General features: G+C 38.0%; 3 protein-coding genes and 1 pseudogene across 3 annotated transcripts; all 4 read left to right on the forward strand.

Moving 5' to 3' along the window:
- Window positions 1-15,605: 15,605 nt before the first annotated feature.
- LOC111990739 (uncharacterized) lies at window positions 15,606-16,133 on the forward strand. The gene has a single exon (XM_024022528.2). It carries the CDS (start codon window positions 15,606-15,608, stop codon window positions 16,131-16,133), a length of 528 nt encoding a protein of 175 aa, XP_023878296.2.
- Window positions 16,134-25,102: 8,969 nt separating this feature from the next.
- LOC111990731 (uncharacterized) lies at window positions 25,103-25,951 on the forward strand. Its single transcript, XM_024022514.1, has one exon. The coding sequence runs from the start codon at window positions 25,103-25,105 to the stop codon at window positions 25,949-25,951; it is 849 nt and encodes a 282-aa protein (XP_023878282.1).
- A 710-nt stretch (window positions 25,952-26,661) lies between these two features.
- On the forward strand, window positions 26,662-29,212 carry LOC111990730 (uncharacterized). Its single transcript, XM_024022513.1, has 2 exons — window positions 26,662-28,266; window positions 28,367-29,212. The coding sequence occupies exons 1-2, from the start codon at window positions 26,662-26,664 to the stop codon at window positions 29,210-29,212; spliced, it is 2,451 nt and encodes an 816-aa protein (XP_023878281.1).
- A 30,065-nt stretch (window positions 29,213-59,277) lies between these two features.
- On the forward strand, window positions 59,278-61,313 carry LOC111990729 (late embryogenesis abundant protein D-34-like; annotated as a pseudogene).
- The last annotated feature ends 2,645 nt before the right edge of the window (window positions 61,314-63,958 follow it).

Genomic DNA, 63,958 nt, shown 5'->3' on the forward strand with positions numbered 1-63,958 from the left:
GGTCTTTTGGGCTTGGACCCTTTTGGTCAGCGCTGGTTTGGAGTTTGGACATTTAAGACTCGATTCCCCCTCTCCAAAATCCACCAAATTCTTAGGAAAGCAAACCATTTTGCAGTTCTTTTTGACAGTTATTGGGTGAACGAAAGACACTGTTTTAATCATAAAAGCCCATGCCCAAATATACTCTTTTGTCGGATACCATACTCATCGTAACTCTTCCTAATCATTTTATTTTTTCTTTGTTTAAATAAAACTTTCCCTTTTCTGGGAGGAAAAACTTGAGTTACCTTCAGGGTTCATTGATATCTATCTAATTGAAAGTGTTTAATTTGGTCGCAAATATTTCTTAAAAACTTCACTCATGTCATGTTCTTGATCTTTTTATTTTTGTCACATACTAATGGAAAGCCCATAAGTAATTGCATTTCCGATTTTCCAAAAAAATAATAAAAAAAGGCAATTGCAATTCCATTTCTCATGTAGTTATCCCGAATTCACGCTAAACTATCGGTCCCACCAAAATATTAGAAAAAAATAAAATCATATTATGCTATCAGCTGTAGTAGAGTTCTTTCTTAAATAAAAAGCTGTAGTAGAGTTATCATGCTAAGTTCCTTTGCTAACTCTGCCAAGAAACAGTTACATATCAGAGGTTATGTTGAAAAATATATAACTTGTTCAAGTTGTGATGAATGTCACCTAAAATCTCCAAAAAGTAATTCTTTCCGATTTATTGGTGTATATTTTCAATAAAATTTACTAAATTTAGTTTATTGGTTGGTGCAATTATTGATTATCAGTTTATTAGTAGCTTTTTTTTTTCTCTCTAATTTTTAAGGCACCTTTTGTAGATTCAAGCATTTTAGAAGTGTTGACAAAATATTTTGTCATATGAAAGTTGTGAAATTCACAAAATTATATTGATAGAAATCTTTTTTTTCCCCCTAAAAATATTATTATAGAACTAAAGTTAGCTTATAGAAATCTTTTAAAATAGAAGATTATTGACAAAGTTGAGTAGTTCTTTTTCAACACATTTGGGTTGCGTTTGAGATTTGAGAAAAAATTAGTTTATTTACTTTTTAACTTATTTTTGCTCTTAAAGTGGGTTCCATTGCTCCAACAGTCAACTTTTAGCCTTTTTTTCTACATACTTTCAGTAAAAAGTTTTTAATTTTAACAAAATAAGCGATTTCCAAATAAGCCTTTGATTTCAAAATATTGAATAAGTAGACTATAGATTAAGTTTTTACATTTTATTATATGCTCTAATTTACTTAATAATAAAAAAAAATCCAGCATATTGAACTAGAGTCATGCACATAACATATATGTAAAAAAATAAATAAAAAATAAAAATGAGTAGCATAGGTAAAATAAATAAATAGCAATAAAATTCAAACCATTTGATGGTACTTTTTATATTTCTTAGGAAACACATAAAAGAAAAAATACTTTAGTTGTCTAAAAAATTCCCTATCAGTCTAGTTGGTCCACTTGGTTCTATTCGTTCCACTTCGGTCCAATTCTGTCAATTCTATCCACTTTGGTCTTATTTGGTTCTATTCAGTCCATTATGTCCACTTCGGTCTTATTTAGTCCTATTCAATCCACTTCAGTCCTATACGGCGTACTTTGGTCCTCTTCGGTCCATATGTTCCTATTCGGTCCACTCCGATTCATGCTGTCTACTTTCGTCTTATTCGGTCCACTTTAGTCCTATTTGGTCCATTAAGTTCTGTTCAGTCCTCTTCAATCTAATTTGGTCTAGTCTGTCTACTTTGGTCTTATTCGGTCCTATTCGGTCGACTTTGTCCTTACAAGGTACATTCAGTTCTATTCAGTCCACTTCAGTTTCATTCGGTCCAATTTGGTTCTATGCGGTCTACTTTGTTCCATCCTGGCCACTTTGGTCTTATTTGGTCCTATTCAACTTTCCCCCCCCCCCCTTTCTTTACTTCACTTGCTTTTCTTATATAATCTTCATCTTCCTATCTCCTTCTTCCATTTGTTGATCATCCATTCGCCTCCTTTCTGGCCATCCGTCCCATCAGAGGCCTTATCGGTACTCAAGTGGTTCACTCTGATCAACGTTGCCCTGCTAAGGGGTTATATCCCCATTAATGCGGTCAGAGGGGTTAGGTGAATGCATTAAGTGTGAATGTGACAGCTTGCTCTGGACTTGTCCCCTCCCAAAAATTATCCTTAGTATGCCGAGGACGGAGAGGTCCTCGGCGTGGGTCAAAAAAGAGGCTTTTCCCAACTTAACCTTGGCTGGTCAATCTTCCTCGGCGCTGGCCTTGGGCTTACTATGCAATGGGCTGTGGCTGTCAGGCCCACAGGCCCCACACAAGCATTTTAGAAGTGTTGACAAAATATTTTGTCATATGAAAGTTGTGAAATTCACAAAATTATATTGATAGAAATCTTTTTTTTCCCCCTAAAAATATTATTATAGAACTAAAGTTAGCTTATAGAAATCTTTTAATATAGAAGATTATTGACAAAGTTGAGTAGTTCTTTTTCAACACATTTGGGTTGCGTTTGAGATTTGAGAAAAAATTAGTTTATTTACTTTTTAACTTATTTTTGCTCTTAAAGTGGGTTCCATTGCTCCAACAGTCAACTTTTAGCCTTTTTTTCTACATACTTTCAGTAAAAAGTTTTTAATTTTAACAAAATAAGCGATTTCTAAATAGGCCTTTGATTTCAAAATATTGAATAAGTAGACTATAGATTAAGTTTTTACATTTTATTATATGCTCTAATTTACTTAATAATAAAAAAAATCCAGCATATTGAACTAAAGTCATGCACATAACATATATGTAAAAAAATAAATAAAAAATAAAAATGAGTAGCATAGGTAAAATAAATAAATAGCAATAAAATTCAAACCCTTTGATGGTACTTTTTATATTTCTTAGGAAACACATAAAAGAAAAAATACTTTAGTTGTCTAAAAAATTCCCTATCAGTCTAGTTAGTCCACTTGGTTCTATTCGTTCCACTTCGGTCCAATTCTGTCTATTCTATCCACTTTGGTCTTATTTGGTTCTATTCAGTCCATTATGTCCACTTCGGTCTTATTCAGTCCTATTCAATCCACTTCAGTCCTATACGGCGTACTTTGGTCCTCTTCGGTCCATATGTTCCTATTCGGTCCACTTCGATTCATTCTGTCTACTTTGGTCTTATTCGGTCCACTTTAGTCCTATTTGGTCCATTAAGTTCTGTTCAGTCCTCTTCAATCTAATTTGGTCTAGTCTGTCTACTTTGGTCTTATTCGGTCCTATTCGGTCGACTTTGTCCTTACAAGGTACATTCAGTTCTATTCAGTCCACTTCAGTTTCATTCGGTCCAATTTGGTTCTATGCGGTCTACTTTGTTCCATCCTGGCCACTTTGGTCTTATTTGGTCCTATTCAATTAACTTTGGTCCAATTTGGTCCTATTCAATCCATTTGGTCTTATTTGGTCCATTCGGTCCACTTTGGTGTTATTTGGTCCCCTTCGGTCCATTCGGTGCATTCAATCCATTTTTGTACACTTACATAATGGGAAAAGATAAGTTTGGACCGAATAAGAAAGGTAAATGATCTCAATCATGCTAACTACACCAAGAAATAACTACATGTCAAAGGTTATGTTCACCATTTCTTAACCGTTTGAGAAATTAATAGGAAATGATAATGAGGTACTGATTTCAATGGAATACAATGGAATTGAGATCATGTGCAATACCCTAAGTATTGCAACTGATGCAATAGATATGAATGACTGAGATTTAAAGTTGAATAAAAAAAAAAAGGAGAAATACAATGAGTACTGATAGTCTCAATCATATCTTCGTCCATAGAAAGATACAAGGACGAAGATAGTTCCAAGTTCCATCTAGCCAGTGGTGATCATCAGGCGAGGACAAACTCGTCTGTCCTCAATCATTAATGAAGCGTTACAAAACAATGATGAGCTTCTATACCGTTGGGGGAGATAACCCACCATTAACACCCTATAGAGGCGTTACTGATACGGGAATCTAGTGGGCAGCACCAACGGCTAGAAGGAAGAAGTAAGCACCTATATATACCTACCCATGAGACCCGACCAAAGGTACACACAATAAACCTCTAGTTCGTATACACTGATATTTTAATACTTCTCATTCTAGCCTTTCTGACTTTAGTATTGGAGGCTTTACAGTAGGCACCACACCGATGACCCACACTTCTTCCTTTCACCATCCATTTTTCAGGATTAGGTTGGCTGAGGACGACCCCATTCTAGACGATCATTTTTTACTAACGATCTGGGCATCATCATTTTGGCGCCATCTATGGGGATGCTTTTCATGCTTAGTTTGAAAGTATTGTTCCATTCATCTTACAAGCCCAAATGGAATCCAACACTAACCAAGATCCAACAGTGCTAACTCTACAAATTTAGACGCTCGCAGCCGCTGTGGAAGAGCTTACTAGGCAAAACTAGGAGCTAAGGCAGTGACTACAGCAAAAAGATAATCGCCTGGAGACTAATCGAGGCTACGAAGGAGACGGTCAGGGGAAACGACCAAACACTCAAGAAGGGGTAAACTCAAATCTCCTCAAGGAAATGAGGAAAGAGAAGGACGAGCTAAGGAGTGCTATCAAAGAAAAAGCGGATCAAGGTCTGGACAAAATGGTCCGGAAGACAAACTCACCATTCACCCTAGCGGTCTAGGAATGCCTGGTACCCTCAAAATTTCATCTACCCCAGCTCGAGCCATTTGACGGATTGAAAGACCCTTTAAATCACCTCAAAGGGGCAGCCAAGGAATGGTTCACTAAACTACTGACGTTGTCCATTAATAACTTCGAGCAACTGGGCAATGCTTTCCTTCGTCACTTCATCGGAGGGCAGCGTCCAAAAAGGCCAACTGACCATTTGCTCACCATCAAGCAAGGAGAGAAGGAAACTTTGAGATCCTATGTAACATGATTCACTTGAGGAACTTTAGAGGTGGACAAAGCAAATGATGAAGTACAGCTAACAACCTTCAAGGCTAGATTGAAGTCCAGGGAATTTGTGGTCTCCTTGGCAAAGAATCCCCCAAAAATGATGGCCGAAATGCTCTTAAAGGCACAGAAGTACATGAACTCTGAGGACACTCTGGCAGCTATAGAAGGAATAGAGAAACCCAAGGAGAAGAAAGAAAAAGAAGACGACTGAAGGGAACGAAAAAAGAATCAAGCAGACCAACACAATGTCGAAGGGAATAGATGAAGAGATGACAAAAACCGTCGTCTAGTGAAGTTCACACCTTTGGTAATGCCTGTCGACCAGATTTTGACGCAAATCAAAGACAAACCTTATCTCCAATGGCCCAGACCGTTACACATATCACCTAATGTGCGAGATAAGAGAAAATATTGCTGTGTTCATAAGGATCACGGGCATTACACAGAGGAATGCCGAGAGCTAAAGGAGTAGATAGAAGAACTCATACGAAGAGGGAAATTGCAGAAGTATATGAAGAATGGGGATTTTGGCAGGTTTAGGGATAGTAACAAGGACCACCACAAAGGCTCTCGGAGGGACAAGGACCACTTGCCCCCTCATCCACAAAGTGTAATTGGAGAAATAAAAACCATCACAAGAGGATCGTCCACAGGAGGATCATTCAAGTCCCTTAGGAAGTCATACCAAAGGCAGGTGAACAGCGTTCATAGCCTACCTCCTCCAAAGTAGAGACTAACGAGTCAAGATATGTATTTCTCAGAGGAAGATGCTAGAGGGGTGAAACAACCTCATAACGACCCATTGGTCATCATGCACATGATTGAAGGATTCAACACAAGAAGAGTTCTGGTAAATAATGGGAGTTCGGCAAACATCATTTACCTTTCTGCCTTCCAGCAGTTGAAAGTAGACCCGAGGAGGCTTCGTCCCTTTGAATCTCCCCTCGTCAGTTTCAGTGGAGACAAGGTATACCCTCGGGGAATAGTAACTTTGACAGTTACGGCAGGCTCATACCCCTTACAGGTAACTAATAAACACAACTTTTTAGTAGTAGACTCAACTTCATACTACAATGTAATTATAGGAAGACCTACTCTCAATCATTGGAAAGCAGCCACCTCCATGTATTGCTTGAAGGTAAAGTTTCCAACAGAACAAGGATTTGGAGAAATAAAAGGAGACCAAGTGCTGGCAAGGGAATGTTACTAGGCAGTCCTGGCGTCGAAGGAAAACCACATGTGGATAATTGAAGAAAAGACGCCAGAAATTGTTGAGAAACTGGAGATAATAGAATTGGTTAAAAGAGATCCTACAAAGACGACCTAAGTAGGGATGAGCTTAAGTATCGGGACGAGTTTAAGTCTCTAGATGAAGAAAGAGATTGTCAGCTTCTTGAAGGATAACCTAGATGTGTTCGTATGGGGCCACGAAGATATGCTAGGCATATCAGTAAGCATTATCCAACACCACCTAAATGTGGACCTCAAAAAGAAGCTTTTCTAACAAAGAAGAAGAGTTTTTGCTTCGGAACGGAACAAAGCAATCATGGACGAAGTGAACAAGTTGCTGGCTACCAATTTCGTCAGGGAAGTCTATTATCCAGAGTGGTTGGCCAATGTTGTCATGATCAAAAAGGCAAACAGGAAGTAGAGAATGTGTGTTGACTTTACAGATCTAAAGAGTGCCTGCCTGAAGGATAGTTTCCCTCCACCCAGAATCGATCAGCTTGTAGACTCGACAACCGGACATAAGCTTCTTACCTTTATGGACGCCTTCTTTGGATACAACCAGATACAAATGGCAGAGGAGGATCAAGAAAAGACAGCCTTCATCACCAGCTAGGAGCTCTACTGTTACAGGGTTATGCCCTTTGGTTTGAAGAATATCAGGGCCACATACCAAAGATTGGTAAATCAAATGTTTAGCAAACAAATTGGGAGGAATGTGGAAGTATACGTTGATGATAGACTTATCAAGAGCAAAGAAGAAGTGGACCACCTGGATGACCTTAGGGAGACGTTCAATACACTTAGGTAGTATAGCATGAAGCTTAACCCGTCCAAATGTGCCTTTGGTGTCTCTTCCAGGAAATTCCTCGATTTCATGATATCACGAAGGGGAATAGAAGAAAATCCTGAAAAAGTGAAGGCTATCCTCAAGATGTCCTCCCCGAAGATGATCAAGGAAGTGCAATCTCTCATAGGGAGAGTGGCAGCCCTCAACAGAGTCGTCTTAAAAGCAACAGACAAATGCCTTCCCTTCTTTAAAACCCTAAAGCGAGCTTTTGTCTACATAGATGAATGCGAAGCAGCATTTCAAGAGCTAAAGCGCTACTTAAGCAACCCTTCACTCTTGAGTCTGTCCAAGGAGGGGGAAGACTTGTTCCTCTACTTGGCAGTATCCACAACTGCAATTAGCGTGGCCCTGATCAAGGAAGAAAAAAAGTACAACTCCTAGTATATTACACCAGCCAGGGCTTTCAAGGAGCTGAAGCCTGATATTCAAGAATAGAAAAAATTACCTTTGCCTTGATCGTGGCCTCAAGAAAACTTCGTCCATACTTTCAGGCTAACCCAATCATAGTGATGATGGACCAGCCCCTTAAGAAAGCAATGAATAAACTTGAGGCAGCCGGACAAATGGTACAGTGGGCCATTGAGCTTAGCCAGTTTGATGTACAATATTGCCCCCGGACGGCCATAAAGGCCCAGGCCTGGCAGACTTCATAGTAGAATTCACCACTCCAGAACATGAAGACAATTAGGAAGAACTTTGAATAATCCACACAGACAAATCATCCACTCAAAAAAGAGGTGGAGTAGGCATCGTCATCACCTCCCCTAAAAAAGACGTTTTGAAGTATGGAGTTAAGCTCAGATTTCCAGTGACCAATAACGAAGCAGAATACAAGGCCATGTTGACAAGGCTAAGAATGGCTCAGGCATTTGGAGCTAGAAACATTTTGCTTTGGAATGACTCACAGCTCATTATAGGGCAAGTCAAGGGAGATTTTGAAACAAAGGAGACAAGAATGCAAAAGTACCTAAGTTGATGAATCAATTAGTGAGCAATTTTGATTGTGTAAAGTTTGCTCAGACCCCACAAGATCAAAATGCCGAAGCCGACGAAGTGGCCCAGAGTGCATCAGTAGATGATCAGGAAAAGCTGGCTGGTCAGAAACTAGAAGAACAAAACTCCCCTAATATCAAAGAATTTCAAACCTTCCCTGTGCATACTCGCTCCGAATGGATGAGTCCCACTCTGTCCTATCTTAAAGATGGATGATTACCACCAAATCCCGAGGAAGCCAAGAAAGTCCAAAAACGAGCAGCCCAGTTCACAGTGCTGAATGACAAGCTTTACAAAAGAGGCTTCTCCCAGCCTTACTTAAGGTGTATTGAAGAGAAAGAAGCCAAGTATGTCCTGGAACAGGTGTATAGGGGAGTTTGCGGCAATCACTCCAGACCAAAGTCCCTCATCAGAAAAATTACGAGGACAGGTTACTTTTGGCCCTCGATGCAGCAAGACGCAATAGAGTTTATCAAGAGATGTGACCATCACTAAAGGTATGTAAATGTCCAACGAGTCCCAGGAGAGAAAATGATGACCATTTCTTCACCTTGGCCATTTGCATAATGGGGGATCAACATTATGGGCCTCCTACCATAAGGGAAGAGACAAGTGAGGATCTTGGTTGTCGCAATTGACTACTTCATGAAATAGGTAAAAGCAGAAGCACTGGCAATAATCACAGAAACAAAGGTACAAAATTTTGTATGGAAAAATATTGTGTGCAGGTTCGGGATCCTAAGGATGATAATCTCAGACAATGGTCGTCAGTTCGACAATCACGAATTCAAGTCGTTTTACTCGAGCCTGGGTATCAAGAACAAATACTCATCCTCAGGACATCCTCATGCCAATATTGGACAGACAAACGTAACAAACCGAACCTTGCTCGATCATCAAGGCCTAGCTAGTAGGGGCAAAGGGAGCATGGCCCCAAGGAGTTACCAGGAATTCTATGGACGTATAGGATGACAGCACGAACCCTAACAGGAGAGATGCCCTTCAACTTGACTTATGGCATAGAAGCAGTCATCCTAGTTGAAGTAGGACTCACCAAACTCAGGAGGGAATTCTTTGACAAACAGAGCAACGACGATCAACTGAAGCTAAACCTGGACTATTTGGACGAAGTTAGAGACTAAGCCTCTCAGAGAATGACCAAGTATCAACAGGAGGTGGCCGAGTACTACAACCAAAGGGTAAAACTCAAAAGATTCAACATTGGAGACCTCATCCTTCGAAAAGTAACTCCCGCAACGAAGGACCCAACACAAGGTAAATTAGGACCATCCTAGGAAAGACCCTACAAAGTCATCCACTATTCTCGCTGAGGAAGTTACCACCTGGAGGTTTTGGACGGGAGCAAGTTACCTCATCCATGGAATGTTAAGCATCTAAAGAGGTATTACGAATAGGAACCGTAGTCCAATTGTATGCATGATCTCATACTTTTTAATACAAATCAAATAAACATATTATTCAGCAATCCATGTATTCTGGTTACCTCTCTCTTTCTCAAACCATGACCGTCATTCGGAGGCAAAGATCTTGTCCAAATCAAAGGATGATAAGATTCCTTAAATGGATGTACATCGTCCAAATCAGAAGATGATAAGATTCCTTAAATGGATGTACATCATCCAAATTAAAAGACAATAAGATTCCTTAAACGGATGTACATTGTCCAAATTAAAAGACGATAACATTCCTTAAATGGATATACATCGTCCAAATCAAAGGCAATAAGATTCCTTAAATGGATGCACATTGTCCAAGTTAAAGACGATAAAATTTCTTAAATGTATGCACATCGTCCAAACAAAAGATTTCTTAAATGGATACACAAGGCAATGCAAAGAGGTTGTCCTCTAACAACCAAGTTCACATTTGGGCAAAATTCTCTAAGTCCCTAAAAGGACAAAAGGTACACCTAAAGTTTTCTAAGTCCTCAAAGGAACAAAGGGTACATTCAAAGCAGACTACAGTAAACAGGAAGTGCAGGCAAGAAGTATTAACCAACCATATGAATAAAGATAAAAGTGTAGACATATTATATAAAGTTGTAAACTGTTCAAAAAGCCCCAAAACAAGTAGGGCATCTAAATATAAGGTGTCTAGTAGCCCTAAAACAGACAGGGCATTTTCAAAAAAAAAAAATATATATATATGTGCCTACATTAGAAGACGAACCTCTCTCTAGATCACCCGATCTCACCTCGGACCCCATATTTTCCCTCTATTAATCCCCTTGAACGGATTTAAACCAAGCTAGAGGATTAAACACAATGGGTATAAGTCACCCAACACCAAACCTAGGCCACTACCACCCACAACAAATCCCCAATCTGTGGATATGGATCACTAGATGAAAACACACCTAATGGGTCACTAGAAGAATCTACTAGCTCCCTTAAGAGAGCAAAAAGGAAGGCGATGGAGGGAGAAGTGGGCCTAATTTTAGAGTAATCTACCATTAAAGAAAGTAACACAACTCGAAAAGGAAAATGGGAGCGCAAAAGGAAAATAGGAGCACAAGAGAAAGGAATACAAGTAAAACTTAGAAAGGAAAAAGGCGTAAATAAAGGGCGTACCTGGAAATAAGGGAGGAAACTGAGAAAGACTAAGAGCAAAAGGCACACACTAGGAAGTCAGAAAAACCCAATCGTAGAAAGAAAATGAAGAATGAGAAAAGAAATGCAAGGATTAAAAAAGTTTTCCTTGAAAAGTTTGAGAAATCTGAAAAGATTTCACGAAACAAGACCTCTCAACCAATCAGAGTAGGACACGTGGCCACGATGCGTGCCACGTCGTCACAGAGCAATCAATACGGGAGCAGAACCCCAAGTGCCCCAATAAAAATNATCAGCCCAAACTTGGGAGCCCATCTTCTCTTTCCCTTTATCCCCCGTCTTTCGTTTCTTCGAAGGACGAATGACCTCCTCAATTGAAACGCTAGGAGAAACAGCCTGACCTTCATCCAGATCCAAGGCAGAGGTGGACAAACCTCTCTCCACCGTTTCTTTTTTTTTTTTCTTTTTTCTTTTTTCTTTTTCCTTATCAATGATTCTTAATCTCCTTTGGCCAATGTTGGAAAGGGGCTCGTTCTTCTTCCCCTTAATCTTTGCGTACATCCCCTTATTGAACTTGGTTTTCATCTCTGCACCAAAAAAAGCAAGGGGTTAAAGCAAGGAAAAAGAAGAAAAGACAATCTGATATATCGGGGAAACTCACGTTTTCTCTCTTCCTGGTCAAGTGCATAGAGGTCGTAATGAGAAGGCTCCGGCCACAAATAATGACGAGCTAACATGTGTGGATCAACCAGCTTGTCAAAATCATCAATAGTACTTGCGTACTTGATAGCCTCTTGAACCCTCTCCATATACTTACTCTCAAGCTCAGGACACTCTTTTACTACAAAACAGAAAACTACGCAAGATTAGAGTGACGATTAACATGTACAAAAGGTTAAAAAAGAAAAACATCTCATTGGAGGCAAACGCACCAAGCTGAGGGATCTCCCACCGGCACAGCAACCTAGGGACATCCACCCAAAAGTCATCAGAAAGAGTCTCCCAACCATCGCCCAACAAGAAGAAATATCTAGACTTTTAATAACGGAAGAACGATGGAGGATCAACAACGGGGTGAGACTTTCTATCCCAGGGTACAAATTCATAATACCTAAACTTCTTGGATTCTTTCAAATGGTAGAGGTGGACGAACTCATTGAGCATGATCATATCCCCATTAGATATAGTCGTCCAAATCAACATGTAGCTTATGACGATTCTCCAAGAATTCGGCATAAGCTACCCCGGAGCAAGGTTCAGGTAGTGAAGAAGCTCTATGATGAATGGATGGATGGGAAATCTAAGGCCGCACAAAAACACAGCCTCATAAAAACAAACCTTACAATGAGCAAAGGCACAAGCCTTCTCACCCTTCCTAGGAAGACGAGCCCTAGTCTCATCAGGGAACTGGAACCTATCCCTAAACTTACTAAAGACGTCTATCTTCAAAGTACACTTTTCTTTAAGGGCATGGAAAGAATGGGGTGTGGTAAAAGCAAAAGGATGAGAGGACGAAGGTGCGAGGGAAGGCGTAGAGGTAGTCGTGTCTACCCCTGCCCCAGTTGTGCCTACATTAGAAGACGAACCTCTCTCTAGATCACCCGATCTCACCTCGGACCCCATATTTTCCCTCTTTAAATCCCCTTGAACGGATTTAAACCAAGCTAGGGATTTAAACAACAATGGGTATAAGTCACCCAACACCAAACCTAGGCCACTACCACCCACAACAAAATCCCCAATCTGTGGATATGGATCACTAGATGAAAACACACCTAATGGGTCACTAGAAGAATCTACTAGCTCCCTTAAGAGAGCAAAAAGGAAGGCGATGGAGGGAGAAGTGGGCCTAATTTTAGAGTAATCTACCATTAAAGAAAGTAACACAACTCGAAAAGGAAAATGGGAGCGCAAAAGGAAAATAGGAGCACAAGAGAAAGGAATACAAGTAAAACTTAGAAAGGAAAAAGGCGTAAATAAAGGGCGTACCTGGAAATAAGGGAGGAAACTGAGAAGACTAAGAGCAAAAGGCACAACTAGGAAGTCAGAAAAACCAATCGTAGAAAGAAAATGAAGAAATGAGAAAAGAAATGCAAGGATTAAAAAAGTTTTCCTTGAAAAGTTTGAGAAATCTGAAAAGATTTCACCAGAAACAAGACCTCTCAACCAATCAGAGTAGGACACGTGGCCACGATGCGTGCCACGTCGTCACAGAGCAATCAATACGGGAGCAGAACCCCAAGTGCCCCAAAAAAAAAAAAAAAAAAAAAAAAAAACACTCCTCATATTCCTGTGACTGTCCAAAATATGGACAACCTCAAAATAGAGGGGCAGTTGATAGTCCCGATCATATCCTCGTCCATAGAAAGATACGAGGACGAAGATAATTCCAAGATCCGTCCAACCAGTGGTGATCATCAGGCAAGGACAAACTCGTCCATCCTCAATCATTAATGAAGTGTTACAAAACAATGATGAGCTTCTATACTGTTGGGGAGATAACTCACCATTAACACCCTATAGAGGCGTTACTGATACGGGAATAAAATCACCATTTAGGTAGCACCAACAACTAGAAGGAAGAAGTAAGCACCGATATATACCTACCCATGAGACTCGACCAAAGGTACACACAATAAACCTCTAGTTCATACACACTGATATTCTAATACTTCTCATTTTGGCCTTTCTGACTTTAGCATCGAAGGCTTTGTGGTAGGCACCGCACCAGTGACCTACACTTCTTCCTTTCACCATTCATTTTTTAGGTTTAGGTTGGCTGAAGACGACCCCACTCTAGACGATCATTTTTTACTGACAATCCGGGCATCATCAAGTACATTTAGAATAATCGCACCGATCCTAATCCAATACAATGAGCACATTTAGGATAATTTTGGTACTGATCTGTCACATCATCGTGGTACTAATTGTGAAAACATGACGTAAAATAGCAAGATGAACAAGTATGTATGTATATATAATGTGATGTGATGAGGCAAACTGGACAAGGACGTAGTGGTCCTATATATACTCCAGGATAGTCCAACTCCAACCCCACATTAGAAGGTATAAACTTAACATGATATGATACAAGAGGATGAATCCAAGTACATGAAAATGAACATTTTAGCCAGAATCCAAGGACTTAGGACCAATTACACAAATTCCTTCTTTTGTCTCCCATCGTCCATATATTAGCCTCACCTCTTCCTTTAGGATCACAATAATGTGAATTTCAGGATAGATTCTAGACTTACATGTTTGAAAACGACAAAAATAACTCGCAACTGTCATAATATATTTGGCATTTCATGCAAATTTCAGCCAGAGGGTAAAATAGTTACTATTCCTTCCCATTTCTTAAGTTCAAGATTAACAAGTGAGTTCAACAAGAGTTTTAAGTTTTCCGAGCTTGGGATGGCGCAATATATATTGCTCCCTCCCTGCATTTGATTGATTACGGAATATTCATCATGTTCAAACACAACATTTTGGTTAAAAAGATTTTAATTATTGGATTATATAATTTCAGAACAAAAGAGTAAATTAGTACTTGAGCTTGAACAATTTATGATATATATACACACACACATATATATATTTTTTTAATACTAATAAGCATTATGATTTAAAGTTTGAAGAAAAGTACTGTTTAAGGGTCACACTACCCAAAACATGGATTGTGGTGAAAACACTCTTACAATTAAGCTAACTTTTGATAACTTTAATCCTAAAATATCACAAAAATGTATAAAAAATGAATGAGAGACGAAGAATGAGAATAAGTGAATAACAGAGAGGGTGACGGGGATTAATGCCCCACCAAACCTCATGTGCTTCCTAACTTCAAAAAACACTAAATACTATTATTTTCTCTAATTTAGTACGTAGGTTCGAAATTAGGTTTTCCTTTATTCAATAGCTTTATACGAGGGTCCTTTCTCTCCCTTTTCTCTCCTACCTCTCTTGCTATCTTTCTCTATATCATTTAATGTCTTTTAAGAAGCAAATTTGATTCTACGATCTTTCCCCTATTTTTACCCTTTTGTGCATCGCAAATGTGGCAATGAAGAAGGACCCATCCATAGCTACCTCCAATATAATTACACTTGTTGGTGTGAATTTTTTGAGCTTAACTCCCTTTACATAAGTTTTTACATTTATTTGAGCAAAGATATTCGCGTCATTATTGATGTGACCAGCAATATTACCTATTGTATATATTCATTTGGGCATTAAAGAATGTATTAATTCAACCTTTCTAAATAGATTTGCTTAATATTGAAAGAAAATAGGTTCACATATTTCTTCTAAAAAAAAAAGTTCACATACAAACCTAGTTCTTTTCATATATAATACGAAAGAATACTCATTTCTCTTTTTTTTTTATTTTTTTTTTTTTTTTTTTTCCTAACTTATGATATTATGTTTCTTAAAAAAAAAAAAACAAAAAAACTTATGATATTATTTTATTATTTAAGGAGATAAATAGTTTGTATATTTTTTATGACTCTAATAATAAATAAATAAATAAATAACTAAGATCTATCCATTAACTTATCAAAATGTGACATGTGTCCCAATATCAAAAGACTCAACAAATAGCAATTTAGAATTAAAAACCAAAAGTGGGCATTAATTTGTTATGATAATTTCATGAAATAAAGTGGGTGGACAAGAACTAAGGACATGCAAACGATTCCCTCATCACAAACACTACTCCCATTCTCTCCAACCAAAACGAATCACTTCTTCCCTTTCTTCTTTTTCGTACTCCAATCCTCCACACCCTAACGCTAAGAATCTCTTTCTCTCTCAAACAATATTCAATCTTTACCTTCTTATCAAAGGCTCCAATCTCAGCCACGTATTTATATATTATTATTTTCCTGCAAAGTTCTTCTTCATAATTTCTTCACACCCAAACAAGACCTTAAAGAAAACCTTTTTTCTGTAGCTATATAAGATGATGAAGGTTCACCCAGCACCAAAGAAGCGAAACATGAAGACAAACCAATACGGCGTCGCATCCAAGAAGCTACGAAGACTCCCCCACGTGTTCGCCAGAGTCCTCGAGCTTCCTATACGCTCAACCGTCGATGTTTCCGTTCAAGAAACCTCTGACTCTCTTCGTTTCATTGTCAGTACCACCACCAACGATAACAAAGACAAGTCAAATATGAGCCAAGTGAGAGCTCATACGATCAAAATCTTGCCGGGCATGACGAAAGTTGTGATTAAAGGAATAGGTGGTGGAGATGATGAAGATGATGAGCTTGATGTCTGGCGGTTTAGGCTTCCGTCTTATACGAGACCTGAGATGACAAGCGCGAGATTTAGCGGTGGTAAACTTGTCGTCACCGTGCCTAAGGGCATGGACACGGTGAATAATAGTGATGGTGATGATGATGATGATGATAAAAACAACGGCGAAAGTAAAATAAAAGAGAAGGGTTGGGGTGGAGGGAGTGGAAGACTGATTCTTATACAGTAATGTTTCCCTTTTACGCATGTCATGTTCTTGATTTAAGGTTGGACTTTTAATGGCATGGGACATGTATGGTTTCAATATGTGAAATTGAGTTAGCTTTTGCATTTCTTTCTCATAACTCTTCTTCATTTTGTTTAGTGAGTAGTGAAGGAGATTTTTATTTTACTCGTGCTTTGAAAAAATGAAAATTTTACAAAGCTTATTTATTTAAATGACTTTAACAATTAAACCATCAAAACTTATAATTTCGGCTTAAATGGACGAGACTTAATTACTTATGCTTGTGAGTTTATTATATAATTTTTTTGGTGGATTGAGAGAATTTATGTATGTTTTGTTAATTAGATTACGTTTTGAAAGTTCTTTTGTGATATTGCTACTTAAAAAAAAAAAAAAAGTTAAAATTTAAAATTGATCCTTTAAATTTCAACTTTTGTCATTTTTTAAATTTTAGTTTTATCATTTCAATTTTTTAAGTTTCAAATTTTGTCAATTTAGTCCGGCGTTACCTTTTGGTTAAGTCTTACCATTAACCAAAATGACACTGTTTTTTTTTTTTTTTTTTCCTTAATTATTATTTCTTAATTTTATTGAAATACCTTAATTACCAAAAAAAAAAAAAAAAAACTAATTAAGGGGAACGGCGTCATTCCTTGCCCTTGAAAATCAAAAACTATCCAATACCCTATCCCGGGTTTTTATTAAAAAATAACTATAAAACCCAATCTATATTATTAGTTAGGCAATGTTTCAAACATATTTGGTTTCTAACAATTCAAGCTTTTTGCACTCGATTTTGCCCAGTGAATTTGCACTTGGAAATTGAGAGCCCGTTTGGATTGCCAATTCTCATCACTCAAAACTGAGTTCTCATCACTCAACTGAGAATTGGCGTGGGACCACACTAAAAATCTGGTGTTTGGCTTGATTTTTTATCTTTGTTTTCATCACTCAAACTCAGTTTGAGTGATGCTAGCAGTGCANGGGTTCTTTCATCTTCTTCTCTCTCTTTTTTTTTTTTTTTTTTTTTTTGTCTTTTTCTTTTTTCTTTTCTTTCTTTCTTCTTCACTCTAGTTTCTTTTCTTCTTTTTCTTCACGCAATGATGGCAGAGATGGCAGAGGGCTTCGATTTCAGTTGTGATTTGCGTCTTAATCGGGTTAAGGTATGATTTTGGGGCTTCGATTTCAAGGCTTTTATTTTTTTTTCCTCATCTTTTTCTTTATTTTTCTTTCTTCTTCAGACCCACTCTAAGGTTTTTTTTTTTTTTTTCTTCTTCTTCTTTCTTTGTTCTTCACTTTGGTTTCTTCTCTTAGCTGCTTTTTTTTTCTTTTCTTTTTTTCTTCAAGTGGTGATGGTAGAGATGGCTGAGTTTGGGTCTCTGATCTAAGGATTTGGGTTTTTTTGTTGTGGTTGTGGTGGTTTGAAGCTTGGATTTTTTCGTGGAGGTTGTGGTTTTGGTTGAGCGCTGTTGGTGGGTTTGGATTTTTGATTCATTCGAATTTTTTGGTGGAGGTTGTGGTTGTGTTAAGGGCTGTTGGTGGTGGTGGTTGTGGTTGTGGATTTCTGGATTTGCCATTGGTAGTGGTGGTGGTGGTGTTGGAGCTGGGTTAATGGTGGTGGATGAAGGGTTTGTCGTTGGTGGTGGTGGAGCTGGGTTTCGGTGAAGCTGGGTTTGAAGAGCAGAAAAGAAAAGGGACGCGGGTAGCAACTGTATTTTTTTTATGCAGTGTCAGTGGGTGGGTCCATCATTTTGGCAAAAAGTGAAGTTAAAAACTAAGATAAATGACTGAGTTTTGTGACCAAACAAAGTGTTGGGATTTTTTGAGTGATGGTGGAGTTTGAGTAGTGAGTTATGAGTTTTGAGTTTGAGTGATGAAAACTAAGAATTGAGATATGAAAACTGAGACACCTCTAAACCAAACGGGCCCTGAGTATCTTACACTCAATTTCCTTACTCACTTGGAAATCGAGTGTCTCACACTTGATTTTCTCAGAGCAAAATCAAGTCCTCTAGACTCGATTTGTTAGAAATAAAATTTGTTTCAAACATTGCATAACTAATAATATAGTTTAGGTTTTATGGTTATTTTTTAATAAAATCCCCCTATCCCCAACCACCGAACTATCTGAGAAATTTGGGAGAGAAAAAAAGAGAGAGAGTTAGAGATCGTTAGGGGGTGAGAAAGAGAGATCGAGATCAAGACTGATGGAGAAATAGAAATCGAAACCGAAACAGAGAGAGAATGCATCAGGTAATGGCAGATTAGGACCATTTGGTTTGTTGACTTTGGCATCAAAGGACTTGACAGAGCAGACTGCAATCTTTTTCTGAGTATTCAGAGACCTTAGTAGATATAAAGTACTGATGTGTAGTGATCAGAGCAGGTTGATCTCTAACATATTTTTCATCCTTTGTAGCGGAATAAGGCTTAATGTTTATTCAATTTAAGTTCAATGTTAAATGTTTAAAACGTTTACAGGTCGACAAAACCACATTTGGAGATTTTGTTGACATCGATCCTCGCCTTGAAAAGACTTCGTTAAGGAGCTTGCTGGGTTTATAATATTTTCTATAGATTTTTTTTTTTTTTTCAATTGCTTTGTTTGTGATTAAACATTATTGGTTCAACTTTTGCAGATAGACCACTCAATTGTTGAGAGTTTTGGAAGGGAAGGGAGAACTTGTATCACTGACCCCTCAATGGTGTGTTTTTTACTTGTATCTAGAACTAGAAGGCAATTGAGGCATAGATCTGCTAGCCGAAGGCAATCTTTTATTTCCAGGAGCAGGCGAACAATGTGGCTCCCCTAGTTTTTAGTTTTTATTATTCTTTATTTTAAATTAATGTATTTCGGCAAAATTAAGAAATAATTTAAAAAAAAAAAAAAAAAAGCCAAAACGGCACCATTTTGGCTTAGTTAACGGCAAAACTTAACTGAAGGGTAATAGAAGAATGAATTGACAAAATTTAAACCTAAAGAACTGAAATAACAAAATTAAAATTTAAAGGACTAAAATGAAAAAAAAAATTAAAACTTAAAATGCCAGTTTTAAATTTTGGCATAAAAAAAATTCAACCCATATATATAAGATTGATTTTAGTGTTTACTCATAGATGCTTTCATAGAAGTAGTCTTATAATTTGTTTTTGGTTTAGTTCCTTTTCCCAAGTTTTAGCAAGCAAGGATAGTACTATTCCCAAGTTTTAGCAAGGATAGTACTATATGTTTCCCTCGTTTTTGTTCCCATGCATTTATTAAAAGTTGAGATTCATTTTTTTTTTTTAACATGTTTAATACTCTTTTTGTCAGATACCATTCTCATAGTAACTCTTCCTAACCGTTTTATTTTTCTTTGAATAAAAGACCTTTTATAGGGAGAATTATTACAACTTGAGCTACCTTTAGGGCTTAGTGATATCTATCTAATTTAAAGTATTCAATTTGGTCACAAATCATATACTATATAATAAAAGTTGGGCTTATAAGCTGTGGTTGCACCAAGTGACTGCACGAAATTGTAGAAATTTTTTTAGATTTTAAAAAAAATAAATATAATTTTTTTTGTTCTTATTTCTTCTCCTATAATTTTTAAGTTGATAAAAATATTAATTTAATTACAATCCAAACTTTTCATCTAATCTTTTTTTTTATTTAAATTATATTAGCACGTGTAACAAAAAAAAACATAGTACACGTAAAAATTTAAATAATAAAAAAAAAGCTGCAACAATTCTCATCTAATCCTTTATTTTTATTTGAATTATATTACTACGTGTAAAAAAAAAATAGTACACAAATAAAAAAAAAAAAAAAAAGNNACGTTGTACACTTTAAAAAAAAGTAAGGGAGTACCTGTAAAAAAATAATAAATAAATAAAATAAAAAATAAAAAAAATAAAAAGCAACTACTCTTAGTATTTAAATAAAACACTAAATTCTTTGAATTTCCTCTTGCCAATTTTTTTTAAGATTTAGATTTTAGCTTTAAACTTCCATAATTAGACTAACATTAGATTGTTGTGTATATATACTAAATAATTCATAATGAATATGTATCATACGATTCTTTTTCTTTATTCTTCTCTTCTTAGGTATGTATTTGTTTACTCTAATTTTTTTTCTTAAATTCTATACGTTTTGTGTATTTTTTGTTTAACCTAATTTGCTTATGTTTTATACAATTTATATGATTATGGTTTGAGAATTAATCATTAAATATGCTTAGGCATAATTTTTAAATTATTTTTGTTTTATACATGAGTTTTGAGGTGATATGTTGCTTTCATCCTCTAGGTATTCAACAATTTCCCAAAGACACAAAAATTCTCATTAGAGCATGTAGGGGAGAATTTGTTTCAGCCCCTTGAAACTCATTGTCCTCTTTGGGGAGCCAGGCCCGCAAGGTTTTGTCCTCGGCCCCGAGTGCAGGCAAGCAAGGAGGGTTTCATAGTCTCAGCCCAAGCCTGGAGTCCCACATCGGTTAGAAGAGCGCCCCACTCATGCTTTATATGCCTCTGGGACTTGCATGAGTGTAACACTACTCACATGTGAGTAGTGTTACACTCATGCAAGTCCCAGAGGCATATAAAGCATGAGTGGGGCGCTCTTCTAACCGATGTGGGACTCCAGGCTTGGGGCTGAGACTATGAAACCCTCCTTGCTTGCCTGCACTCGGGGAGAAGGCAAAAACCCATCGCGCCTGGCACCGCGGTAGGTAAACAATCAGATGGGGCGGAGGCAGCTAAGGCTCATCCCAACCCCAAAAAGCGCTTTTTGTAGGGGAGAATTTGTTTCAGCCCTTGCAAACTCATTGTCCTCTTTGGGGAGCCAGGCCCGCAAGGTTTTGTCCTCGGCCCGAGTGCAGGCAAGCAAGGAGGGTTTCATAGTCTCAGCCCCAAGCCTGGAGTCCCACATCGGTTAGAAGAGCGCCCCACTCATGCTTTTATGCCTCTGGGACTTGCATGTGAGTAGTGGTACACTCATGCAAGTCCCAGAGGCATATAAAGCATGAGTGGGGGCTCTTCTAACCGATGTGGGACTCCAGGCTTGGGGCTGAGACTATGAAACCCTCCTTGCTTGCCTGCACTCGGGGAAGAAGGCAAAAACCGCATCGCACCTGGCACCGCGGTAGGTAAACAATCAGATGGGGCGGAGGCAGCTAAGGCTCATCCCAACCCCAAAAAGCGCTTTTTGTAGGGGAGAATTTGTTTCAGCCCCTTGCAAACTCATTGTCCTCTTTGGGGAGCCAGGCCCGCAAGGTTTTGTCCTCGCCCCGAGTGCAGGCAAGCAAGGAGGGTTTCATAGTCTCAGCCCCAAGCCTGGAGTCCCACATCAGTTAGAAGAGCGCCCCACTCATGCTTTATATGCCTCTGGGACCACACTCATGCAAGTCCCAGAGGCATATAAAGCATGAGTGGGGCGCTCTTCTAACCGATGTGGGACTCCAGGCTTGGGGCTGAGACTATGAAACCCTCTTTGCTTGCCTGCACTCGGGGCCGAGGACAAAACCTTGCGGGCCTGGCTCCCCAAAGAGGACAATGAGTTTGCAAGGGGCTGAAACAAATTCTCCCCTACAGAGCACAATTGGTAGGTTACAAAATAATAATTTTGTATTAGGTTTTATCATTTTATATATGATAATTGTTATACCAAAACATTTTTTTCCTTTTGTTATTATATAATTATTTGAGAGATTATTGTTTATCAAATAAAATGTATATTCTATAAGTTTATGATAAAACCGTGCAACGCAACGGACCTTTAACTAGTATTTCTTAAAAACTTCTTTCTTGTTCTTGATCTTTTTATTCTTGTGACATACTAACGGAAAGCCCATAAATAATTGCATTTCCGATTTTCCAAAACAAAAAATAATAATAATAAAGTAATTGCATTTCCATTTCTCTTGTAGGTATCACGAATACAAGCTAAATTATCGGTCCCGCCAAAATATTAGTAAAAAAAAAAAAAAAAAAATCATATTATGCTATCAGTTGTAGGCTTGTAGCAGAATTATCATGCTAGGTTCCTTTACAAACTCCACGAAGAAACAGGAGGTTATGTTGAAAAATATATAATATGTTCAGGTTGTGATGAATGTCACCTAAAATCTCCTAAAGGTACTTCTTTCTGATTTATATATTGGTGTATATTTCCAATAAAATTTACTAAAGTTGTTTATTGGTTGATGCAATCATTGATCATTAGTTTATTATTACTAGCGTTTTTTTTTTTTTTTTAAATTTATTTTAAAGAAACTAGTACGTATTATTGAAAGAGAACACAAACTAGCCAAAATTGGCACAGAGAACAGGAGTAATGTGTGGTGGAATATCTTCCATCCACACCATAAGACCAATAACATGTCTAGTATGTCTACTAAAGTTATGAGCAACTAAATTACCATGTCTATAAATATGAGAAAAACTACAGGAAAGAAAGGAAGCTATCAAAAATTTTACCTCAGCAATAAGGTGACCATAGGAGGAGAAAGATTTATCGTCACTACAAAGAGATTGAATAAGAAGACTACAGAGATTAACTTTTTACATTTTATTATACAGTCTAATTTACTTATTAATAAAAATCCCACATATTGCACTACAGTAATGCATATAATATACATGTATGTTAAATAAATAAATAAAGTAGTATAGGTGAAAATAAAATGCAATAAATTTCAAATCCTTTGATAATATTTTTTTTTTTATATTTCTTAGGAAATACATATATAAAAAAAATAAAAAAAATAAAAACTTTAGATGTCTAAAGACTAATACATATAGATTTAAAAAAAAAAAAAAATTCGGGAGCAATAACTAATATATTTAAAAGTTTAAGTATAATATTTGTTGTTACTAAGTTCCTACTAAGTCACATCAGCTTAGCATTTCAGTCCACTTCGGTCTTATTCGATTCACTTTGGTCTTATTTAGTACACTTTGGTCATATTCGGTCCACTTTTTCCTAGTTGTTCTTATTATATCTGTACGGAACTCTACGCCAGAGCCCATCTGGGCCTGGGGACCCAGTATGGGTGAATGGCCCATGGGCCGCGATCCTTTTCTGCCAAGAATCCCATCCTTCAGCCACACAAGTTGCGGGCCCATAATGCACCACTTCAAAGTTTCTCGGCAAAGTCGTCTGTCCCGTTCCTCGATCATATATGGACAACCAACAGGTGCCCCGTTGCATGTTCGGCGGCTCCTCAGACAGCACCTCCGCCGAGGATACCCGCAGAAGGGGAAAAATAAGTTCCCAGGCCACTTGCATCGCCTCCCACTACCACCTAACCACCCACTTATGAATGATAGCATTGGACGCTTGGGGCACTAAACCTGAAAATAATCACAGCCACTCCACAAAGTTTGAGCTATAAATAGGAGGAACACAGGGATGAAGGGAGGTTGTTGAAGGTTGAGAAAAAGAAGCCAAGAAGAGAGAGAGAGAAAGAGAGAGAAACAGACAGTAAAAAAGGGGGGGAATGTTTCAGGCAGGATAAGAGAGAAAAGTGACCTTATTGGGTCTCATTGTTGAGAACAACCCAGTGTAGGAAGCCCAAGCCCACCACACAATAAGTTGTCAGCCAAAGTGAGTCCCAGCCCAGCCCAGCGGCTTTGCTTTTGGTGCGCACAATTGGCGCCGTCTGTGGGAAACTCCTACAAAGCCGTGGTTCCGACGAGACTCGGCGAGGGAATGGCGGGAGACATTCCGTAAGTGGTGCAGAAGGTGGTTCAACGGGATTTTCTCGGGGTTCTTCTTGGCGAGAACGGAGGCAGAAGCAGCTCGAAGATAGGAATCACGAACGGATGAAGAGAGGTCTGGTCTCGGTGAGGGATCTTTCCAAACCAGCTGAATGCATCAGGCAGTCAGGGCATAGACAGCATGATGACAGGGACGAAGAGCTTGAACGGTTGCGTAGGTTGGTGAGAGATTGGAACTGGAAGCAGAGAATATGCACCGTAGAAGGGAATGGGATAACCGGGGGAGAAGGTCTGATTCCAGGGATAATCATCAAGGGACAGGGTCCAATCAATCTAGATCCGACCGTCGCCGCGAACGATCCCATTCACGGGAATCTCGTCGGCGAAGGGAACGTTCACATTCACGGGATTCCCAAGCCCACCGAGATTGTTCGCGGTCATGGGGATATGCATACCGAGGCTCGGATTCCCCAAAAGAGCGACGACCCCGTAATGCAGCCATGGATATGATGAGCCGTGCCTACGGAAAGCTGACGAGGTCACCGTTTTCGGCTGGCATCGAGCGGGCACCAATGCCGGACAGGTTCATGCAACCCCCGTTCAACTCTTACGATGGAAAAACTGACCCCGTAAAGCATGTCAGCCACTATATCCAGATGATGTCCTTGCATACCCACAATGACGCGCTGATGTGTAAGGTTTTTCCATTAAGTCTCGGCCCCACCGCACTGAGATGGTTTAACAGATTACGGAAGGGATCTGTTCATAACTTCGCCGAGTTGATATAGGAGTTCGGAATACGGTTTGTGACCTACAGCCGAGTTCCATAACCAGTGGATGTGTTATTTTCTATGAAGATGAGGGTAGGGAAGACACTTCGTAGCTATGTTTCCCGGTATTGGGAGCTCTACATTGAGATCGGCGGAGGGAACGAAAAGATTGCTGTAAGCACTTTCAGGATGGGCCTGCCCGAGGACTCCGAACTTCGAGAATCGTTGACCAAGAAACCCCCCGAAGACATGAGACAGCTGATGAGGCGCATCGAAGAATACAAACGGCTAGAGGTCGACCAGCTCCAAAGCAAGGGAAAGGCGCCCGTGGTTAATCGCCCTCGTCAGAACATCTATCCGCCTAGAGTCCGGGGAAACTTGAGGATACAAGAACCAGAAGCACACATGAGGGAGGTGAATTTAACGTTTAAAGAGCCAATGCATAGGATCATTGACAAGATTAAGCACGAACCATAGTTCAGGTGACTTAACAAGATGGGAGGAGACCCGTCCAGAAGGAACCAGAATTTGTATTGCACTTACCATAAGGATAGGGGTCACATAACCGAGCAATGCCGAGTGTTGAGGGACCATCTCGGGCAGCTGGTCAAGGCTGAACACTTAAAGGAGTTTGTGATGGACACAAGAGATCGAGGGATAGGGCAGGGCGCCTCACAAAGAAGGAACCTCCTTACACCTCCTCTTAGGATAATCGAGGTCATCCATGTTGCCCCTAGGGGCCTCACTGCAACAGGAGGAAGCTCAGTCATGCCGCCCCCCATGAAGAAGATAAAACCGACCCAAGAGCCAATCACTTTCAACGATAGCGATTTGGAAGGGATGATTCAACCACACGACGACGCGTTAGTAGTCACGGCCCGTGTAGGAGGTTTCGTTGTGAAGAGAATAATGATAGACCAAGGAAGTGGCGCTGAGGTTATGTACCGGGACCTATTCAGGGGGCTCAGGTTGAAGAATGAGGATCTCTCGAAGTATAGCACGCCGTTGGTTGGGTTCGACGGCAAAGTGGTGGTTCCCGAGGGGCAGATATCTCTGCCCGTCAATATGGAAGGCAAGGAGGTGGTGGTGAAGTTTATAGTGGTTTCCTCGTTTTCTCCATACGCTGCTATACTAGGAAGGCCGTGGATCCACGCGATGGGGGCTGTCCCGTTCACTCTGCACATGAAGGTGAAGTTTTCTACTGACCATGGTATCACTGTGGTGCGAGGGAGCCAGTGGGCAGCCAGGCAACGCTTGGTCGCTGTAGTCAATTGCAAGAAAAAGCAGACCGACCAGAAGGAGCAGGTCGAGCGTAGTTTCCCTTCGTCGGGAATCCCCTTATAGTAATTACAGAATTCACAAGAGAAGGGGGACGCATGTGACGAGAAGATGGTCAAGGTGAAGGTATTGTCAGATGCAGACAAGTACTTCCATATTGGAGAAAGCATGGATGATCGGGAAAGGGTAGAAATGTTGCTGGTCCTAATACAGAATGTGGATGTGTTTGCATGGAGCCCATATGAAGTGCCAGGGGTAGATCTCAAGTTCATAGTCCATAAACTTGGGGTGGACCCCCTGTTCACTCCTAAGAAGCAGAGGTCGAGGAGATCATCCTAGGAGCATGTATAAGCTGTGAATGAGGAAGTCTGAAGACTGAAGCATGCTGGGGTAACAAGGGAAATATTCTTCCCGGATTGGCTGGCTAACACCGTAGTAGTGAAAAAGAAGAACGGCAAATGGAGGGTTTGCGTGGACTTCACCGACCTGAACCGGGCATGCCCAAAAGATCCCTTCCCCGTGCCAAAAATTGATCAGCTGGTGGACGCCACATATGGGCACCCGAGGATGAGCTTCCTGGACGCTTTTCAAGGGTATCACCAGATCGCCTTGACGTCCAAGGATCAAGAGAAAACGACATTCATCTCCCCAGAGGCCAATTACCATTATACAAGGATGCCCTCGGACTAAAGAACGCTGAGGCTACATACCAACAAATGATGACTAGGATGTTCTGAGACATGATAGGGCATACGGTTGAAGTATACATTGACGACATGGTGGTGAAGAGCAAGCAGGTAGCCCGGCATATGGAGGATCTTCAGGAAGTATTCGAGGTCTTTCGGTGGCGCAAATTGCGTCTCAATGCCGAGAAGTCTGCATTCGGTGTAGGGGCGGGAAAATTCCTGGGTTATCTAATCACTAGCCAGGGAATTGAGGTCGACCCCGACCAGATTGAAGTTGTAAGGAGATTGAAGCTACCGAGCAGCCCAAAGGAAGTACAAGTGTTGACCGGGATGCTAGTCGCCCTTAACCGATTCATCTCCAAATGCCGACCGTTTTACCAGCTGTTGAAGAAGTGGATTGGATTTCGCTGGAGTGAAGAGTGTGACAAAGCCTTTATGGATCTTAAGGATTATTTGGCGCGGGCACCTATGCTTACGGTGCCAGAACCGGGTGAGGATTTGTTCATGTATCTAGCAGTATCTGAACACGCCGTGAGCGCTATGCTACTAAGGGACAAAGGAATCCAACAACCCGTCTACTACATCAGCAAGACTCTGGTTGATGCCGAGATGAGATACTTACCCCTGGAAAAACTTGTATTGACCCTAATACACACCACCAGGAGGCTGCCGTACTACTTTCAGGCTCATACGGTATACATCTTGACCGAGTATCCCTTACAGTCATTATTGAAAAGGTCAGACTTCACGAGCCGAATAGCGAAATGGGGAACTAGACTTGGTTCGTTTGACATACAGTACAGAACACAAAGCTCGGTGAAAGGAGAGGTCCTTGCGGATTTCATCGCCGAGTTTTCGCCAAAGGGGAGTATGGAGATAGTTTGCCGACTAAAGGTTCGCCCGTGGAAGGTGTTCGTGGATGGTGCGTCAAGTTGCATGGGGGCTGGTGCGGGGGTCGTCATAATCACCCCAGAAGGAATATGGTTGGAACACTCGTTTAGGTTGTGTTTCAAGGCATCCAACAATGAGGCAGAATACGAAGCTTTTTTGGTTGGACTAAGGGCGATTTCGAGCTTGGGTGCTTGGGAGGTGGAGGTATACTCAAATTCACGTCTGGTAATTAATCAGGTGCAAGGCAATTTCGAAGCCCGAGATCCCCAGATGAAAGCATACCTCGGACGAGTGAAACAGACTATGTCCAGCTTCAGCATGATCAAGGTATTCCAAGTAGCCCGGACTCAAAACAGACACGTCGACTCTCTTGCCACGCTGGCATCGTCAGTAGCCGAAGAGATACCCTGGCTAATTAAAGTCGAGTTGGTTTTGGAGCCGAGCGTCAAGGTGTCGAATGGTTTGGAAAGTGCGAGGATCAAAGTTGCAGCCGTTAAAACCCTTGGGCCGAGCTGGATGGACCCCATCATTGACTTTCTGGCAAAAGACCAACTCCTAGGTGATGAAAAGGAGGGCAGCAAGTTACGTAGAACGGCTCCTCGGTATTGGCTGTCTGAAGATCGGACTTTGTATCGGAGATCGTATGGAGGACCGTACCTGTTGTGCTTACACCCAGAGAAGGTGGGCAAGCTTTTGGCAAAACTACATGATGGTGTGCGGTGGCCACGTGGGGGGACGTTCATTGGCACACCGGGCAATGACTCAAGGGTTTTGGTGGCCTCAAATGCAGAAGGACGCCGCCGAGTATGTACTTAGGTGCGAACAGTGTCAAAAGCATGCCCCTTTGATCCATAAACCTGTCGGTCCTTTGAACCCGATCAGCAGTTCTTGGCCTTTTGCACAGTGGGGCCTAGATATCATCGGCCCATTCCCCCGTACGACAGGAAATCGAAGATTCGTGCTTGTGGTCGTCGACTATTTCACCAAATGGGCAGAGGTGGAAGCTTTGGCCAACATACGGGACGTTGATGTGAAGAAATTCATATGGAAGAATATAGAAACAAGGTTTGGGGTGCCGAACTCCCTCATATCAGACAACAGACTGCAATTCGACAGTCGGGCGTTCCGAGAATTCTACCATGAACTTGGTATAAAAAACAGGTACTTGACTCCAGCGTATCCCCAGAGCAATGGTCAGGCCAAGGCTGTGAACAAGGTAATTGTAGATGGGCTAAAGAAAAGGCTAGTGGGTGCAAAAGGGAACTGGGCCGAGGAGCTGCCCAAAGTCTTATGGGCTTACCAAATAACTCCCAGAAGATCCACCAGGGAAACTCCTTTCTCTCTCGCGTATGAAGTGGAAGCAATTATCCCAACCGAGGTAAGCTTATGTAGTGCACGAATCGCGGGGTTTGATCCTGCCCAGAACAACGAGATGATGGTGGGATGCTTGGACAAGTTGGAAGAATGCCGTGAGATGGTGACCATATGGCTCACGGAATATCAGCAGAAGCTCGCCCGGAGGTACAACCAAGACGTAAGAACGAGGGAATTTATAGCCAGGAATCTGGTCCTCAGAAGGGCTGTGGGAAGCATGCGAGATACCAGCGTAGGGAAATTGGCGCAGACATGGAAGGGGCCCTATCAGGTGACCGCAGTGGCTGGCACCGGTGCTTACTACTTAAAAGACCTAGACGAGAGATCATTGCCCAGACCGTGGAATGTCCACAATCTGAAAAAGTACTATCACTGAAGTTGAGGTGTCTTCGGTGTACGTGTTTTGTTAATAAGAGAAATGATGTTTGTTCGTGCATATTGGCATTGTTCTAACCTGACCCTCGGTTCGATTCTTATCACCGAGCAGGTGGAAACCTAATTTACTCCTAAGGATAGAAGCCTGACCCTCAGTTCGATTCTTATCACCGAGCAGGTGGAAACCTAATTTACTCCTAAAGGCAGAAGCCTGACCCTCGGTTTGATTCCTATCACTGGGCGGGTGGAAACCTTATTTGCTTCGAAGGACAGAAGCCTGACCCTCGGTTCGATTCTTATCGCCGAGCAAGTGGAAACCTAATTTACTTCTAAGGACAGAAGCCTGACCCTCAGTTTGATTCTTATCGCCGAGAAGGCGTAAACCTAATTTACTCCTAAGGATAGAAGCCTGACCCTTGGTTCGATTCCTATCACTGGGCAGGTGGAAACCTTATTTGCTTCTAAGGACAGAGGCTAGAACCTCAGCTCGATTCTTCTGGCCGAGCACTTAGTACCTTCTTTGCCGGGCAAGGTGGACCTAACTAAAAAGAAAAAAAAGCACAACTGATGAAGATGGACCGCTTGGTCAAATGAAAGCATCCCATAGTAAAGCATTCACAAAAAGAACTTAGAGCAGCATTTAAAGATTAAACTGATGTTTAGTTGCCAAAAACCGGGCAACTCAAAAGACAAATAAAGGCGTAAAGGAAATAAATTGTTTCGTCACCACAGCCCGGTGACATAGGCAATCCAGTTCGGTTAAACATTGTAAAGGAAAAAGAAAAATAGAACGCAAGAAACCTGGTACGGCTATTAACTTCAGAGATCTGCTACTTGAACAAAAGATGGATCCTCAAAAGGTTGCTAGTCAGCTGAAGATGTTTGCAATTGGGCGTCCCCCCCAGCCTGAGAATGGCTAATCGCCTCCATATCAACTGGCTCTACGTGAGAATTGATGGTGTTTACCAACTCCCTCATGCTGGTGGTCTCTTCCTCATCAATCACTAAAGGAGCGTTCTACGTGGTAGTTGGGGGGTTCGAGAAGGGGATTTTGCCGCGATCCCTCAAGAAGGAATCCTCGGGAACCCCTATGGCTTGGAGGGCAGCGAACCAGCCCTCTTCAAAACTGAGCAGGTGAGCTTGGCGAATGACTGGCTCTATCGAGTTCTCCGCATCAGCGAACCCTTCGTCGTACCACTTGCTTCCTCAAGCTTCCAACGCCGTCTTCGACTCGGCCAGTTGTCCCTCTAACATGACGTTTAAACTCTGGGCCTCTGCCAGCTTAAGCTCGGTCCCTCCAAACTGCACTTCAAGCTCCGTGGACCTCCTTTCTGCTAGAGCCCGAGCCTTCTCTGCAGCAGTAACTTTTTCCACTACATCCTCGGCATGTTTTATCTTCTCCTTGGCTGTGGCCTTGGCAACATCTTTCAAAGCTTTCTCCCGCTCGGCATCTTTGGCAAGCTCCTTCATCTGCCCGTCCACGATGTATGATAACTGTGTGGCCTGCCCACCATAACGATATTTGTAAAGGGAAAGAAAAAGTACATGTATAAGGACGACTAATAAAGAAAAAGTACATGTATAAGGCCACGGTGGGTGCTGTTTGCTCTCAAATTACGATGCCCGATGATGGTTGGAGGGGTGGCCTGAAAAGCACATCGCCCGAGCTTGTCTGTGTCTGCTCGGTTGTGCGTTGCTTCTTTCGGGCACGACTTACGGGGGCAGGGGGAGGAGTGGGATCCTGGCCAAGGGATTGCTGCTGTTGCTGCGCGGACTGTGCACTCGAGATGAAGCAGTTGATTGTCATTCTTTTCCTGACCACCATGGCGTTGCCCTGGTCGGATTCTGTTTCAGATGAGCTGATTGATTCTGCGGCTGCGCCTTCAACCTCTTGAACGGGATCCCCAAGCTCTATAGGGTCTTCAGGTGGAGGTGGATTTTCTTACTGAACTTGCTCGTGAGCCCTTTCTCGGTGCGCTCGCAAAACGTGCTCAGCCGATTCGTCACGAATGGGCGGTCGTTCGTCCGAACAAATGAACCCGGGATCGAAAGCACGTGCTTCGCCAACGGTAAACTTGGAGGGAAGGAAGTTCACGTGCCGAACGTCTATGTAGGAAAGGAACGGGCTGTCGACTAACAAGGCTTGGCCAAACCCCTACCAAGTCGAGTAAACGGGATCTATGCCGAGGATAAGGTGAGACACTCGGAGTTGTCCAAATTCAGGTCCCGAACATGTACCACCCTGAGATCTGGCTTGAATCTTTTGCTCTCTGCACAGGAAATAAAAGTTAGTCAGTAGTTATACACGGACCAAAATAAAAAGAGATTAGATGGATGATGCATGGTACCGACCAACATCGCTCGGCAAAAATGCACATAGGAGTTCCTCGGCAAACCAGTTGCCACTCACCCGAACAAAGTCTCTAGCCGAGTTTCTATTTGAGTCCGGTAGGCACAAAATGAGCCGTACCCTTACGTCTCTTGTCTTTAAGTAATAATCCGATTCGATATTGCCACATAAACTATACATAAAATTAATGTCATGGTGATTTAGTTATAACCCGTACAACTGGTTCAACCTATTCACGCAACTCACTACCCGGAAAAAGTTGGGAGGGAGTTGGGAGGGACAAAGGCCACAAAACCTAAGGGTATTAAGGACCAGGGGGTCAACCGGGAACCTAAGTCCACCCTCTAAAATGGCCATCAAGGGAAAGAACACCGTGTTTACACCACGGTTCCTTTGAATGTCAATATCGCCCATGTTACAGTAAGCAATATCAACGTCCCTAGGAACATTGAAGGCAGCCCTAAAACTAGCCAAAGCATTGGTAGAGGAAAGGAGGTGGGAGTAACCCATTCTACAGGCAAAAATGCTAAGAAGAAAAGAGACACTGAGAGTATTGAAGAACAAAATGAAATGGAATAAGCAGGAAGAAGAAGAAGAAGGAGAGGAACTTACTGGGCTCTAAGAAGGAGGTATGTTCTGGGCTGAGAGATGAACCACGAAGGAGTAATGCTCGGCAAAGTAAAAGGACGAATAGTGAGAAATGCAAAAGTGAATGAAAGTGACAGGAATGGTTATTTATAGGGATAAAAAAGCCAGGCAAGATACATTAAATGATCCGCTGACTGGGAACCACGCGAATTGCCGTCCCAAACTACCACACGCGTGATGCCTCGGTTCATGAACCATCAGACAATAATGACGGCTAAGCCATCAATCAGGTTTGGAAGCGTCTTTTGAGAGGCGCATTAACACGTTCCTCAATTGACGGACACTGACTCTTTGGTTTCTCGGGTGGATTGCCACCCCTTGGGATCCTTGATTCACCTCGAGAGCAAGGACGAATCAAGGGGGGCCTATTGCACGGCACTCTACACCAGAGCCCATCTGGGCTTGAGGACCCAGTATGGGTGAATGGCCCATGGGCCGCGATCCTTTTCTGCTGAGAATCCCATCCGTCAACCACACAAGTCGTGGGCCCATAATGCACCACTTCAGAGTTTCTCGGCAAAGTCGTATGTCCTGTTCCCCGATCATATATGGACAACCAACAGGTGCCCCGTCCATTGCATGTTCGGTGACTCCTCAGACAGCATCTCCACCGAGGATACCCGCAGAAGGTGAAAAACAAGTTCCCAGGCCACTTGCACTGCCTCCCACTACTACCTAACCACCCACTTATGAATGATATCATTGGACCGCTTGGGGCACTAAACCTGAAAATAATCACAGCCACTCCACAAAGTTTGAGCTATAAATAGGAGGAACACAGGGATGAGGGGAGGTTGTTGAAGGTTGAGAAAAAGAAGCCAAGAAGAGAGAGAGAGAAAGAGAGAGAGAGAGAGTGTGTGTAAGAGAGTGAGAAACAGAAAGTAAAAAGAGGGGGAACATTTCAGGCAGGATAAGAGAAAAAAGTGACCTCATTGGGTCTCATTGTTGAGAACAACCCAGTGTAGGAAGCCCAAGCCCACCACACAAATAAGTTGTCAACCAAAGTGAGTCCCAACCCAGCCCAGCGGCCTCGCTTTCGATGCGCACAATATCCTTTATATGCTTGCAAAAGGAGATCAAAGATTAATTGTTATGTTATCAAAAAATGTTAAATTTCAAGTTTTTGTGATCTAAAATTGTGTATAAAAAATAAGTTTATTAATCGAATAATAAATAACATCCGATTTGAACAAAATTTAATATGTATATTAAGAACATAAAAAACATAAAATTTAATGATTAGATTTTCAAAATTCACATAATATATATATATATGAGAAGTTTGAAGAATTTATCTTTAAACTAATTTTGAAAGAAACTTTATTATACAATTGAGCACATTTAAGATAATTTTGATATCGATCTGTCACATCATCGTGGTATACTCGTTGAAAACATGACGTAAAATATATAGCAAGATGAACAAGTATGTGTATATATATATATATTTATTTATTTATTTATATAATGTGATGTGATGAGGCAAACTGGACAAAGACGTAGTGGTCTTATATATACTCCAACTCCAACTCCAACTCCAACCCCACATTAGAAGGTATAAATTAATGTAACATGATATGATACAAAAGGATGAATCCAACAAGGACATGCAAAAGAACATTTTAGGCAAAATCCCTTCTTTTGTCTCCCATCGTGCATATTATAGCCCTCACCTCTTCTTTTAGGATCACAATAATGTAAATTTCAGGATAGATTTTAGACTTATATGTTTGAAAACGACCAAAATTAATAACTCACAAATATTGTCACTGTTGTATATATAGGTATATAGAAGGACAGGTTGTAATAATGTTGTTTGAGTTTAGAGAATATTGTTTCATAAAATGAAAATTCAAGTTCTAAAATTTTCTAAGTGAAAATTTTGAATTAAGCATTTTCGATCAATCGAATCTTTGGCTTGATCGATCGAAATGGTAAAGAAAAAATCCTGGAGCTAGTTCGATCGCTAGTCGATTCCTGTTCGATCAATTGAAAAGAGCATTGGATCGATCGAAAGAACCTTTCGATCGATTGAAACTCGAAAACTAAATTTTCTGCAGAATTGTTCTGGTGACTGATCGAAAATGTTGAAGAAGTTTCAAGCCTTGTGAACGGTTTTATGAAACATTTTAACTTTCTATACTTACCTTTTGATGAAACATAATCATATGGGTATAAATAGAGGCTTATCCAAAATTGCTATCTGTAAAACCACAAAATAGTAATTTAGAGAGAAACACAAGTAATCCTGTGATCATTCTTCAAAATTGTTATCTATATAACCCAACATCTTGGTTGTATCCTGGGGATAAATTTGCGATAACCCTTTAGCAACAATAGTGTGAGGGGCAAATATTGTCTAAGGAAAACAATATTATGCCTTCAAGTTATCTATTTTCTATTTTTCTTTTGTGTTAATCTTGTTCTTTCATTATTACTTTGTATAATAGCCCTAACAATCACCATATATTTGGCATTCCATGCATGCAAATTTCAGCCAGAGGGTAAAATAGTTAGTATGCCTTCCATTTCTTAAGTTGAAGATTAACAACTGAGTTCAACTAGAGTTTTAAGTTTTCCAGGATGGCAATATATATTTCTTCCTCCCTGCATTTGATTGATTACGGACTATTTTTCATGTTCAAACACAACGTTTTGGTTAAAAAGATTTTAATTATTGGATTATATAATTTCAGAAAAAAGAGTAAAAGAGTACTTGAGCTTGAATAACTTATAATATATATATTGAACGGTTTTAGACCCTTTAACCCAACCAGATTAACTAGTTAATTAGCCAAGTGATAACTTAGTCAAATTATACAAATCTAGGTTAACACAATCAAATAATCATATCAAGAATATAAAGCAGTGGAAAAATAAATAACACAAGATATGGATGACCCAGGAAATCACACAGTAAAAACCTAGGGAGGATTTGACCAAGGTATCCTTCAAGGTAAACTTGAATCCACTATATGAAAGAATCGAAGTTCATACAAAAGGACTTACAAGCTCCCTGCTTGACTTCCTAATCTACCCACCTGTAGAACTTACTAACACGACCACGTGCAAACTCCGAATCCACGGACTCCTTCTTTCTTAGATTCTCCATCAGTTACAAGCACCCACGCTTGTTATTCTTTAAGCTTCAATGACAACAACTAAATTGATTATCAAGGTGTAGATAACATCTCTACCTTGAAAACTCTAAGTTTACGTGAAGGAAAGCTCCTCAAGGATCTCACAAGAGATTCACACAAACCATAAAATTGAGCAACAAAGACTTAGAGAGGTTTGGATACCAAAACCCTAGATACAAAAGAGGCACTCTCTTCTCTCTCTCAAAAGTCTAAAAACGTGGCTTAGGGTTTCCTTTTATATTGGAAGAAGTAGATCTGAAACCCTAATCTTTAATGGGCTTGGGCTGAGTTGGAAATTCTGTAAAAAAACATTCTGCCCGAGATTTGATCGATCGAATCTAATTTTTGATCGATCGAGCTAGGCCGAAATGCACCAATGCATCTGCAGCCTCTCAATTCCAACTTTACATAAAATATATAACTTTAAGCAAGCCTAAACAAGACTAAACATATTGTTTTGATCATAGTTTGCCAACATTACACATTAGAATTCTAAATACATCAAATCCTAAGTCTTTAGAACTTAACATATATATATATATATATAATACTAATAAGCATTATGGTTTAAGGGTTTGAAGAAATTAAGCACTGCTTAACACTACCAAAACATGGGTTGCGGTGAAACACTCTTACAATTAAGCTAACTTTTTATAACTTTATTGCTAAAATATCACAAAAAATGTCATTGGATATATAAAAATGAATGAAAGACGAAGAATAAGTGAGTATATATCAGAGAGGATGATGGGGATTAATGCCCCATCAAAACTCATGTGCTTCCTAACTTCAAAAAACACTTGATACTATTATTTTTCTTCGATAGTTTTATCCGAGGGTCCTTTCTCTCCCTTTTATCTCCTACCTCCCTGGCTATCTTTCTTTATATCATTTAATGTCTTTCAAGAAGCAAATTTGATTCTATGATCTTTCTCCTATTTTTACCTTTTTATGCATCGCTAATGTGGCCAATGAAAAATAAAAAATACCCATCCATAGCCACCTCCAATATAATTACGCTTACATAAGCTTTTACATTTATTTGAGAAAAGTTTCACGTTTGTCAAAGTGAGAAAAATGATATATTCGCATCATTGTTGATGTGACCACCAATATTACCCATTATACTCATTTGGGCATAAAAAAATGTATTAATTCGACCTTGCAAAATAGATTTGCTTGATGCTGCTAGAAATAGGTTAACATATTTCTTCTCTATCTATATACTTTAAAACCTAATCTTTTCATAATAGGAAAGAATATATACTCCTTTCTCTATGTTTTCTATTTCTCTATTATATATATATATATATATTGAGAAACAAACACACACACAAGGGAGAGAAAAAGGGGTTTTAACACAAAGACATATCACATTTCTACTCAAAAACCATGGTAACTTGTAAGGGAGGGTGAGGCAAGTTAAATAACACATTACACACTCTCTTAAGCAATGTGGGACAATTACCTATTCTTTTTTTTTGAGAAACAAACACACACACATACACACACAAGGAAGAGGGAAAGAGGTTCTAACACAAATGCACACCACAACTCCTTTAAGATTTCAATTACTCTAATAAATAAATAAAACTAAGATCTATCCATTGACATATCAAAATGTGACATGTGTCCCAATATCAAAAGACTCAACAAATAGCAATTTAGAATTAAAAACCCGAAGTGAGCATTAATTTGTTATGATAATTTCATGAAATAAAGTGGGTGGACAAGAACTAAGGACATGCAAACGATTCTCACATCACAACCAAAACGAATCACTTCTTCCCTTTCCTCTTCATTTTCGTACTCCAACCCTCCGCCCTTAATGCTAAGAATCTCTTTCTCGCTCAAACAGTATTCAATCTTTACTTTCTTATCAAAGGCTCCAATCTCAGCCACGTATTTATATATTATTATTTCCCTGCAAAGTTGTTCTTCATAATTTCTTCACAGTTCACACGGACAAAATTGGCTTGCCCCTTTCTATCAAAATATCCAGCATTTTGCCTCTCTTTTAAAACTAATTAGGGAAATATCTCTCTTTTTAAACTCGATTTTTCTCAAAATCAAGTTAAACTCTATAGTAGCGTTTTAAAGAGCCTATAGTAACGTTTTAAGGACCTATAGTGGCTTTTTGTAACTCGAGCTCCATGAACTCAAGTTATAAGTAAAAATAAATAATAAAAAAATTGCCTATAACTCGAGTTCATGGAGCTCGAATTTCAAAACGCCACTATAGGTCCTTAGAACGTCACTATAGGGCTCTAGATTTTTTTTTTTTTTTTAACTCGATTTTGAGAAAATCAAGTTTCAAAAGAAGGACATCTTCCTAATTAGTTTCAAAATAGTGGCAAAATACTAGATATTTTGATAGAAATGGGCAAAGGCCAATTTTGTCCCAGTTCATGCCTAAACAAGACCTTAAAGAAACGTTTTTCCTTTTGCTATATATAGGTGATGAAGGTTCATACCCAGCACCAAAGAAGCGACACATGAAGACAGCCCAATACGGCGTCACTTCCAAGAAGATCCAAAGACTCCCCCACGTGTTCGCCAGAGTCCTCGAGCTTCCTATACGCTCAACCGTTGATGTTTCAGTTCAAGAAACCTCTGACTCTCTTCGTTTCACTGTCACCACCACCAACAACTAAGACACGTCAAATATGAGCCAAGTGAGAGCCCACACAATCAAAATCTTGCCGGGCATGACGAAAGTTGTGATCAAAGAATGGGTAGTGGAGATGATGAGTTTGATGTTTGGCGGTTTAGGCTCCTGCCTTCTTCGAGCCTAAGATGACAAGCGCAAGATTTAGTGGTGGTGAACTTTCTCGTCATCGTGCCCAAAGGCACGGACACGGTAAATGATAGTTATAGTGATGATGATGATGATAACAACAACTGTGAAATTAAAGTAAAAGTGGTGGGTTGGGTTGAGGGAGTGGGAGGCTGATTTTTATAAAGTAATTAATGTTTCCTTTTGTGCATGTCATGTTCTTGATTTCAGGTTGGACCTTATTTCTAATGCCATGGGACATGTAATATGTGAAACTGAGTTAGTTTTTGCATTTCTTTCTCGTAACTCTTCTTCATGTCATGTACTTTAACAATTAAACCATCAAAACATATAATTTCGGCTTAAATGGATGAGATTTAATTATTTATGCTTGTGAGTTAATTATATATGATGGACCCAATAAATGCCATTGTCCACGAACCCATCGACACCATCGACCACACAGATCTAGCATGGACAATGAAAGAGAAGCCATAAAGAGAGCATTCAATATCCTGAACGATTACAAATCAGCAAGAAGACCGTTGGATACTCATCAAAGTCCACATTGAATGAGCCCAAAGCATACAAAAGAGGCACTTCTTCCACCATAAATGGAATACAACGGCTAAGAGAAAAACAATTATATATAGGCATTTCAAAACTGAACAAGGTACACACAATACTAATCCTTTTACTACTCATTTTCACTCTCACAACCAAGCCTTCTCTACGAATTCCATTCACTGACTTTATCATTGGAGACTCCGTGCCAGCACCACACAGTGACTACTCAGAGAGACTCTGTTCTTAACCTTGCAATACTAAGCCAGTGCTGACCTATCTAGTTGAACCAATCGACTGACGATCTCAGCATCATTAGTTTGGTGCTGTCTATGGGACGACAATTTCGTACTTAAATTCGAAAGTGTAGTTCCGTTCAACTCTAAAGTCCAAATAGAGTCCAACACACCTCATTTGCAGAACTAGCCCTCAAATCCAAACACTCATTAGCTAGCATGGAGGAGCTTACAAGAAAAAACTAGGAGATGAGATTACAACTTCAGCAAGAAGAGAATTGCTTTGGGACTAACCAGAATGATGATGAAGATAGCCATAGAAGGGAAGATCACAGACGACCAAACGCCCCTGAGAAGTGGAACTCAAACCTCCTCAGGGAAATGAGGAAAAAGATGGACGAGCTGAGAAGTGAGATAAGGGAGAAAACAAATCGAAACTTAGACGGAAATGTCAGAAGGACAGAATTGCCTCTCACAACAAGGGTCCTGAAATGCCCCATGCTCCCAAATTTTGTCTTCCACAACTCGAATCATTTGATGGTCTGAAAGATCCGCAGGATCACATCACCACCTTCAAAATGACTCTGAGTCTGCAACAACCCCCAAATGAGATATTGTGTCGTTCCTTCCCTACCACTCTCAATGGAGCAGCGCGAGTGTGGTTTAGTAAGTTAGCGACATCGTCCATTGACAACTTCTAGCAATTAGGCAATTCTTTTGTAAGCCATTTCGTCGGTGGACAACACCCAAAAAGGCCTGCAGACCATCTGCTCACCATCAAGCAAGGGGAAAAGAGACCCTAAGGTCATATGTGAAGTGTTTCACCAGAGAAATCCTGGAAATAGATGAAGCAGACGACAAAGTGTAGCTAACGACCTTCAAGGCCAAATTGAAATCCAGCGAGTTCATGGTCGCACTCACAAAAAGTCCTCCGCAGACGATGGTAGAAATGCTGTTGAAAGCTCAGAAGTACATGAACGCCAAAGATGCCCTAGCAGCAATAAAGGACAAGGAGAAGCCCAAAAAGAGAAGGGGAAAAAGAGAAGACCGGAAGGGATGTAAAAGAGAAAGGGGAGACTGCTAGGGTACTGATGGAAATAAGCGAAAGAAGAAAAAACTCCTAAGACTGTAAAATTCACCCCTTTGGTTATGCCTGTTGACAAAATTTTAATGGAAATTAAGGACAAGCATTACCTCAAGTGGCCAAAACCGCTACATTCATCACCCAATGTGTGTGACAAGAAGAAATACTGCCGTTTCCACAAAGATCACGACCATTACATTGAAGATTGTAGAGACCTGAAGGAGTAGATAGAAGAACTCATTCAAAAGGGGAAGCTATAGAAATTTGTGAAGAAGGGGAATCTAGCAGATCTAGAAGTGATAACAAGGAGAAGCACGAAGCTGTTCCTTGAGATGAGGACAACACGTTCAACTGTCCAAAAAGCTTGATAGGAGAAATAAAGATGATCACAAGAAGGCCGTCTACAAGTGGATCCTTTAAATCCCTCAAGAAGACACAACAGTGATAGGTAAACAATGTCCACAGGATACCGCCCCTTAATCAAAGAAGAAAGACGGATAGAGACATCCTATTTTCAGAAGAAGATGCTAGAGGCGTTAAGTAGTCAAATGAAGAGAATTCTGGTCCTATTCCTTAATGGCAATTTGGATGTCTTTGCGTGGAGTCGTGAGGACATGCCAGGCATAGCGACTGAGGTCATCCAACTCCACCTAAATGTAGATCCTGAGAAGAAGCCCTTCTAGCAAAGACAACGATTTTTGCCCCTAAACGAAATAAAGAAATTATGGACGAGGTAAACAAGTTGTTGGTAGCCGATTTTATTCGTGAGGTCTATTACTCGGATTGGCTGGCCAAAGCTGTCCTACTAAAGAAAGTAAATGGGAAATGAAGGATGTGCGTAGACTTCATAGACCTAAATAAGGCCTGCCCAAAAGATAGCTTCCCCCTACAAGAATAGATCAACTTGTGGATTCCACAGTAGGATACAGGCTTTTTACATTCATGGACGCATTCTCAGGACACAACAAGATCAAAATGTCGAAGGAAGACTGAGAGAAGACTGCCTTCATCACCAGTTAAGGGCTTTATTCCTACAAGGTAATGCCCTTCGAACTGAAAAAACGCAGGAGCGACCTACCAGAGGTTAGTCAACAAATTGTTCAATAAACAGATCAGGAGAAACATGAAGGTATATGTGGATGATATGCTCCTCAAGAGCAAGAGGAAGCCGCACCCTTGAACGACCTTGAGGAGACCTTCATTACTCTCAAACAATACCAGATGAAGTTGAATCGCAGCAAATGCGCCTTCAGGGTTACATTAGGAAAGTTTCTAGGGTTCATGTTGTCCCAGAGGGGAATAGAAGCTAACCCAAAAAAGTGCGAGTTATATTGGAGATGACATCGCCAAGAACGGTGAAGGAAGTTTAGAAATTAACTGGAAGGATTGCAGCCCTCAACAGGTTCATCTCTGAAGTGACAGACAAGTGCCTGCCATTCTTCAAGACTTTGAAGCAAGTTTTCACCTAGACGAAGAAGTACAAGAAGGCCTTCCAAGAATTGAAGTATTACCTAAGCAACCCACCACTCCTAACCCCGTCAAAGGAAAGAGAATACCTATTTCTATACTTAGCAGTGTTAGCTGCCTCCATAAGCACAGCTTTGATTCGAGAGGAGAATAAATGCAGATCCCAGTTTACTATGTCAGCCAAGCCTTCCAAGGAGCTAAGGCAAAATATCCGCAGATTGAAAAGATCTCCTTTGCCCTAATTGTCGCCTCACGTAAACTACGTCCCTACTTCTAGGCAAACCCTATTTTGGTAATGACGGACCAGCCAATAAGGAAATCAATGAATAAGCCCAAAGCTACAGGAAGGATGATACAATGGGCAATTGAACTTAGCTAGTTTGACATTGAATACCACCCCAGAACAGCGATCAACGCGCAAGTGTTGGCAGAATTTGTCACCAAGTTCACAATTCCTAATGAAGTAGAGGTCCAAGACGACTTAGAAAGATGAACTATACAAACTAATACGAGTAGGGGTCATCATTATCACCCCAGAAAAAGAATGTGCTCAGGTATGGGGTACAACTTCAATTCCTTGCCACCAACAATGAAGCAAAATATAAGGCCATACTAACGAGGCTTAGAGTCAGGAAAGCATTGGGTGCCAAAAACCTACTCCTCCAAAGTGATTCTAAATTGCTAATTGGATAGATAAAGGGTGAATACAAAGTAAAAGAGGACAGGTTATGGAAATACCTTAGGCTGACGGAGCACTTGGCTCAAGAATTTGATCGGTAGAGTTCACGTAGGTCCCCAAGAACCAGAACTTAGGAGTAGACGAAGTAGCAAGGCAAGTATCGTGAAAAGAAGGATCAATGCCCCTACCTGAGGTTAGAAGTCCAAAAGTATCCCAGAATTAAAGAATTCCCACTCTTAGGGTTCAAAGCCAAAATGGCTAGATGGCTCTGATCCTATCTTTTCTTAGATATGAACGACTACCAACAGACATTGATGAAGCCAAGAGGATTAGAAAGAGAGTGGTAAGGTTCACAATCCTGAATGACGCCTTATATAAAAGAGGGTTCTCTATGCCCTACCTAAAGTGTATCAAAGAAGATGAAGCTAAATATAACCTTAAGGAGTCCATGAAGGAATATGCGGTGACCACACAGGCCTGGAATCCCTGCTAAGCAAGATCATTAGAATAGGTTACTTCTGGCCTACCATACAGAAGGACATGAGGGAGTTCATTGAACGGTGCGACAAGTGCCAGAGATTCAAAAATATCCAGTGCGTCCTAGGAGAAAAGATGACGACCATAACTTCCTCGTGGCCATTTGCTCAATGGGGGATAGACATTGTGGGTCCACTTCCTTCAGGTAAGAGACAAGTAAAGTTTTTGTTAGTTGCCATTGACTACTTTACAAAATGGGTTGAAGTAGAAGCACTACCAACTATGGTAGAGGCAAAGATCCAGAACTTTGTGTGGAGAAACATAGTGTGCAGGTTCAGGATACCCAGTAATAATATCAAACAACAGACACCAGTTCGATAGCCAAGACTTCAGAAACTTTTGCTTACTCAAGACTAGGGATCAAGAACCAGTTTTCATCTCTAGGACATCCACAAGTGAACGAATAGATAGAAGTGACGAATCGAACATTGCTAAAGACCATCAAAGTTTGATTGGAAGAGGTGAAAAGTGCATGGCCTGAAGAACTGCTCAATGTCTTGTGGGATACAGAACTACCGCAAGGACCCTGTTAGGAGAGACGCCCTTCAGGCTTACCTACGGCACTGAGGTAGTGATTCCAGTCGAAGTAGGAGTTACCAGCATGAGAAGAGAGGCCTACCATGAAGAAGGTAACAACGATCAATTGAGAATCAACCTTGACTACCTGGACGAAGTAAGAGATGAAGTATCGCAAAAGAAGGCGAGATATCAACAAAAGATGGCAAAGTATTACAACAAGAGAGTAAAGCTCAGAAGACTTAATATAGGAGACCTCGTCTTACGTAGAGTCACATCGGCGACAAAGGATCCAACCCAAGGGAAGCTTGGACCAACCTAGGAAGGGCCCTATAAAGTCATCCATTACTCGAGATAAGGCAGTTACAACCTAGAGTAAATGGATGGAAAGAAGTTACCATGGCCATGGAACATCGAGCATTTAAAAAAATATCATTATAGAAGTAAAGTACCATTGTATTCACGAAAGTAACATCTTCATTTGAAATAAAGTAATAAAAGTATTCATTCAGAAAATATTCCAACAGATTTTGTGCAAGTATAGAGAACCCAAAAATGGCTGAGTAATAAAANGGAAGCTTGGACCAACCTAGGAAGGGCCCTATAAAGTCATCCATTACTCGAGATAAGGCAGTTACAACCTAGAGTAAATGGATGGAAAGAAGTTACCATGGCCATGGAACATCGAGCATTTAAAAAAATATCATTAATAGAAGTAAAGTACCATTGTATTCACGAAAGTAACATCTTCATTTGAAATAAAGTAATAAAAGTACTATTCAGAAAATATTCCAACAGATTTGTGCAAGTATAGAGAACCACAAAATGGCTGAGTAATAAAATTCCTCAAGTGAATGTAAATCACTGACGAAGCCAAAAGTGATAAATTCCTTATATTGATGTAAATCACTTACGAAACCAAAAGTGGTAAAAATCCTTAAATGGATGTAAATCACCTAAAAATGGCTAAGTGATAAAAATCCTTAAATTGATGTAAATCACTAACAAAGCCAAAGTGATAAAAATCCTTAAATGGATGTAAATTACCTAAAAATGGCTAAGTGATAAAATTCTTTAAATGGATGTAAATAACTGATGAAGCCAAAGTGAAAAATCCTTAAATCGATGTAAATCACCTAAAAATTGCTAAATGGTAAAATTCCTTAAATGGATGTAAATCACTAATGAAGCCAAAGTGATAAAAATCCTTAAATGGATGTAGATCACCTAAAAATGGCTAAGTGGTAAAATTCCTTAAATAAATGTAAATCACTAACGAAGCCAAAGTGCTAAAAATCCTTAAATGGATGCAAATCACCTAAAAATGGCTAAGTGATAAAATTTCTTAAATGGATATAAATCATTGACGAAGCCAAGTGATAATAATCCTTGAGTGGATGTAAATCACCTAAAAACAGCTAAGTGATGAAATTCCTTCAATGAATGTAAATCACTGACAAAACCAAGTGATAATGATCCTTGAATGGATGTAAATCACTAACAATGCCAGTGATAAAATTCCTCAAATGGGCATAGATCATCGCCGAAGGTCAAGCAACAAAAAAAAAAAGTGCTGAAACATTGGCAAGTCAGGTTTCTTTGCAAACAAAGGCCACCAAGTGATGATCAAGGATTAAAGCAAAACAACCAATGAAGGTAAGGCAAAACAATTGAAGGCATAAACATATGATAATTAAACAGCTCACAGGTAGTATTTAAAACCCAAAACATGATGGGTAAAAAGATTGTTTCAAGGACAATATGTAAAGCCCAAAAACACATTGGGCACCTTTAAAAAAAAAAAAAAAAAAAAAAAAAAAAAAAGGAGCGCGAAAGATGATTTTTCAATAAAAAAGAAAACAACGAAGCAGCAACCTCGTCACCACCACCAGCAAAAGCATTCTCTTCGGGAGCAGCAGTAGCAGACTGGGAAGCCTTGCCCATCTCCATCTCCTTATCGACCTCCTCGAGATCCAAACCCCCCAAGTCCACGCCAGAAGGGTGCTTAACGAGATACCGCCGGAGGAGTTCAAAACTCTTGTAGTACCAACTAAAGAGAACAGTGTTGTACTCCTCAATTTGTTGAAAGGCTTCAACAGTCTTAGCAGCAACAGTCTTGACCTTCTGATTGGCAACTTAGAGTTGCTCATCCTTTTCTACAGTCAGCTGCTTCTTAGCCCTCAAATCGTCCACCAAAGCCTTAGCCTTCTCTTTGGCAGTATTAGTTTTGTCCATGGTGGAGATTTGATCCCTCCTCGATTTAGCATTTTCAACCTCCAGAGTCTCCACTTTGGACCCCACTAACGCTGCCTTCACCTTATGGCTCAAGTACTCAGACGTGATGTGGATTGTCTCTCATAGCACCTAAAAAAGAGATTATGTAAGACACGAAGTCTTCAGATTCATGCACAAAACCAAAAAAGGAAAAATGAGTGATACATGTACATCACCTAGACTAGCTTGTGGATATGACGACCCACGATCTCGTTGGAGGGCATACCCAAAAACGCCTTAAGGTCCATGGTAGTAAAAACATCCTACACCCTCATCAAAGCCAAACCCGCATCATCCTAACCGCTAGATGATCAAGAACCCACCTTTTCCCTACCCTTGTCCGCAACACGTTGCCGCTTTGGACGAGGGGTAATTTCCTCTACCGAGGTTGCAAGAGAAGCAGCCCGCGTGGTTTTGGGGACAGAGGTAATAGGAGTGATCGAAGTTCCCTTCTCAACCACTCATACCACCTTCCTCCCCAAACTCGAGAAGGGCTTATTCTTCCTAGCTGCATGTTGGCATACAACTCCTGATTGAATTTGGTCGTCATCTCTGCGAGAAGATGAACACGTTTGTGGTTAAGTACATGTTAATGTTTAACTTTATTTTAAAATTTTCATTAAAAATTAAAAAAATAATTACATTCAAGTTGATACTTTTATAGTTTGATGTTCCAATGAAAGTTCAAATTCTTTAAAGTATAAGTTAAACATTATTTGTTGTAATACTCTCTCTCTCTCTCTCTCTCTCTCTTATGCATGATATACATTATTTGTAATATTTTAACTGAGTCTTTTTATATAACAATGTTAGGACATATGTGAATCATGTTAGGAACATATGTCAATGTAGAATTAGCTAATCCTTTGACAAAACATACTTTACTTGTAATTAGGTAGATCTAGGATGTGTTTAATACTTTAAGGAACAAGGTTTCAATTCCAAGTGTTAAATCCATGCAAATCTGTTCAAGAATCAAGTGAAGAAGTGCTGGATTTTAAAACTCGACAGATAGCATCTATCGAGGTTTAAAAGGCAGATGCTTAACAGCTACTCGATAGATAACCTATTTATCAAGATTTATAGAAATCAGTTTTTCAGATTTGATTTCACTCCAATCTGTGTATACATGTTTAGGCTTTCTTTTCTCACAACCCTAAATATATATAAGGATTATTTTAAGGGTCGTCACAGCTGATGCAAGTGAGTGCAACTTGATGCAAAGGTTTTTCACAAGCATAGACAATTTGTCCTAGTTCATCTTTCTCGGTTCGACTTCAAAAACCTTGAACCTCTTCTCTTTACGGTTCAATGAACGGTCCGGGTTTGAAAACTTTGATTTGTAGTTTTAGAATATCTCACACCATTAAGCCGCNAAAACTATTTGGTGTAACTTAATTTGGTTAGATTATGAAGCTTAAATTCATAATATTAAAAAAAAAATGATTTTTGATCTCATTTTCTTTTAAACATAATTGTTTACACATCCTTTAGAACCCTTAATCCCTAATGCTAACTATTATATTCCTGTTATTAAAAGACTTATTTCATAGAAAAATTGTTGATATATATATATATATATTTGAATTGAAACAAATATTGCAACAAATAATGTTCAACTCTAACTAATTATATTTTGTTTGATAGGCTAAGAATGTATTGACCCTTGTGATGAATTAGTCAAGTTAATTAATTAATCCGATTAACATGCAACACGTGTGGTAGCACAAATAAATCATCAACTAAGTTAATATGCATGAAAATAAAGTTGACATGGTAATTTGTTTACGAATGGGAAAACCTTTAAGGCAAAATCTTCACCAGGTGATTTTAAGGTCAACACTCCTGAAAATCTACTATTATCAAAACAAGTGGTTACAAGTAAAAAAATCTCAGTACCTTATTCCAACCTATAGTTGAACCTTTACCTCAATACCCAATTGAATTTGTTCTGTAGTGACAATATCTCCTTTTAATGCACGACTCCCAGTATGTGACTAACCAATTGATGCATGGATCAAAGTACATGACTAACCACCAACTTGAGAAGGACATTGGCGCAAAATTCTTCAATTCATTAACATGACGAAGATCACGAAGCTCCTTGGTTACAAAACCCTACGGCATACAAACGTAGCAGCTTCTTGAAGTGATGATGTCATAATTAATTTAATAATTATTTAAAATATAAATAAATATATTAAATTAATAAAAGTAGAAAAATGAACTAAAATAGTACAAATAAATATAAAGATCTATTTTTCAAATGTCTTTTTTATACCATAACTTTTATAAAGCAAATAAGAAATATTAAATCTTAAGCAAACCTAAATCATTTTTTGTTAATGCTCAATATTTTACTCATTTAATTTTTTTTTTTTTTTTTTTATGAGAGCTTATATCTAAATTATCTTAAATCATGCTCAAGCCCATTTGACTACCTAGTAAATTGTTTTATGCTGAAACCCATTTGAATATTCAACCATTTATGAAAATTTTAAACATAAAAAATAAATAAAAGCTAGAAGAGTGACAGTACAAAGCATTAAAAAATTGATAAAATAAAGAACAAAAGCCCAATAAAATTTTTAAAGGAGTGAATGACACATTGACACTTGACGGCATACATTTATTTAAATTTTAAAAATGAAAAATAAACAACAACCAGAAGAAGGACCGGACAAACCATTAAAAAATTGATTAAACTCAATAAAGTTAAAAAAAAGAGTGGATGACAGCCTGTACTTATGTGGCGTTTGGTACAGGGTAATGTTTTAGGATTCCTAAGAATGTTTAAAGATTCTCATGTTTGGTTGCAAATCATGCTAGGGAATCAGATGCCAGGGGAATCTGGATTCCTTCCTTAAACCCCTCTCAGTGGGAATGTGGATTCCCTTTACAACAGGTGGGAATCCAGATTCCCAAGCTTAAAGGAAATTGTATGTTTTATAAATTGACAATTTTAACCATTTTTTTTAAATGACTTGGTAGTTCACATTCAAATCTAAGGATAAAATTGGAAAAATAAATAATTCATTTAAGATTCCTGGAAATAAACCAAACCTAGGAAGAATTTGGATGCCAGAAGTAATGTGGATTCCCCCGTACCAAACGCCACATTAGTGTGTGACAAAAAGCAAGTTTACTCATCTTCAAACTAGACTAGAAGATTCTAGAGTGCAAAGGAAAACACAGGGTGAGAGCAAAATGTAGAAACAACAAACAAAAACAACGCAGAGAAAGATAAAATGCAGAAACGACAGTCGGAAAAAATGCAGAGAGAAAAGGGGTGAGCGATACTAAGGAGAAGAATAAGAAGAAATGTTGGTGCGATCTCAAGGTCTGAGGCTGAAGCTTCAAACAATGGCTGACCAGTAAGTACCAAAAAAAAAAAACTCTGAATCAAACCTGCAAAACCGTGATAACCGTCCACGGTTTCTAAACCCGGGAGGTTCAACCGCGGTTCTCACGGTTTACTGAGTTTTTCATGTATTTCGGTTTTTAAGGCTAAAAGAACCGTTTTGGTGGACAGTTTTCGGTTAACCCGGTCGGACCGTACGGTCCGGTCCGGATTTTAAAACCATGCTACAAATTAAACTAAAATTTCAGAAGCATTGTTTTTTTCCGGCAAACCTATCCTTAAACCACTAATGGAAAATCTACTTGAAAAAGAATAAGATTTCCATTGTTTTCAATTTAATTTTTCTTTAATTTGACAATTGTTTTTTTTTTTCTTTTTTTGGTTGAGAAAATTTGTTGTTATACACCACTATTTTTTATTGACTGACTATGGGGGCACATGAATTGACTTGTTGTTGGGATTGTATGCACGAAGGCATTCGGTTAGCATATATCTAAAGAAAGTCTAACTTTCAGCTTATCAATGTCTTCATCCTAATGGGATCAACGTCCCAAAGCATATTGAAGTACTCTGAAAAATTATCTCAATCAATACTCATGATTAGGGATCAATGGGGCGGCTCTTCTCTGTGATTCACATAGGGATAAAAGTTCTCAATAGTTTCTCTTTTTATGTGCATATTGTAGTACACAAAACGTGCACATATGGAAAAAGAATTATATATATATATATATATATATATTTATTATGTACATGTTTATGTTTAGGTACATATTTATATTGAATTGTTTCAATTAAGAAACTTTTAGCTCAACTAGTTGACATCTCCTAACGTCCAATAGAGACATTTATGAGTTCAAATACATTCACCCCCAACTATGGATATATATATATATGTGTGTGTGTAATGTTTAATTATTTTAATTCATCAAATATTAACAAATACTTAAATGCAAGTTAATACTTTTATAGTTTGATATTACCCATCAATATTTTAATTCTTTAAAGTACAAATGGAGCATCATTTCTTGTAATATATGCTTCAATTTAAACAACAACAAAAAAGATAGTCAATGATTTTTCTATTAATTAAGTATTTTTCTAATAAAGAAATATATTTAGTTAGTTTTGGGAATTAAGGGTTCTAAATCATATGTATATCATTATGTATGAAGAAAAATATATAGTTAGTTTTAGAAATGATTTTTTTTATTATTATAAAACAATCCATCAAAAATATATAGAGTGCAACGTCAAAGATATATTTCTAGCAATCCTAAATTGCCAAATAAGTGCCTAATCATTTATAGATGATAAGTTGTTATTGGTTCTAATTTAAACTCATGACTAAAATTACTTTTTTTTACCCATCAATAACGGCCAATAACAATTTGGAACTTAAGATTTGTTGTGAAAATATTGTGGATATAGCATTTTTCTATATATAAAGGTCAAAAGGTTTAAAAAAAAAAAAAAAAATTCCTTTGGGGTTTTGTTCAGTTGAATATTGATACAACTGACTCATAGGAAAAAATTGGCTTTTGCCCTTTTTGAAAAAAACAATCCAGCATTTTACCCTCTTTCTTAAACTAATGAGGGAAATGCCCCTCTTTTGAAACTCGATTTATGATAAATTGAGTTATTAAAAAAAAAAATTCTGGAGGCCTATAGCGGCGTTTTTAAGGACCTATAGTGATATTTTAAGGATCTATAATGACATTTTGTCACTTGCCCTCCATGAAATAGAGTTATAGGCAATTTTTTTTTTTTAACCTATAACTCGATTTCATATAAATCGAGTTACAAAACGTCACTATAGGTCTTGAAAACGTCACTATAGGTCCTTAAAAACGCCGTTATAGGGCCTAACTTGATTTATCACAAATCAAGTTTCAAAAGAGGGGCATTTCCCTAATTAGTTTGAGAAAATGGGCAAAAAACTGTTATTTTTGCCCGAAAAGGGCAAAAGCCCATTTTGTCCCTGACTCATATGCTAAACTCTTGAGTTTTAAGAATTATCTAAATTACCATTTTCCATCTTGTTTTTTTTTTTTTTTTTTAAATCCAAACTAACATCTTACTCTGAATTCTGTTAAATTGACAAAAAATAATCATGTGGTGTGCAATAATATAATGCAATATAACACTTCAATAGAAGAAAATTATTTGAAAAATAATATGCGCACAATATTATTTTTAAAATATTTCTGTAATTATGGCCAAAATTTAGTTACATACTTTAAAAGTAAATCTAAATTACAAGAATTAAGTTAATTTTTAAAATTAAGTCTCACTGGGCTATGATTCTTAAGATCACCCTCGTCATGTTTACTAACCATTATTCACGAATTCATCTTCACCACCTAGTCAGCACTCTCTTCTAGTAAAGGAAAAGCAGTCCTATACGCGCCCACATCACTCCAACTTATGTCCTCCCTCTCTTAGATTTATGTTCTTCCTTTTTTACCATTTGATTGCAACCTTTACTTCAATGTTGGCTGCAAAGTTCTTCACTTCATCAACAATGAAGATCAAGAAGCACTTGGTTACAAAACCCAAAGGCGCAAAGACGCAGTAACTTCTTTCAGAGAGAATAAGGCATCGATCACCTTTTGCATATGTTCTCCTTGTATTCTCTTATGTGACGGCCTTTAAAATAAGCCTTATATAAGTCTAGGGTTGTGAGAAAAGAAATCCTACTCAAATACATAAGCCTGGCCTAAAAATCAAAAAGCTGAAAATTCTGATTTCCCGTAACCTCGATCGATCGAGAGGTGTCGAGAGGTGTCGAGGTTTAATGAATCTCAACAGATAGTAGCTATCGAGGAGGTGTCGAGAAAGTGTCGAGGAGACAAAAACTTTCTCAATCGATCGACCAGCTATCGAGAAGCTATCGAGATTGCGATAAGAATCAGTTGAAGAGCTCGACAGATAGCCACAATTACAAGCAAAGTGCGTTTTGTCAAAGGATTAACCAATTTACATAACTAAGTGACATATGTTCTTAAACAAGTTAAAACATATATGTCCTAACAATATGTGTATCTACATGCATGTAAGAGTTTGGGCTGCCCCTTTAGCAACCAAAAGAGTTAATTTCTAAGGCAAGAGTTTTGGGTCTATCCTATCAAGAACCTGAGCCCACAAATTGTGCTTCAAGTGTCAACAATCTTGACATGTAATAGTACCACAAAAATTGTTGTATATGTAGGTATATACAAAGATGTGTTGTAATAATGATATAAGGTTGGAGAGTATTCATTTGTAAAATGAATAAAGTGAAAATTCAAGGTCTGGAATTTTCTAATTGAAATTCAATATTCAGTATGTTCAATCAGTTGAAACTTTTGTTCAATCGATTGAAGTGGGGAAGGAGATTATCTTGGAGCCTCTGCTTGTTTCTATTGGTCGATCAAAAAGAGCTTTCGATCGATGCTCGATTCCTCTCGATCAATCGAGACTCGTGAAAACTGAATTTCTGCAGAATTTTCTGATAACTACTCTAAATGTTTGAAATGATTTCAAGCCTTATGAACAATTTTATGAAACATTTTAACTCTCAATACATACCTTTTGAAGGGTTATAACTCTATGGGTATAAATAGAGGTTTATGTTTACTTGAAAATTAGAAACACAAGAAATCCAATGGATTTTCTCCAAAATTGTTATTTGTAGAACCCAATACACTGTGCTAGGGACAAGTTTGTAAAAACCCTTTAGCAACTTACATATGGTGACAAATATTGTCTAAGGATAATATTCAATTGTGCCTCCAAGTCAATCACTAATTTCTATTTACTTGATGTGTTCATTTTGTTCTTTCATTATTACTCCTTGATTTGGTGAAATCCCCAACAAAAATTCCCCTACAAGCTAGGCTACAAGTATGATGCCTTAGAAGAGACACCATACCTTATCTCCATTGCGGTTGAAGAAACATAGGGAAAAGAAAAATTTTGATATCTATGCACTAATAACTATTTATGTTATTAGTTTGATATCTTTAAAAACATTCATATAATTTTATTGAAATTCACTATATCTGATGTATGAAATTACAATGTATGTGTATATGTGAATTTTGGAATGGTTGAAAACTCTAAATGTGGGGGTTTAGAAACTCAAATTGTGGAATTATGATATCTAAGAAAGTGTGGGAGTATAACTCTTAAAAAAGTCATGGACTCATAAAGATGTTAATGTGCATCAAAGATGTGCTTATTAAAAGTATTGAGAATTAACATTGAGGGATGTTAAATTCATGGTGATTAAGTTCTACCATGTTGTTAGAATTGCCCTTAAATCTTATTGTATGATGCTATGTATGATATTAAGTATGACGTTATGTATTACTTAATATTGTGATTGATAAAGTTGTTTTATTATTATATAAAATAATGGTAACATGAATATTCGGACATTATCATATAGTTCATGAGATGCATAATATGTGATTTATGTAAAAAGCCACAAAAGATATAAATCACAATTCCTTTGTAAATTCAGAATTTTAGTTCGTAGTTGGTGATGAAATTGGGCATTTCATCTACGAAAATTATAACATATCAACTAAGATGATTTGTCTTAATCATGGAAATGAAGACTTCTAGTTGATATGTTGATATGTTTTAAGACTTAAGACATATTGAACTGGACCGCTATGAGATTTATTATTCTCCTAACGACTGTTAATTGAATAATAAATCTCACAACTTATATTTACATAAACTCTTAATCCTAAGAGAATAATAGACCTGATCATGAAGTGTAAATTGCTTTGATATATCAGGAGTGAGATCTAAAGTAACGGTCAAAATCTTAATATATTGGGCAGCCACATTTAGTGTTGATGGAACATATATTCTCAAGATGAAATTCATAGTCTCAAAACGGAAATACAAAATATTCCCTTGAGCTAAATTTAATGGGTTTGTTATTCAGAATGTTAGGCCTAACTACTTTAGTAAACAGTTAGATTTCATAAATATATAATGAGTAACTTAAAGGATTAAACTGAGTACTCAATGATTAAGATGTAGTAATTTACAAATTGGCAGTCTACATTCATGACTTTGTATTGCTGTGAATATTTTATGAAGGGGTTGCACGTACAATAAAGTCTTGGGATATAATTTGTGTTGATATGTTTTAAGAATTAAGACATATAGAACTGGACCGCATTGAGATTTATTATTCTCCTAACGACTGTCAATTAAATAATAAATCTCACGACTTATATTTACATGAACTCTTAATCTTGAGAGAATAATGGACCTGATCATGAAGTGTAGGTTGTTTTAATATATTAAGAGTGAGATCTAAAGTAACGGTCAAAATTTCAGTATGTTGGGCAGCCACATTTAGTATTGATGGAACATATATTCTCAAGGGGGAATTCATAGTCTCTAAACAAAAATATAAAATATTCACTTGAGATAAGTTTAATGGATTTGTTATTTAGAATGTTAGGCCTAACTACTTTAGTAAATAATTACTAAAGTATATATTTATGAAATTGGATTTCATAAATATATGATGAATAACTTAAAAGATTAAACTGGGTACTCAAAGATTAAGATGTAATAATTTACAAAGTGGCAGTCTACATTCATAACTTTGTATTACTGCGAATATTTTATGAAAGTGTTGCATGTACAACAAATTCTTGGGATATAATTTATTAATAAGGCCTAGAGTGCAATTATATTTATATAGTGGTATCAAATATGATTAAGGTAACTTTGGACTTGTCAAGAGTTGACAAAAAAGCCCAAGACCCATTAGAGCTAGTGTCTTGTTTGTTCCCTTTTGATCCCACTCCAAACCACATACTAAAGCCCAATTGGAAAGACCCAAAAGGCTAGCCCAATTTGATAATCAGTTATTAGGAGAGAAACATATAGATTTTTGGAACTACAACAAGTTACATGAAATGGAATGTATGTGAGTGTTGGACACTCTTTGATTCTCTCTTGAACATACACATATAACTAATTGAGAGACCACACTTCTTAGGTATCAAGTGAAATTGGAGTGAAGATTAAAAGTATTCTCAAGTGCTTCTAATCTTTGTTTTTAAATTTCACCGCATCAAGGTTCACTTTCTTATTCTTATATTCTGAAACTTACATGGCACATGTTATTAACTGCAAGTAAAGTAAATCCGTTAATTTTTCACTGCGTACATGCATATTTCCATCTCATGTGTGCTAGATGTCTCAAGTTTAAACAAGCACATGTTGTGATCTTATTTTGAAAAAGTGGAGATGTGCCCTATGTTAATCTCATTTTGGGATTTCTATTATCTCATGTTGTTGAGATTTGAGTAATCTCTTTGTGTTGAGAATGGTGTTTTCTCATTCTATTGGAAACTAAGTAATCTCATTGTATTGAGATTAGTGTTTTCTCATTTTATTGGAAATTATGTTATCTCATTGTGTTGAGATTAGTGTTGAGAATTTTCTTCTTAGATTTTAATATCTTTAAAGAGGCAAAAACACTTTGATTCCAATATTAAATAAAGAGATTATTGGAAGAGCAGATGCATAGCTTAAGGTTGTTACTGTATTAAGTACATGTTATGAATCATGTATGGAATAAAACTAGACATTGCCTTCGCAGTATATAGACTTTCAAAATTTATAAAACTTGAGGTTGATCACTAGAAAGTAATTAATTTTGATGAATATCTATTATATAAAATATTCAAAGTTTATTCTATTATTGATGTGAGTGATAATATCTATGTCTAATTAGATAATCACTACATGTGGGGGTGTTATGTGTAAACATTAAATAAATAAGGTGTATTTCTTAATCTACTATAAAATTATATTGAAAGCATTGATTATAATGGTAATGGACAAGGAAGAAAAATGGCTAAGGTTTTGACAAAGTATCATGGTCACAACCATAGTAAACCATTCCTTGTACTGTAGTTGTGAAACCACAATGTATATGGTATACATGAGTTGTATACAGAGTGAACTTAGACTTAAAAGTCCAAGACAAGAATACGTAAGGCAAGTCAAGTGTGGTTGGACTAGTCCAATGCCTACATAATTCCATATATAAAATAGGTCATTTACCAAAGTGTGTCTCAAGACTTGGTAAGGATAACATCCATTGAAATGAGACTAAAACCCTTCTTTTAAGAGAATCACTAATAGTGGAAACCCAACCTCGAACTGTTTATATCTAAGAGGTTTAAAGTATAACAATAAGCTCTTGATACGTGGTTAGTAAGAGCACTAAATTTGTGTCTCATTCAGGATGGATATTGCAAACTGTTACGATGAAAATAGAGGATGAGTTTTAAACTCTTAATGAAGTTCATAAATCATAAAGAACAAAGTTTCTCTCCAAACTAGTTTAGAAAGAAACTCTACAAACTCTTCATATATCTCTATATTGATTGTGAATTTTGAAAATCTAACTGTTAGATTGCATGTTCTTATTATATTCTTCATGCATGTAAAATTTCAAGAAGATCAAAGATCAATTGCTATCTTATCAAACAAATATTAAAATTTCAAATTTTTATGATCTAAAATTATATATAAAGAATAAGTTATTGACCGAATAGTAAATAATATCCAATTTGAACGAAATTTGATATGCATGTTAAGAACATAAATAACATGAATTTCAACGATTAGATTTTCAAATTTACAAACACAAAAAGAGATATATGAGAAGTTTGAAAATTTTCTCTCCAAAATAGTTTGGAGAGAAACTTTGTTCAATCATAAATGCTTACGTAACAGAGACATAAGAGGGAATTTCACCTTTGTGAACATAGGAGTGGTGCCTCTTCTAGCAAGAATAAAAGAGTTTTCTCTTGTACATATTCACTAAACCTGGAAGAGCACAAAGCCATAATAGTGCTAACAACTTGGATATCTAAATATGTTGTGAATATTCTCATGTGTGTTGTTTCCAATTTTAACACATAAGAGTTTTGGGTTAAGCACCAAGTCACCATTAACTCGGTTGATTTCTTGAGCAATTACACTTAAAGGAGGTTTAAGTTGAAAGACACCTTCCATTATGCATGATAGAATATCAATCAAGTGAAACATATATTATTACAACCTAGTGGGAAATTGTTGTATATATAGGTATATACAAGGCTAGGTTGTAATAATGATAAAAGGTTAGAGAGTGTTCATTTGTAAAATGAATAAAGTGAAAATTCAAGTTTTGGAATTTTCTAAGTGAAATTCAAAATTCAGTATGTTTGATCAGTCGAAAATTTTGTTTGATCAATCAAAGTGGTGAAGGAGATTATCCTGGAGCCTCTGCCTATTTCGATTGGTACTCGATTCTTGTTCGATTGATCGAAAAGAGCTTTCAGTTGATGCTCAATTCCTCTCGATTGATCAAGACTCATAAAAACTGAATTTCTGCAAAATTTTCTAATAACAATTTTGAACGTTTGAAATTGTTTCAAGCCTTGTAAACGGTTTTATGAAATATTTTAACTCTCTATACGTACATTTTGAAGGGTTATAATTCTATGGGTATAAATAGAGGTTTATATTCACTTGAAAAATAGAAATACAAGAAATCTTGTGGGTATTCTCCAAAATTGATATTTGTAGAACCCAATAAACTTAGTTGTATCCTGGGGATAAATTTGTAGAAATCTTTTAGCAACTTGTGTATAGGAACAAATATTGTTGAAGGATAACATTCAATTGTGCCACCAAGTCAGTCACTAATTTCTATTTACTTGATGTGTTCATTTTGTTCTTTCATTAGTACTCCTTGATTTGGTGAAATCCCCCACAAAAATTCCCCTACAAACTAGGCTATAAGTATGATGCTTTAGAAGAGACACCATACCTTATCTCCATTGCAATTGAAGAAACATAGCATCCATTTTTTCCTATAAACGATGTAGCCATTATGTATATAACTTGTAAGAGAGACTCTAAACATATAAGGTATATAGACATCACTTTATTTATTTATGTTTTTTCAGGACACCGCTTTATCTTTGTCTTAGTAACTGGTTGTAACACTATTTAAAATAAAATATTAATTTTATTAGTTTGAGTTTAATTATGCATATTAAGGTCATAATTAGTCGGAAATAATCTTTAGGTCAATCGGCACCTCTTGTTATTTTCAATAAAAATAAAAATATCAAGAATTCAAATCTCCTTTTTCCACTTTAGATATATATATATATATATTAAATCATAATTAAAGCCTTAGGCCCAAAAAGCTCAATACAATGAATTTTTAGAAAGTGGATTGAAAAACTTCGGTTTAATAAATTAGTCAACAAATAAAGTGAATTCAGATGACAAGAAAATGTAGATAGACTAGTTTAATCTAAAGAAAATTGTCCTGGTACAGTCCGAAGAGATCAGTTCTTGTATATTGATTCTCAAATTTGTTTACAAGTTCAGTTCTTGATTGTTACAGTGTTTCTCTTTCTATTTCTCAATTCCTCTTTCCCCAGGGATCTCTTACATTATATATCTCCCTTTGAATGATCTTGGCCTTCCACTTGTCGATCATCCAAGCCACTACTTGAGTACTTGTCCCATTGAATACCCTCACAGGCCCTCTATGAGTTAGGGTGACCAAGGCAGTACTGTTCAGTGGTCTTCTCCTCATAAATATGGCTAGAGAGTTAGCTGTAGAGCCTTCAATGCGGTGGTAGCAACTTTTAGTTAGATATTTCTTGGCTCTCATTTGTCCGTAAGTTTGCAGTGCATATCCTTATCAATAGAATTTTCTAAAACGTCATTTTGGACGACAAAACACACTTTTTGACCCCTTCTTCGTTTAGTTGAGGAGATATTCCTTCTCGACCTATCTCTCCTAGCCTTTACAGCCATAGCTTACTCGTGAAGTTTAAAGCCTTACTTCTTTCTTACTATTGATCTATTCTTGGACCATTGTACCTCCTCGAACAAGGCCCAAGGTTCAATATATATATATATATATATATNCGAACAAGGCCCAAGGTTCAATATATATTTGGGTCTGCGTCCCCACAATATATATATATATATATATATAATAAGAAAGAACCATTCAACATCGATCATAAATTAAAATTCTATCCTATTAAAACATGGGGTTTGTTTTGATCAGATATGCCATCTCTCAATTTATCAATTGACAAACAAAATAGTAATAAAGCCAATAACCACACATGACCTTATACATAGGGGATAATTTCTGGAACTCGATCACTCAAACTTGGCTAGTTTCAGGCCTTGCCAAGCATGTAACACGTGGTGAAATGTCATATAGCTTAACCCCATATTCAAAACCAAGTGTCACTCAACCTAGTGCTTCACAGCCACACATGACCACCTGTAACCAAAAAAAAAAAACAAACATTCAATATTCAAGAATCTCATTCTCTATCCCACACGTATCAGATTCTCCATAATATATATACACACTGCATGACCAATCCACCTCTTCGTCAACAAGCACAGCCTCTCTCTCTCTTTGACTCAAAAACTGACCAAATTTACCATCAGCCACAAAGACCCCGTGACTACCATAGTAGTTGTTCTTCTAAGCAAGAAGCCATCAAATACGGCGACGTTTTCAGTGTGTCTGGTGATTTGGCGTCAAAACCCATTGCACCACAAGACGCAGCCACCATGCAAGCTGCTGGGAACATGGTTTTGGGACAAACCCAAAAGGGTGGCCCTGCAGTTGTGATGCAATCCGCTGCGTCTGTGAATGAGAGAGTTGGTGCTGTTGGCCACCGTGAAGCCACTGATATTGCCAGAAACGAAGGTGTTGCTGTACAAGAAACTCAAGTTGGTGGTGGTACCCGTGTCATCACTGAAGAAGTCGGTGGACAGGTTAATTTAATTTGCTCTTCCTTCATATATTTTGAGTAATTAATATTACATGTACAAGTTTATTAGCATGATTCTTTTACGTATTGACATGATTATTATTAGAGTGATATTAATGCTACTACTAAAAGCTGGTGTTTTTTAACATTAAAAAAAAATCATTTAGTTAATTTGGCACTAATCTCATATTAAAATATGTCGAATTTTAAAATACAAAATTATAAAAAAATTATTTACAATGTTGGTAGTTTGATACTAATTAATCACAACATATTATATTTTTTCTCAACAATTCAACAATCAGATGAATTATTAGATTACAAGAATTCTTGTATTTAATTATTTTATTCACAACCTTCTGAGAATTTCAATGATTGTCCATTAATCACATCTTATGACCTAGTAATTATTTTCTTATTTTTATTGGTTTTGGATTTAGCAATATTGTTAGCTCTAACATAGACTTTGGGGCATGTATTTATTTTTGAGAACCTACAGGTTTTGGGTCGTTATGTTACCCCAGATGTGCCACTTAGCTCTACTGTTACAAGTGCTCTAATAGAAATTCTATAACAGTTGGTGAGGCACTAGAGGCCGCTGCTCTTTCGTGCGGTGACAAACCAGTTATTCAAGGTGGCGCTGCTGCAATACAAGCCGCTGAGATGAGAGCCACCAGGACTAACGAAATAACACCTGGTGGAGTGGCTTCTATGGCACAATATGCTGCTGATATTAACCCTCGATGTTATAATGATGCGTGATGAGAATAAGACTACTCTCTGCGATGTCCTAGCGGTAATTAATTTTTGTGCATTATTGATTTTTTCTTATGATAACCAAGTTACCTGGGTGATGGTGTTTTTTATTTATTTATTATTTTTTTAAGCATTATAAGCATTATTATTTCAAAATGTTTAGTGACTGTTATTGGTGCAACATTAACCTAATAATAAACAAAATTTAGAAGAATCTCATAAATAATATTTTCAACTAATTTTCTTGTTTTAGGTTTAAAGTTTACACATCACTTTGTAAAACTAATATATACTAAATTTATAGTAAATATGAATATCTCTTGCATCACTTATTATATAGAATAATAGTTAGAAGAATAATAGTTAGAAAATGATGTAATAGATATTATCTAGTATTTTTTTCATAATCAAATAAAATAATTGAATTCATAATTACTTTTTGCGTTTATTATAGGATTTCAAGTTCTCTCTCTCTCTCTGTCAATTATAGAGAAGAATCAAATTATATATAAGAAAAACCACCTTTAATATAAGTTTTATATCTCTCAATTTAAATGTCATTTTTTTAAAATCTACATTTATTTAAGTTCACCACCACCACATTCCATCATTTTTTTTTTTCTTTTTTCTAGAAGCAGAAATAAGAAACAAGTTTGACATGAGCACTACTCCTGGTGGAGTTGCCTCCTCTATGGCGGCAGTAGCTAGGCTTAACCAAAGCAAGTGATATATAATATGATATATTTAGTTTAGTGAGGTTTTGTGTTCGTCTTTTGGGGCAAAGAATTAAGTATCTATAAATTTAAAACAGTGCCCCTAGAGTACTAGGGCTATCACTACTCTGTCTTTATTGTAAAATTTATGTTTATGTTATTTTGTTGTTGTTGCTAATGTTTATGCTTTTATTTTATTTTTAAAAGAAATTAATTATCAAATATTAACAAATAATTATTTGCAAGTTTTTTTTTTAGTAAACAGTAATACTTATTAGAACACACACAAAAATAGTAGTATTAGTGTTTTAAACCGAGTTTATAATATATTACATAATCAGAGTATAACTATAAAAGGGCATAATGTTTGTAGTTGTAAGCTGAGGTTATAAACAGCGAACACTAGACATACACAACTAATGTGGAATAAATATTCTTATTTTTTTTTTTAGTAAACATTAATACTTATTAGAACATACACGAAAATAGTAATACTAGTATTTTAAATTGGATTTACAATACACTATATAATCAGAGTACAACTATTAAAAGGCCTAACATTTGTTGCTTCGTCAGTTTGATGTTAGTTGTTAGTTAAAAAAGTTTAAAATCTTTGGAATTTAAGTTAGAATATTATTTACTTTAAATTTGCTTCAATTAATTTCTTTTTTAAGTCAACAAGAAAAAAAACAAGTTACACAAACTAAATAAAATGTATGAATTATAATTTGCCCTATGGAATTATTAATCTACATGATTTAGAGCAAATTTGAATACTTTATGGCAAGTATTAAAATCTTCAAACATGCCAAATGGTGGGTTCTTAGGATTCTTTTACTTTAGTTATATATTTACGTACGTTCTTAGCATTAATCTATTTTCAAGCAAAACTCTATTTTTTTCGAAGGACTTTAACGGAATATAAAAGAACTATGGGAAGAAGAAGAAGAAGAAGAGAACCCAATTATTGGAATGTGATCCACAATACTTCACATACTTCTCAGTTTCCCTTTTCGTATAAGCTCTTCTATTTGTTCCTTTAGGTCCCTACAATCTTCTGTGTAGTGGCCATGATCTTTGTGAAATCGACAGTACTTCTTCTTGTCTTGGACGTTGGGGGATGAGTGTAATGGCCTAGGCCATTTGAGGGAGTGCTTATCCTTAATTTATGCCAAAATTTTGTTACTGGCATAACTAAAGGAGTGAATTTTACTGTTCGAAGAGTTTTTTCATCTTTCCGTTTACCCCCGTCACGGTCTAACAATCTGGACACTTCCTTTTTTGTCCTTTACAATCGTCCTCCTTCCTTCCCTTGTCTGTTGGCTTTTCTACGTCCCTTATGGCGGCTAATGCATTTTCAGCATTCATGTACTTCTGTGCCTTCAAGAGCATCTTTGCCATCATCTTAGGATGATTCTTCGCGAGTGAAACCACAAACTCTTAGACTTCAGCCCCGCCTTAAAGGTCATCAACTGCACTTTGTCGTCAGCTTCGTCTACCTTCAGGGTCTCCCGAGTAAAGCATTTCACGTACGACTCAGGGTTTCTTTCTCCCCTTGTCTAATGGTGAGCAAGTGGTTGCTGGCCTCTTAGGGCGTTGCTCCCCGATGAAGTGGCGCAAAAAGGCGTTGCTCAACTGCTCGAAGCTATCGATGGACGATGTTGGCAATTTTGTGAACCATTCCTTTGCAGCTCCTTTGAGAGTGGTGGGGAAGGAACGACACAGTATCTGTCAGGGGGATGTTGAAGGCCCAACATCGTCTTGAAGGTGTTGAGGTGGTCCTGGGGGTCCTTAAGTCCGTCAAATGGCTTAAGCTGAGGCGATCAAAATTTTGACGGCACTGGGCATTCTAAGATGGCTATAGTAAAGGGCAAGTCTGTTGCCCTAACCATTCTATCTAGGCTCTAGTCCGTTTTCTCCTTAATGGCGTTCCTCAATTCGTCCCTCTCCCTCCTCATTTCTCGAAGAAGGTCCAAGTTCTATTCATCTGGAGTAGTAGGTCCTTGACAGTCACTTCTTCTATGGCTATCTCCCTCATCCTCCTGGTTGGCTCTGGACCGATTCTCCTCCTACTGAAGGTGTAGCCTCATATCCTGATTCTGTCTAGTGAGCTCTTCGATGGTGGCCGCAAGAGCTTGGACTTGTTGAGCTAAGGCTGCTGAATCTTGGTTGGACTCCATCTGAATGTAGGAGTTGATTGGAAACTACACTTTCGAACCTAAGTACGAAAAAATGTTGTCCCCACAGATGGCGCCAAATTGATAAGGTGCAAATTTTTCAGTAATGACAAACACGTCTAGATGGAGCCTAATCCTTGTTTACGTCGCAGTAAATGTAGCAATCCCTTGAGATGGTCACCGGTGTGGTGCCTGGCACAATGCCTCGATGCCAAAGTCAGTATGAGAAACTTTTAGGAAAATAACAGAATGTCAAGATAACTAGGAGCACTTTTAGGTGAGTCTCCATAACTTATATTGGTGTTGGGAGGGTGTATATATACATTCCGTAGCCCTTAGCCGTTGTGGCTGTTATGGTGGTTTTAATGCTTCTTTTGATAACGCCTTATGGTCAATGATGTGAGTTTTGATGGGTTCCTAACGGTCTGTACAACTATTTCTATAACTGTTCGAGGCATTTATTTAACTGCATCGAATGGCTTCTTTACCTTCGTCAGTAATGTGGCTTATATCGTCAGAGGCACTTGGTTAATTCGTCTGTCAATACTGCCTCGTTGGTTTGGATGAGGTCATCCAGGGAAGTTGAGTTCGTCAATCCTATCAATTTCCAATGGAAGAAACTTGCCAA

The sequence above is a fragment of the Quercus suber genome, unplaced genomic scaffold (genome assembly GCF_002906115.3).
Source record: "Quercus suber isolate HL8 unplaced genomic scaffold, Cork oak 2.0 scaffold_1195, whole genome shotgun sequence".
Taxonomy (NCBI): domain Eukaryota; kingdom Viridiplantae; phylum Streptophyta; class Magnoliopsida; order Fagales; family Fagaceae; genus Quercus; species Quercus suber.

Bases quoted from the DNA above. Each gene is read 5' to 3' on its own strand.
- LOC111990739 (XM_024022528.2), top strand. From the start codon at position 15,606: ATGATGAAGGTTCACCCAGCACCAAAGAAGCGAAACATGAAGACAAAC.
- LOC111990731 (XM_024022514.1), top strand. From the start codon at position 25,103: ATGGGAGGAGACCCGTCCAGAAGGAACCAGAATTTGTATTGCACTTAC.
- LOC111990730 (XM_024022513.1), top strand. From the start codon at position 26,662: ATGGTGGTGAAGAGCAAGCAGGTAGCCCGGCATATGGAGGATCTTCAG. The intron at 28,267-28,366 runs GTATGTACTTAG...CCTTTTGCACAG, and splicing joins ATGCAGAAGGACGCCGCCGA to TGGGGCCTAGATATCATCGG.